We start from the raw sequence: 60,948 nt of genomic DNA, 5'->3' as shown, positions 1-60,948 counted from the left end.
AGGTCAGAGGTCAGGCAGCAGTTTGTCACCTGAGCTTCGGCAGTTTGTCCCACCTGCAATAAAGTCTGTGAAAAAGCTTTTGGTGCAGTCTGTAATTCTGTGGTACTCTGTAGTACTCTGTAGTACAGTCTGTAGTACTCTGTGGTACAGTCTGTAGTACAGTCTGTAGTACTCTGTAGTACAGTCTGTAGAACTCTGTAGTACAGTCTGTAGTACAGTCTGTGGTACAGTGTACTACTCTGTGATACAGTCTGTAGTACAGTCTGTAGTACAGTGTACTACTCTGTGATACAGTCTGCAGTACAGTCTGTGTTACAGTGTAGTACTCTGCAGTACAGTCTGCAGTACAGTCTGTGGTACAGTCTGTAGTACAGTCTGTAGTACTCTGTGGTACAGTCTGTAGTACAGTCTGTGTTACAGTGTAGTACTCTGGTACAGTCTGTAGTACAGTCTGTGGTACAGTGTAGTACTCTGTGATACAGTCTGTAGTACAGTCTGTGGTACAGTGTAGTACAGTCTGGTACAGTCTGTAGTACTCTGTGGTACAATCTGTAGTACAGTCGGTGGTATTCTAGTACAGTCTGTAGTACAGTCTGTGGTACTCTGTGGTACAGTCTGTAGTAAAGTCTGTAGTACTTTGTGGTACAGTCTGTAGTACAGTCTGTGGTACTCTGTAGTACAGTATGTGGTACAGTCTGTAGTACTCTGCAGTACAGTCTGTAGTACAGTCTGTAGTACTCTGCAGTACAGTCTGTAGTAGTCTGTGGTACTCTGCAGTACAGTCTGTAGTACAGTGTAGTACTCTGCAGTACAGTCTGTGTACAGTCTGTAGTACAGTCTGTAGTACTCTGCGGTACAGTCTGTAGTACGGTCTGTGGTACAGTCTGTAGTACTCTGCAGTACAGTCCGTAGTACAGTCTGTAGTACTCTGCAGTACAGTCTGTAGTACAGTTTGTAGGACTCTGCAGTACAGTCTGTAGTACAGTCTGTAGTACTCTGCAGTACAGTCTGTAGTACAGTCTGTGGTACAGTCTGGTACAGTCTGTAGTACTCTGCAGTACAGTCTGTAGTACAGTTTGTAGGACTCTGCAGTACAGTCTGTAGTACAGTCTGTGGTACAGTCTGTAGTACTCTGTGGTACAGTCTGTAGTACAGTCTGTAGTACTCTGCAGTACAGTCTGTGGTACAGTCTGTAGTACTCTGTGGTACAGTCTGTAGTACAGTCTGTAGTACTCTGCAGTACAGTCTGTAGTACTCTGTGGTACAGTCTGTAGTACAGTCTGTAGTATTCTGTAGTACAGTCTGTAGTACAGTCTGTAGTACTCTGCAGTACAGTCTGCAGTACTCTGTGGTACAGTCTGTGGTACTCTGCAGTACAGTCTGTAGTACTCTGTGGTACAGTCTGTAGTACAGTCTGTAGTACTATGTGGTACAGTCTGTAGTACAGTCTGTGGTACTCTGTAGTACAGTCTGCAGTACAGTCTGTAGCACTCTGTGGTACAGTCTGTAGTACAGTCTGTGGTACTCTGTGGTACAGTCTGCAGTACAGTCTGTAGTACTGTGTGGTACAGTCTGTAGTACAGTCTGTAGCACTCTGTAGTACAGTCTGTGGTACAGTCTGTGGTACTCTGTAGTACAGTCTGCAGTACAGTCTGTAGCACTCTGTGGTACAGTCTGCAGTACAGTCTGCAGTACTCTGTAGTACAGTCTGTGGTACAGTCTGTAGTACTGTGTGGTACAGTCTGTAGTACAGTCTGTAGTACTCTGTGGTACAGTCTGTAGTACTGTGTGGTACAGTCTGTAGTACAGTCTGCAGTACTCTGTGGTACAGTCTGCAGTACTCTGTAGTACAGTCTGTAGTACTCTGTGGTACAGTCTGTGGTACTCTGCAGTACAGTCTGCAGTACAGTCTGCAGTACTCTGTGGTACAGTCTGTAGTACTGTGTGGTACAGTCTGTAGTACAGTCTGTAGTACTCTGTGGTACAGTCTGTAGTACAGTCTGTAGTACTCTGTGGTACAGTCTGTGGTACAGTCTGTAGTACAGTCTGCAGTACTCTGCAGTACAGTCTGCAGTACTCTGCAGTACTCTGTGGTACAGTCTGCAGTACTCTGTAGTACAGTCTGTAGTACTCTGTGGTACAGTCTGTGGTACTCTGCAGAACAGTCTGTAGTACAGTCTGCAGTACAGTCTGTAGTACAGTCTGTAGTACTCTGTGGTACAGTCTGTAGTACAGTCTGCAGTACTCTGTGGTACAGTCTGTAGTACAGTCTGTGGTACTCTGTGGTACAGTCTGTAGTACAGTCTGCAGTACTCTGTGGTACAGTCTGCAGTACTCTGCAGTACAGTCTGCAGTAAATGACTGGAGGCGTTGTGAGAAAAGGGGACATGTTGATGTTTAATCACAGTGAGGCAGGAAGTCAGCACCAACACAAACACCATCAGTAGAAACATGGAACACCAGGAGCCCTTTTCACACCGATCACTGATCAAAAGTATTGATGATAGGCAGCTGATCAGAGATCAGATCTGAGGCCTCAGCAGAAGAAATAAAAGGCTGTTAGCAGTGTTCCTGTGACAGCACACACACACTCTACACACACGTACACACTGATAATGATTTATTCAGAAATCGGTTTTATATTCTGCTGTCTGAATGAAAAGCCGTTTGTGTACAACAGTCATCCTTTGAGTTGCCTAGCAACAAGAAACAACAGGAAGTGAAAACAGGTGAGCAGAAAGTGGGATGATTTACTAATCAACAGGTTTCTCACAACATCTGGATTACAGATGTGACTTCACTCAAGATGATTAGAATTATTTTAATTTGATAATCTGACATCATGATGATGTCACAGGACTCATTGGTTCGTTGTGACAGAAGCTCCGCCTCCTGGCTGACTTCCTGTTCCCGACAGGCTGGATAACTACAGACCACTGACCTCAGGTCAGTTGTCACACCTGTTTCTGTCATCTGATTGGCTGAGCGCTGTAATGTTTGAAAAAACACCAACCTGACACAAAACTGATCTATAATCAATACTTTATTATAGATCAGTGATCAACACAGCTGCAGGCCTCTGATTGGCAGTTTGATTTTAACCCCGCCCTGCCTCTGCCACAGAGAGGCCGGGTGTCAGAGGTCAGAGGTCAGGCAGTTCGGCAGGTCTGACAGACTCAGATCAGTCTGTGAGTCTAGGTGTCGATGAGCTGCGTCCGGCCGCTCTGATTGGCCGGCGTGCGACAGGGGGCGTGGCGGCTGCAGAGCAGGGCGAGGCAGACGGGCAGGAGGCAGTACCCGAGGGCGCGGGGCTCCGCCCGCGTGCACGAGTACAGGCACAGGAACACCTGCAGGTAGGGCAGCAGGAGGAGCCCCGCCCACGCCCACAGGGGCAGCAGGAGGAGGCGGGCTCGCAGGTGCCCCGCCCACGACGGCCCGCCGGGCGCCGCCGAGGGCCGGGCCGGGGCCACGTGCTCCAGGCTGAAGCTCCGCCCATCAAACAGCAGGAACACCAGCAGCACGCTGAGCAGCAGGTACACACACACACACAGCCACGCCATCCGCTGCCGGAAGTTCATCATCCTCCATGCTCCGCCTACAACACAAACAGGAAGTTCATCATCCTCCATGCTCCGCCTACAACACAAACAGGAAGTTCATCATCCTCCAGGCTCCGCCTACAACACAAACAGGAAGTTCATCATCCTCCAGGCTCCGCCTATACGATGACATGAGGAGGGTAAAATGAAGGAGGAGTCATGTGGGGTCGTGTCATTATAAAAATGTTCCACACACATGGTTCTATAATGTTCTATACACATGGTTCTATAATGTTCTGTGCATGTGGTTCTAAAATATTTGTACATGTGGTGCTACAATGATCTGTACACATGTTCCTGTTCCATAATGTTCCACACACATGGTTCTATAACATTCTATACATGTGGTTCTATAACGTTCCACATGTGGTTCTGTAACGTTCCATACACATGGTTCTATGATGTTTACACACGTGGTTCTGATCACCTGATCAGGCGATCAATTCAAACTAAATCCATGTTTAAAAACAAATACAGGATGAAAGGTTTCAAAATAAAAGTCATGGTGACCAAAGTCGGTTGAGTGAGGACAGAGTGAGGCGTCTCGCCTCCTACACAACATCTCTGACAGACACAAACACAACACATCGATCTGTTATCGATCCGTGCGCTACCACTGACGTTATCTATCGGTGATCTGTCCGTCATCTATCGTTTATCAGCTGATTGTCTGTGACGTCGCGGCGCTCGCGTCGTCTCTTCTCTTACCTTCACATGGCGGATGGTTTCACTGTTTATTGATTATTGGTTATTAAGGATTAATCCGCGGCAGGTTCATGTTAGACCCATTGTCGAGCACAGCCGTCGTTCCTCTTCCTGTTTTGTCACCTGACTGCGGACGCTTCCGGGTGACGTAATTGAGTGTCTTGGCCGTTTAGCGCCATCTGCTGTGTGGCCTGAGTGACGTCACAGTTCCGTTTATTATAAGGAATGAAACGTTTTCACATCAGAAGAGTCAGCAGAGTAAATCTGATCATTTATCATAAAATAATAATAATAACTGGATACTATAACTCAAATTCAAAACAACTTTATTGTCCACTTTTATGTGCACAAAAGGCAGATTTGTCTTTGGCCTGCGTGTGCAGAGATTGGTGAGATTAGAGATTAGATTGAGATTAGAGAGGGCACGTGAACACACATGTAAATATTAAAACATTTATATTGAAACACATGTATATTAACACACACATATGCATTAAAATACAATAACACACACACACACACACACACACACACACACACACACACACACACACACATATATATGTATATATACGTGTGTGTGTGTGTGTGTGTGTGTGTGTGTGTGTGTGTGTGTGTGTGTGTACATGTCTCCTGGATGTTGACAGGAGGGTCGAACCTCCTTGCTTCACAGCAGGAACACGTCTGCTGTGTCTTTTTTGTTGTTGTTTGTTTGTTTGTTTGTTTTTTGAAAATGCTTCCTAAAAGAATCCCAAAGTCCCAGTCCCAGGAATTTAAAGGAGCTCACTTGCTCCTCCTGCTGGCTGTTGCCATAACTGCTTTAAACACATTTCTCTTGTTTTAAGGCTTAGGGTAGTATAATGTCAAAACATAGTGTAACTGTCTGATGCCTTGAGTTGAGTCGATGTTCCATTTTAATTAAACTCCTTTAATATCACTAATCATTAGTATTGTGTGTGTGTGTGTGTGTGTGTGTGTGTGTGTGTGTGTGTGTGTGTAATCTAATATTATACAATATAAATATGAAGTCAGAGGTTTCTGCTGACACCTGCTGGCTGTTTTCATGTCATTGAAGTTTTAAAAAAGCTTCATGTCACTGATGAAAATAAAAAGTCTCTGACTGTACACACACACCAAAAGCCAAAAGGCATCTTGGGAAATGGAGTCGCATAACTATGTAAGTGAATTGTGAGCTGTTAATAATTAATCTGAGGAATGACTGACATGCAGTATTTCTGTGGAAATCTGAAGAGTCAATATTGACAGAAGCAGACGGAGCCGAGCGAAGCCCCTCTCCGTCCCGAAGCTGATGCCATTCAGCTTCCTGTCCGAGTGAAGCCTCTCTCCGTCCTGAGGTCATTAACCAGCTCCGTGCCCCAGTCTTGGTGAGTCAAAGCTCTTCATGAAGTTTCGATCAGATTGAATTGGTCTCCTTAGAAACCATGACGAGGCTTCAGAGCCATGGTAACCAGGCTCTGCAACTGTTTTGATTGGCCAGAGCAGTCAGACTCCAACCCGGGGGGCCGGCGGGGAGCTGGGGCCCCAGGGGGCCGGGAGCCTGGGGCGCCAGTGGGGAGCCGGGGCCCCTGGGGGCCAGGGGGGAGCCGGGGCCCCTGGGGGCCAGGGGGGAGCCGGGGCCCCCAGGTGGCCGGGGGGGTCAGAGGTCACAAATTCAGTTCCTCTTTAACTGTAAACTGTTATTAATCCAGTTGCCATGGTGATCTACCGTGTTGTGGTACATCAGGAAGGCTTCTTCCTGTCGGGCGATGCCCACCGAACCTCCATCCAATTGGTGGGCAGTAAAGGAGCCAGTGATTGCGTTCCATTGGCTGAGCGCTCAGTGAGTCATCAAGTAATTAACTCAAATAAATGACATTAATGATAAAAATACGTATTAGAAAATGTGTATCTCAATATTAATTTGTAATTTTGTATGTCTTTTATTTTTTGTTTAATTTGATATTGAAATGTTAAATATATATTTTGCATTACAAGCACACATTTAATGTAGTTTAACATTCCTGATTTTGTAAAAATCAATATCAATATAAATGTAAACTAGTGAAAAGTGGCTTGTGTTGGGTTCTGAGTCTTATTTCAAATAAATATATCAATTATTTTTATTTTTCAGATTTGTCATATTTTGAAGAATGTTTGTTGCTGCTGCAAAAACATCGAGCAAGTAAGTTTCTTTTAAAACACAAAGGAAAACTATTAAACATTTTCTTTTTAGCTATATATTAGCATATGAACACTTTTTAAATTTTTGCAACAAGTTTTTACTGTTTTAGTTTGATCAATATTCAGTAAAATTCAAGATTTAAATCTCTGTTGCTAGGCAGAATATGAAGTGAGCTGTCCTGCCAGTCTAGGAGCTCTTCTATTGGTCCGTCTGGAAGCTCCTCCCACCACAACCAGCGTGTGGTTTTGTTCCAAGGTTACCGTGACAACACCAGAGGGCAGAGTCTTGCTCTTTCCTTGCTATCGATTTGTCCGCTGCTCTACCGCACTCGCCCTCCGGGATTCTATTGGTCGGTGAAGCTGTCAGTCAAAAATAACTCCGTCTCTCTCTCAGAGCTAATGTCTCTCACCCACCTGCAGTTACCTGACCCACTTTTTTCCTTTTTTTTTCTTCTCTGAAGCTAAATTTGTGTTTGACGATGTTCGACCGATCGAACTAGAGCAAAGGATAAACGAACTGATGTACCGCAGACAAACTTACAGGTAATTAAAAATAAAAATACATTTAATCTGGCTTTACTTTAGGATAGTTTTGTTTAGTTCAGTTATGCTTCAATGGATTATATATTATCATTAGTTTTAGTGTTAGCATATATTTAGTATTCTTCTCTACTGTTGTTTTCTTATTTTATTTTGTTGTATTTTTAAAAAACAGTTCTTTGGTTCCTGTATTTCTTCATTATTTTGTTTGTTAGAAACTTTGTTTATTCAAACCAGGTTCCCTCTGACTGGACGTTGATACTGGGGTGTTAATGTGTGGCTGTTTGTTTGTTTGTGGTTGCTATGGATTGCGTTGCTAGGTGGGTGCTAAGGTGCTGAATGATTGATCGATTGATTGACTGACTGATTGGCTGATTAGCGAGGACTGTCTTTCAGCCAGATGGGTTTTTTTCAGGTTGGACCTCCCCCTGCTGCCAGCTCTCTCGCTGTATATCACATAACGTCCTCATTAGGGTTAAGGTTGGGTCAGACAGTGTGGATTTGACGTTGGACATTGTCCTCCGTCCAGACAGCGAGCAGAGCCCTGATGTCCTCGTCTGACCAGGACTGCCACTTGTCCTCCATTTTTCTTTCCTCTGTTATGTTTCTGCTACAAAGCGAGCTGCTGCACTGACATCTGTACTATCAGTGGCACCGTCGCCCCACACACAGCCAAACAAGCCCCGCCCACAGCCAGGTAAGCCCCTAAGCAGCTGGAAACTGGGCGGGACAGTCCCACAAAGGACCAGCAGAGACCGGAGGAGACCATGTGGTGCTGTTGCACCACAGTGGAAAGACGCCTAAAAGACAAAGCAACAAACCAGAGATTAGCAGATACTCTCTCTACTCTTGCACACCTGACCAATTAAGGCCCATGCACTAGTTCATGGATTACCTGACTCATTACTGGCTCAAGGTTTTCACCGACAACTAAGAATATTCCGCAAGGTTTGGTTCGTGGTCCAGTTATTTTTACAATTATTTTTATCATTATAATTATTGTTGTTGTTGTTGTTGGTTTTATTGTTATTATTGTCCTTAATTAATTGCCATACCCACCTGTACATAAATGATACAATATTGTACTGTATTGCTGTGGAAAACCTGCAACATTCCTTTAACATTCTCCAAGCTGTACTTAATAATCTTAAACCTCTACTAAATCCACATAAAATTTAGTTTGTTTGTTTATGTTTATGTTGTTTTCAACAGCTAGAGATATTCGATTGTTGAAACTGTTTTTCTCTGTGTTATGGACTATGGTGATGTGATTTACAGGCATGCCTCCGTCTTTTACTTTGAACCCCTGGATGCTGTTTATCACTCTGCTCTCAGGTTCATTTCTGCTGATGGTTAACGCTCAGCCTGGGGTTGGGGCTCATGAGCGAGCACCTGGTGGTCGCGCCTTTGCCCACGGGGTCTGGCCGGGCCCAGCCCGAATTGGTGACATGGGTTGGGGAGAGGGCCCTCACTGTTGTTTGTGCCTACGGGCCAAATGGCAGTGTAGAGTACCAGGCCTTCTTGGAGTCCCTGGGAGGGGTACTGGATAGTGCTCCGACTGGGGACTCCATTGTTCTACTGGGGGACTTCAACACCCACGTGGGCAGCGACAGTGACACCTGGAGTGGGGTGATTGGGAGGAACGGCCTCCCCTATCTGAACCCGAGCGGTGTTCTGTTATTGGACTTCTGTGTTAGTCACAGTTTGTCCATAACAAACACCATGTTCGAGCATAAGGGTGTCCATAAGTGCACGTGGCACCAGGACACCCTAGGCCGAAGGTCGATGATCGACTTTGTTGTCGTTTCATCTGATGGCAGGCCCGAACGTATTGTGCGGGTCTGTTGGGAACGTCTGGCCGAACCCCCCGTTGAGGAGGTCTTCAACTCCCACCTCTGGGAGAGCTTCTCCCAGCTCCCGAGGGAGGCTGGGGACATTGAGTCTGAATGGACCATGTTCTCGGCCTCCATTGTCGACGCAGCTGTTCGGAGCTGTGGCGGCAAGGTTTCTGGTGCTTGTTGTGATGGCAATCCCAGAACCTGGTGGTGGACACCGGAAGTAAGGGATGCCGTCAAACTGAAGGAGTCCTACAGGTCTGCAAGTTCCTCAGTGGCAGGGCGGCCGGGGTGGATGAGATCCACCCTGAGTATCTCAAGTCTCTGGATGTTGTGGGGCTGTCTTGGCTGACACGCCTCTGCAACATAGCGTGGCGGTTGGGGACAGTGCTTCTGGAGTGGCAGACCGGGGTGGTGGTCCCTCTTTTTAAAAAGGGGCACCGGAGGGTGTGTTCCAACTACAGGGGATCACACTTCTCAGCCTACCCGGGAAGGTCTACGCCAGGGTGCTGGAGAGGAGGATTCGGCCGATAGTCGAGTTGTGTTTTGTGGATCTGGAGTAGGCATTTGACCGTGTCCCTCGTGGTGCCCTGTACCTCCAAGTCCGAGGCCATGGTTCTCAACCGGAAAAAGGTGGCATGCCCTCTCCGGGTTGGTGGAGAAGTCCTGCCTCAAGTAGAGGAGTTCAAGTATCTCAGGGTCTTGTTCACGAGTGAGGGAAGGATGGAGCATGAGATTGACCGGCGGATCGGTGCAGCCTCCGCAGTGATGCGGTCGGTGTACCGATCCGTCGTGGTGAAGAAGGAGCTGAGCCAAAAGGTGAAGCTCTCGATTTACCAGTCAATCTACGTTCCTACCCTCACCTATGGTCATGAGCTTGGGGTAATGACCGAAAGGACAAGATCGCGGATACAAGCAGCCGAAATGAGTTTCCTTTGCAGGGTGGCCGGGCGCTCCCTTAGAGATAGGGTAAGGAGCTCAGTCACTCAGGAGGAGCTCGGAGTAGAGCCGCTGCTCCTCCGCATCAAGAGGAACCAGTTGAGGCATCTGTTTTGGATGCCCCCTGGACGCCTCCCTGGGGAGGTGTTCCAGGCATGCCCCACCAGGAGGAGGCCCCAGGGAAGACCCAGGACACGCTGGAGGGACTATGTCTCTCAGCTGGCCTGGGAACACCTTGGTGTTCCTCCTGAGGAGCTGGCGGAAGTGTCTGGGGAGAGGGAAGTCTGGGTGTCTCTGCTTAGACTACTGCCCCCACGACCCAGCCCCAGATAAGTGGCAGAAGATGGATGGATGGATGGATGAATGGTTAGCACTCAGCATTTCATCCTTTACGAAAAAGCTGGGTGGTCTCCTCTGCCCGAGAGACTAGATAGACGTATGTAACTGTATGTAACTGTTTATTCCTTAGTGCGCATGTGCGACCGTACATGCAGCCTGTTGCAAGTGCTCCTGCTCGTTTTCTAACTTTTTCCTATTTTTTAACTATCTTTTTAACTTACTTACTCAAGTACTTTGTTCCTACTACCTTCTAAGCCGTTCCCTCTCCGAACATGCTGGTGGAGAGAGCTTTAGTCTTTTTACTAGCAGTGTGTATACTTTTTACACTCTGCCGGGGTGCAGCAAACACACGGCTGCTTTGTTTACACTAGAGAACAGCTGATTGCTATGAAGCCGGCCGGCATAGCGACCAGATCGGCAGACATCCCCGAGGAGATCGGGAGAAGAACACACCGGGGTTGTGGAGAAGAGAAACAAGAAAGAGACAGCGGAGACTTATGGAGAATAAGAGGTACAAACAGAGTCTCCCCACCGTCACCATGGGCAACGTGAGATCGCTGGCTAACAAGATGGATGAGCTAACAGCACTAGCCAAGAGTCAGTTGGAGTACCGGGAGTGTAGTCTTATGTGCTTTATGGAGACATGGCTGCCCCAGGACATCCCCGACGACAACGTCTCCATCAGTGGCTTCCAGACTGTCCGGGCAGACAGGGACTGCGCCGGGAGCGGTAAGCGGAAAGGAGGTGGGCTTGCCGTTTTAGTAAACAACAAGTGGTGCAATCCTATGCACATCACTATTAAAGAGCGCATTTGTAGCCCGGACATTGAACTTCTTGCTGTTGGTCTCCGTCCATATTATCTGCCGCGGGAGTTTTCTCATGTTGTTATGGTGACAGTGTACATTCCTCCGTCTGCCAACCCGACCACGGCGTGTGACGTCCATCCACTCCGCCATAGCCCGGTTACAGACTCAACACCCGAGTGCATTCATTGTCATCTCGGGTGACTTCAACCATGTCACCATGGACAAAACACTACCCAGCTTCACACAATTTGTGAACTGCCACACCAGGGAGGAGAAGACACTGGACCTGCTGTATGCCAACGGATGGAAGGATGCCTACAGCTCCTCTCCCCTTCACCCGCTGGGCAGGTCAGACCACAATCTAGTGCACCTCAGACCCTCTTATGTGCCTCTGATGAAGAGCCAGCCTGCGACCACAAGGACAGTGAGGAGATGGTCGGAGGAGGCTTATGAGACACTGCAGGGGTGTTTTGAGGTCACAGACTGGCAGGCACTCTGTGAGCCGAATGGAGAGGACATAGACGGGCTCACAGAGTGCATCACGGACTACATCAACTTTTGTGTTGACTCCATTGTTCCAGCAGAGACGATAAACTGTAACCCCAACAATAAGCCCTGGGTAACAAAGGACATCAAAGCCATCCTGAACGACAAGAAGAGGGCGTTCGGGGCTGGCAACAAAGAGGAGGTGAGAGACATCCAGAGACACCTGAAGTGCAAAATCAGAGAGGCTAAGGAGGAGTACAGGAGGAAGGTGGAGTGGAAACTCCAGCAGAATAACCCCAGAGAGGTCTGGAGAGGGATGAGAACAATCACCGGCTTCAGGCCGGCCGTAAATAAAGGTACTGAAGGCAGCGTGGAATGGGCCAACAAACTCAATCTGTTCTTTAACAGATTTGATACAGCGGTCCCTGCACCCCCCACGGACTCCACCATCAACACCTCCACCAGCACCTCTATTGTTTGGCCCCTGACGACAGCTACTCCTCTCTCTCCCCCTCCCCCTCCTGACTGCCTCTCATCTTCCTGTGAATGCCCTTCTCTCACCTCCACCCCCACCCATCCACCCCCATCTACAGTGTTCATCACAGCAGAGGATGTTAGAAGACAGCTGGGGAAACTTCACTCTGGCAAGGCTGCGGGCCCTGACGGTATCAGTCCCCGGGTGCTCAGAGCCTGCGCCCTCCAGCTCTGTGGAGTTCTCCAGCATATCTTCAACATGAGCCTGAATCTACAGAGGGTCCCCGTGATGTGGAAGACGTCCTGCGTCGTTCCCGTGCCGAAGACGCCGCGCCCCAGCTCCAAAGACTACAGACCGGTGGTGCTGACCTCCCACATTATGAAGACCATGGAGAGGCTCATCCTACAGCAGCTCCGGCCTGTGGTCACACCACATCTGGACCCCCTCCAGTTCGTCTACCAGCCCCGACTAGGAGCTGAGGATGCCATCCTCTACCTGCTCGACCGCGTCTACACACACCTGGACAAGACGGGGGGCACTGTGAGAGTCATGTTTTTTGACTTCTCCAGTGCCTTCAACACCATCCGTCCGGCTCTACTGAGTGAGAAGATGATGGCGATGCAGGTGGACTCCTCCCTTGTGTCCTGGATTGTGGACTATCTGACTGGCAGACCACAGTATGTGCGCCTACAGCACTGTGTGTCAGACAGAGTGGTCAGCAGCACTGGGGCACCGCAGGGGACCGTCCTCTGTCCCTTCCTCTTCACCCTGTACACCAGTGACTTCAACTACCGCACAGAGTCACCTCCAGAAGTTCTCGGATGACTCAGCAGTAGTTGGATGCATCAGCAAGGGTGATGAGGTGGAGTACAGGACTACTGTGAGCAACTTTGTTACATGGTGTGAGCAGAACCATCTACAGCTCAATGTGACAAAGACCAAGGAACTGGTGGTGGACCTGAGGAGGACCAAGGTGCCGGTGACCCCTGTTTCCATCCAGGGGGTCAATGTGGACATTGTTGAGGACTACAAGTACCTGGGGGTTCACAGTGATAATAAACTGGACTGGGGGAAGAACACTGATGCCCTGTACAAGAAGGGCCAGAGCCGCCTCTTTTTTCTGAGGCGACTGAGGTCCTTCAACGTCTGCAGGACTATGCTCAGGATGTTTTATGAGTCTGTGGTAGCCAGTGCTATCCTCTATGCTGTGGTGTGCTGGGACAGCAAGCTGAGGGTAGCGGACGCTAACAGACTCAACAGTCTGATACGCAAGGCCAGTGACGTTGTGGGAGTGAGGATGGACTCTCTGACAGTGGTGCTAGAGAGGAGAATGCTTCACAAGGTGAAAGCCATCCTGGACAATGTGTCCAACCCGCTCCATGACGTGTTGGTCAGACACAGGAGTTCTTTCAGCACCAGACTGATCGCACCACGATGCACCACAGAGCGACACAGGAAATCATTCCTGCCTGAGGCCATCAAACTGTACATCTCCTCACTCTGAGTGTCAGACACTCTGAGTCAGTGGGCTGGCCCCATAAACTAACTCTTGTGCAAATTCCCTCTGTGCAATAATCCATATTCAATACCATACTTATGTGCAATAACCTATAGTGCAATAACTCCTGTCCATGTTTGCACTTGTACATATATTTTTTCTTTCTTTATTCTATATATATTTATATTTATATTTATATTTATATTCCTTTCTTTATTTTTCTTGACTATTTGCTCTTTTTACTTTACACTTTGAGTGGGAGTTGTTATTGTAACAAAAAGTAATTTCCCCCTGGGGATCAATAAAGTATTCTGATTCTGATTCTGATTCTGATTTATTAGGCCCTTACTGGAGAACAGCCATTTTACATTACATCTGTGCTGACCTGCTCATCTGGAGCATCAAATGACCGGTTTTCTGTGAAAGACTTAGTTTCTCTGCTCCAACCACATGGAATGCCTTACAACCCTTGGTCACAAATCATTCAGCTTCTGGTCGAACCTGTCTTGACTGTATGTTGTATCTTTTTATTATTATTATCACTGTTGTTGTTCATTTACTGTATTTATATACTTGTTTTAACTGACTGTTCTCCTTTTCAGCATATCTTTTATTTTTTGTGTATTTTTGATTTACTCAACCTCATTATAAACGAGGGCTGGCCCTCATTAATTTTGAGTTTAAAGGTAAATAATAAAAGTCATGAATGTAATAATAAAGAGAATGAATAATAATTTTTTCTCTGTGTTCAGGTGGAGTTGCTATGACGACAGTCTACCAGAGTCAATGAAAGCTGAAGATGTGACATCACTTCCTGCTGAGGTTCGCTTCTCTGTTGTCAAGGCAACAGACATGATCCTGACTGTCAGTGAAGCGTAAGTCTGAATTAAATCATTTAAACTAATGAAATCAAGTTTTCATCTGTAACTGTTCTACTTCTATTAACTGGTTAAAAGCATTTTCATTATTCTAAATTATAAATAACATGATATCATTGCAAATTATACAAACAAATGAAGCCGTTTATATATTCCAAAATTAAATCAAATAGAATGGAACAGAATGGAACAGAACAGAACATCTTCTGTACACAACCAGTCAAAAGTTTGGACACAGCTTCTCATTCAGTGTTTTTTCTTTATTTTTACTATTTTTATATTGTAGATACATACTGAAGACATCAAATATATGACGCAAGATATATGGAATTATGTAGCAAAGAAAAAATTGTTAAACAACTCTAAATATGTTTTATATTTTAGATTCCTCAAAGTAGCCACCCTTTGCTTTGTTGACAGCGCTGCAAACCCTTGGCCTTCTCTCAGTGAGCTTCAAGAGGTAGTCACCTGAAATGGTTTTCACTTCACAGGTGTGCCTTGTCAGGGTTCATTTGTGGAATTTCTTGCCTTCTTCATGGGGTTGGGACCATCAGTTGTGGAAGTCAGGTTGGTACATAGCTGACAGCCCTATTTGACAACTGTTAGAATTCAAATTATGGCAAAACTGGCACACATGAGTACCGCCCCAGGAAAGGAAGACCAAGAGTCACCTCTGCTGCTGAGGATAAGTTCAAACGAGTCACCAGCCTCAGAAATGGCAAGTTAACAGCACCTCAGATTAGAGCCCAGATAAATGCCACACAGAGTTCCAGTGGCAGACACAACTCTACATCAACTGTGCAGAGGAGACTGCGCCAATCAGGCCTTCATGGTCAAATAGCTGCTAAGAAACCACTACTAAGGAAAAGCAACAAGCAGAAGAGATTTGTTTGGGCCAAGAAACACAAGGAATGGACATTAGACCAGTGGAAATCTGTGCTTTGGTCTGATGAGTCCAAATTTGAGATCTTTGGTTCCACCCATCGTGTCTTTGTGTGACGCAGAAAAGGTGAACGGATGGTCTCTACATGCATTGCTCCCATAGGCGGAAATCCCAGGGGGGTCGGGGGGACAAGACCCCTCCATCCATAAAGTTGTCCCCCCCAGAAAAAAAAAATCATTGTTAACACTAATAAATAATTTTGAATAATATAGTAATATTCAATGAAAGCACAATGCAAGCGGTGCTATTTATAAATGTAAAATAGTGTGTTTTTAAGTGTTAAAAATGTATGACCCCCCCCCCATGCCTCAAAGTGGTTTGGTCCGCATCCTGCTACCAGCAGAGCGGCAGCTCGGTAACTTTCAGTCAGTCCATCAGCCTGAGAGGCAGCAGCCTGATGAGAACTAGCAAGAAAACCTCCTCAAGTGAAAGCCAGTGAGTCATTTATCACACCACTTGTTCATCAAGCACAAGGCTGGAATATGAAAAGCGATATTTTCCCCCTGCTTGGTCCAAAACCCGCCTCTTTCAGCTCTCTGTTTAAGCTAATAGCTAATGATTGTTTACAAGCTCAAGCGAGTGCAGGACAGTGAGGGAGAGAGAGGACAGACCACAGGAGGAGCAAATACTGAGCTTTTTAGTCTTTCAAAAAGTCTGTCAGGATATTGTCAAATAGTTCATATTTTACTGATATTTTGAATTTGTCTCTAGATATATATATATATATATATATATATATATATATATTTTTTTTTTTTTTTTTTTTTTTTTTTTTTTTAAATTTTTTTTTTGCATTTTAAGTTGCATTATTTTGGCATAGTTTCATTTCTTATTTTATCTAAAAGGGACAGTGTACAGCTCAAACATATACTGTATGTCACTATTTGATGCCATATCTTGCTTTGTTTTTTGTTGACACTACAATAAATCTGTTTTTTGAAGAATAGTTTGATGTAGTTGGATTATTCAAGGTATTTCCTCTAGTTTTAGAGCTTATTTTGAGTTTCTAGTTCCTGTAAAGCTACTTTGATGGACTGTAGTGGAAACAGAACAGTGAGCAAAGAAATTTGGTTAGAGAATTATTGCTTTTAATAGCATTATTTAAAACATATGAACATGCTGAGGGCTCAACACTGTATGGCAAATTTCAAAGGAGCATAAGAGAGAAAGAGGGAGGTACAGATGTGCCAGACAGCAATTTTTTCATGTCCCCCCCAACAATTACTCTCAGAAATTTTGCTGTTTATTGTCCCCCCCAATAATGAAAAGGGATTTTCACCCCTGCCCACTGTGAAGCATGGAGGAGGAGGTGTGATGGTGTGGTGGTTTTTGCTGGTGACACTGTTGGGGATTTATTCAAAATTGAAGGCACACTGAACCAGCATGGCTACCACAGCATCCTGCAGCGACATGCCATCCCATCCGGTTTGCGTCTAGTTGGACCATCATTTATTTTTCAACAGGACAATGACCCCAAACACACCTCCAGGCTGTGTAAGGGCTATTTGACCAAGAAGGAGAGTGATGGAGTGCTGCGGCAGATGACCTGGCCTCCACAGTCACCGGACCTGAACCCAATCCAGATGGTTTGGGGTGAGCTGGACCGCAGAGTGAAGGCAAAGGGGCCAACAAGTGCTAAACACCTCTGGGAACTCCTTCAAGACTGTTGGAAAATCATTTCAGGTGACTACCTCTTGAAGCTCATGGAGAGAATGCCAAGAGTGTGCAAAGCAGTAATCAGAGCAAAGGGTGGCTATTTTGAAGAAACTAGAATATAAACCATGTTTTGAGTTATTTCACACTTTTTTGTTTACTTCATGATTCCATATGTGTTCATTCATAGCTTTGATGCCTTCAGTGAGAATCTACAATGTAAATAGTCATGAAAATAAAGAAAAAACATTAAATGAGAAGGTGTGTCCAAACTTTTGACTGGTAGTGTATACACACACACACACACACACACACACACACACACACACACACACACACACACACACACACACGTGTGTGTGTATAATATTATAGATAGATAGACAGATAGATAGATAGATAGATAGATAGATAGGTAGATAGATAGTCACTGTCGCAGGTTTAGACTGGGTTCTGGTGTGTTCTGACTGGGTTCTGCTGGGTTTAGACTGGTGGAACTGGGCCTGGACAGCCTTCTGTTTGCAGACCAGACCTGGACCAGTTTCCTGCAGATCCACCAGGTTCTCCAATCCAAAATGAGCCCAACCTGCAGTAAGAAACTTTATTTTAACTGCAATTACCAAAACAAAAACAAAAACAAAAAACAGTCACGTAAAGTTCAATAAAGAAGAGGCAAGCTGTTCTATCCAGAGAAAATATGAACATTATTTTATTAATGTTTTTAAATACATGTAAAAAATTAAATAGAACATTAACCCACCCAAACAATGTAAAAATGGAGTCTATTTTTGAAATCAAATGAGTCGCCTACTTCACCAGAGATTGTTGAGTTGATTAAGAAAAGTTTGAGGAGAAATTTTTACACAGTGTCTCACACACACACACACACACACACACACACACACATACACACTTCCTGTCCGTCCAACTCTCACCCACACACACACCCACACACACACACACCTCCTGTCCACTCTTAGGATTGGTGGAGCGACTCTGGAAGGATGATTGGTTCTTCGGCCAGCAGTTCCTGAATGGTGCAAATCCGACTCTGATTCGCCGCTGTTCCGAACTCCCTTCCAACATGGCCGTTACCGAGGAGATGGTGAGGTCATCACTGGAGGGCGGGGCTAGCCTGCAACAGGAAATGGAGGTGATTTAAATTAATTTAGTATAAATAAGAATCAAATACATTAAATACATGAGAGTATAGATATATTCTCATTTCAACTGAAACTGCTTACAACAATGACCCTAATAATAATAACACTGATAAGAATATATATCTATATCTATCTATTTATACATACACACACACACACATATACACATATATTCACATGAATATGGCACCTGTAGGCATATTGTTGTCAAATGCTGACAGTATATCATTTGTAAATTTTAAGAGCGCAGTGGTGGTTGAGTAGTTGGGTCGAAAGCGTGATTGATGTGGAGATAATATAGTTAGTAAGATATGTGGATGGTTGATTAAAGATTAGTTTTTCAAATATTTTTGCTATGCTATTAATAATCGAGATTGGTCTATAATTATTGATATCAGTGATGTCACCTCCTTTATGAATAGGGGTTACTCTAGCACTTTTCCATGATGAAGGTGTTTCACAGGTTGCAAAAGACAAATTAAATAAGTCAGCCAGTGGAAATGACAGAACATGAGAAGCAAGTTTAAAGAACTTGATGTCCAGACCATCTGGACCAGCACTACAACCAGAGCTTAGATTATCAATAACCCTCTGAACATCAGTTGGAGAGATGCTTTTGAAGCAAAAGGAGCTGCCACACCTATTTTGAGTCGAGGTAGGAGCAGAATTAGAATAACCAGAAAGAGTGCTGCCAATTGTAGAGAAGTGCTGGCTGAATGCCTCCGCAATTAATAAAGGTTCGCTGACAATTTGATTATTTAATTTAATATGCGTTGTAGGGCTTTTTATGGATTTATTAGTTATACTATTGATTCTCTTCCAAAATTTCTTTGGGTTCTTAAAATCAGTTGCTAAACAGTCCTTGTAGTAATTTTCTTTAGCATTTCTGGTATTGGTTTTGCATCTATTCCTTAACTCTTTATAAGCATTCCAGTCAGCAGGATCCTTTGTTTTACGGTATTTTGCCCAGGCCTTGTCTCTTTGTTTGAATAAGTGTATGAGATCTCCTTTGATCCAAGGTAAATGTCGACCCTTGACTTTAATTGATATCCAAGGAGCATGCTTATTAATTTTCTCGACAAACTCAGTATAAAAGAAATTCCATTCCATTCTTCAGCAGATGGAATTAATTGAAATCTCTCCCAGTTTATATTTAATATATCCTGAATGAAGTGTTCAGGGTTAATTTTATTAAAATTTCTTACTTTAATCAGTTTAGGAGGAAGATGAGGCATTTTAATTTTCCAAATACAAAAAACAATAGAGTGGTCGCTGAATGAGTCAGGTAAAACCCCAGATTGTGAGATTCTGCCAGGATGAGAAACTAAAATCAAGTCAAGCAGCGTTGAAGAACTAGGACCGACTCTTGTGGGTTCAGTTATGAGTTGAGTTAAATTTATACTGTTAAAGAGATTGCGATCTTTTGGGGAGGAGCGATCCAGCCAATTAGAATTGAAGTCACCTAATATAATCTTTTCACTGATGCAGTCTAAAGAATTTATAGTAGATAGGATGCCTTCAGTGGTTTCTGCAGGAGCAGATGGAGGTTTATAAATATTTCCAATGATTAGTCATTTATTTTAACGAAAAATAATTTTAACGAAAAGGCCTTCAAAATGCCAGGGATTCTCATTTGGAGAAACAAGTTCTGCAGTCAGATTTGAAGATACATATGTTAAGAGGCCCCTGCCTCTTGAGCCTCTATCGTTCTTAAATATAATATAATTGTCAAGTTTGACTTCATCATCAGAAATATTGTTGTTTAACCAAGTTTCAGACAAAGTGATTACATGGGGTTTATTATAGGTAACCCAGGCTCTCAATAAGTCAATTTTAGGTAGCAAGCTCCTAATGTTCAAATGAATAACATGCAGCCCTTTAGCACAATTCATTAATCCAAAATACCTGAATAAGTATACGTATAGCATGACAATAAAAATGCGCACAGGGCATCATTGTAGGTTGTGGTTTGTAGCGGGCAGGAATAGGTGGTGAGAGAGGCAGGAGAGCAATAAGCACAGGCACACACACACACACACACACACACACACACACACACACAGAGGACAGGAAAACACATACAACATTGAGGAGAAGTAAGATAAAGCCAAATGAAGAAGGAGAGAGAGGGGGAAAAAAGAAAAGTACACCACTATGTCTGCAGAGTCAGCTCCGCATAATGCGAGCATATCAAAATGAAAGGTCCAAGTCTAAATAATGGTATATTAGGTCTTTATGAAGTCGACAGATGACAAGCAAATACTAAAAATAATATAGTAAAAATAATAACATATGGTTCGACAAATTCATAATTTATTAGTTTCAACATCCAAAGTATTCAGTAATTATACTAAACTAATTATAAGTGTCAGTCATTCCCAGTTTAAATAACCTAGATCATCCTGTCTTTTAGTGTTACGCCAATTTATGACATGCTAAACGGCAAACAATAGTAAAGCAGCTGCCACTATAGTAGCGCCCAGCGATAATTTTGCAAGCAGGAAACAAAAATAAGGCAGCCGCCAACATCGTGGCGCATGTATCAGCGACAAGGTTGCACATATGAAACAAAATACTCAATGCCAGTCCGATGAAGAAGTAAATACACGGAGACAAATAACAGAAGAGTTCATAAGGTTCTAAAGTTCTAGTTGTGCTAGCATTGACACTAGCCACAGGTCGTCAGCGCCACCAGTGTCTAGGCTGTTATGTCGGAGTCAATGGAGGAGTTAATGGAGGAGAGTTCACCAAGGAATCTCTCAGCTTCACCAGGAGTATGAAAGAAGTTTGTCTTACCAGCATGGGCAACTCTCAGCATGCAGGGAAAGATCAAGGAATATTTAATGTCCCAGTCATGGAACTTTTTCTTCACTGCATCAAACTCTCGGCGTCTCTGGACTAAACCAGCGGCGAAGTCCGGGTAAATATAGACTCAATCTCCTTTATACTGAAGGGGCTCCTTCTTGTCCCTGGATAGTTTCATTATCTTCAGCTTGTCTTGGAAATAGTGAAACTTTACCAAGATCGGCCTGGGACCCTTGGCTCTGAAGTGGTCCTTGAAACCAGTACGATGGCAGCGCTCAATCACAGGAGGAGTGGGGAAGTTTGCCTCACCGAGAAGCAGTGGAATCAAGTGACTCATGAAGCCGAGGATATCGTTGGCCTCGGCTTTCTCAGGTATGCCGATGAATCGTAGGTTGGAGCGTCTGCTTCGGTTCTCGGCGTCTTCAGTCCATGATTTAAGGTCGGTGGTTTCCTTTTCGAGCACCTTTACACATTTGACCAGGTCTGTTATGTAATCTTCATTTGAGCTAACTCTCTGCTGAATCTCACTGACCTGATCTCCAAGCATATGAAGTGAGCCATCTATTTTCATCAGACTGGCTCCAAGTGAATCAATTTTAGAGTCAGTGTGTGAGATCATGTCGAGCTTCATTTGCTGCATTATATCGAGGATACTTTGGAGAGTAATTGGCTCACCCTTTGTGAAGCCAGCAGTGATTTCACTCACACAACGAAAAGGGTGTAGTCCCAAAACTCGTGGGTAGCAACAGATGATTTTTAGTGTGGAAATGTATCTCACAATGACCTTAATAGATAAATAATTGAGCCAGCAGACTAGAGCTTGCAGGTATTTCTTCACTTTTGCCTACAAACTGTAACTTTTGACAACCCCACACAACGTTACACTCTAAGATGAGCCTCAACAACTATTTTCTGAGGCAGACTGATGGCGGGTCACATCAGAAAAACCCAGTCTCCAACAACTCGGACGAGCCTAGCCAATAAACCAGTGAAGCTAGTGCTGGGGCTAGTGTTAGTGTTAGCCACCAAGCCAACGAAGGTGATGCTGCAGACAGCTCGTTTGCACCAACATTATGTGAGATGGTCAGTGAAATCACAGCTAATATCTCCAAAGTTATGGATGAGACACTGGCGCCTATTACACAGCTTTTGCAAGTGCACCGTGAAGAACTCCATAAGCATGGCTTGAGTGAGCGAGTCGATGATTTGGAAAACAGAGGGAAAAAGAAAGTACGCATCATTTTTCTCCTGGAGGGTGCTGAAGGTGGTGATCCGACACAGTTTTTCGAGACCTGGCTGCCGAAAACTCTGAACATTGAGACAAAGTCGGGCCGGATCAAAGTAGAGAGAGCACACCACTCGTCGGCACCCGTGCCCACACCGACCCAGAGACCACGGCCTGTTTTGGTGAGATAACCCTAACTACCAGGATAAACAGAGGGTGATGAACGCATCGTCGGAGATGGGCAGAAAGAAGCAGACGCTGACACACAGGAATGCCACAGTGATGATTTTCCAGGATTTCTCTACTATGGTTCTCCGCAAACGTAAACAGTTTGATGGGGTTAAGAGATGTTTGAAAACAATCGGCGCTGAGTACAAGCAAGTGTATACCTGCATCACTCAAAGTTTCTTACCATGGCTCCACCAAGACGTTTCACGAAGCGGCCGCAGTGGAACAGTACATTGAATCACTGGATGTGACCAACACTGATAATAAGGGAACATTTACTGACACAAGCTTAATATGCCACAGTGGGACTGATAAAGATGCTCTGCAGGTTGTGAGCATAGACTGTGTTGTGGGCTGTTACTTAAACCCACGGTTCTCAAAGTGGGGTCCGCGGTTATTATTATTAATTTTTTAAAAACTTTTTTGGGGGGAGGGGCGTTAAACTGTGAAATAAACACTGTGTTCATTTTTAAGTGTCTCCCATGATTGATTTGGGGAGCTTACTTATGTGATTACATATCAATATCGCCCGTGTTGGCTGCAGCCGTGTTGGCATGGGCGGCGCCCGTGTTGGCTGCGGCTGCATGGACTCACACGAAAACACTGATAAACGTGCCTTTTTCTAACCAGGGCAGCAAGTAAAGAAGGATTTACGACCGGCATAGCCTTCTGCTATTACACGCGGAGCGCAAAATGGACTTTGTGGACTCACACACTACAGATTTACTGGAAAAACTTGGACTGCTACGCACACAGCATGAGGCCTTCTCTGCACATTACAAAAACACATTACAGTAAGGGCAAATGAGTAAGGGCAAATGAGAAACCGTGGATGACTACGGAGGTGCGAGCCCTGCTGAGAGCAAGAGACTCCACTTTCAAATCTGGAGACACAGCTGCCCTCAGAACAGCAAGAGCCAGGCTGAACAAGGCAGTCAGACTGGCACTTGTAAGTCTTTGTTTTTTTCCTTTTTCTTTTCAAATTTATACTATTCCTGAGTCAATTTCCTGTTTGAATATGTGAATCTATGAGTCGAGATGCCCCCCCTTCCCCCTTTTCTTTTCTTCCCTCCTTTTTTGCTCCTGTTCATGTTGTTGTTGCTATTTTGTTTTATTGTTTTGATGGACTTAATAAATACATTATAAAAAAAATTAAAAATAAATGAAAATCAAAATGTTAAATCCCATATGTAAATAAAAAATAAAGAAAAAACATAAAATACAAAGTGAACTAGCAGCGACTTTCTGAGAGCTGTGGTGTTGACACAAAGCTTTTCAGTTCCAGAGAATAATATGGAATTGTTTATATTTGATACATAGTGTGATTTGTTTACTGACATGATGACATCACTCATTTACATATTGAGAGGGGAAACATCTTCCTGGTGGATTACCGGCGACTCGACGGCCTCACGCCTAATATGGTCAACAAGAAACAGAATTACATCACAGCACCGCTTGTCCTGCTCCACCTCAACAGCAAGCACTTCCTGCTTCCCATCGCCATCCAGGTGACCTTTGACATTCCCTTTCCAAAGACAGTCAATATGCAGATAGTCCACTCTGTATCCATTTCCTGGCACATTTTATCAAAGCAAATGCACAAAACACGACCGAAAACCAGAAGATTCCCCCTTTCCTCTCTCCTTTCCTTCCTCCCTCCCTTCCTCCCTCACTATCTTTCCTTCCTTCCTTCCTTGTCTCCTAGCTGAAACAGGCTCCAGGTGAAGACAACCCTGTTTTCGTGCCTCAGGATCTGGAATTTGATTGGCTGACAGCGAAGACCTTTGTGCGTGCTGCTGATTTCGCTGAGCACGAGCTTCACGCTCACTTCCTGCGCACACACATGATGTCAGAGTTGTTCGCCATGGCAACGCTGCGTAACTTTCCCATGGCGCACCCACTGTACAAGGTAAGACCTTTATTTTGAAGACATGATGGGTAAAAATACATTTAGAATGTAACTACTCTAAATAATACATTTAAGGAATATAATATCAGAGTAAAATTATTATGATCGCTTACACAGAGCAGTAGGCAGAATGAAATCTGGTTAGTGGGACAAACTAACGCAGACCACCTGAGTCTGGTCCAGGTTATCCTAGTTCTGTCCCGGTTCTGGCACAAATCTGGTTTTGTGCAGATAATACTAGTACAAATAGTAATCTTAATAATAACAATAATAAGAATAAGAAGAAATTATCATTATCATCATCATTATACCTTAGTTTGAGTTAGCAAGTTTTGGGTAAGAAAGTTAATATGAGAGAATGACTGGAGCTTCTTTTTATCTTTTTAAAGATGGATTTTGTAATGTTAGTACTATATTTTGTGTACTGAACTTACATGATCATTTGGATAATTTTACAACAAAAGTGCTCCTTAGTGACTCCTAACCCAAACCCTCCTGTTTTAAACTTGTTTCCCACAGAGCTGGAGGGACTAACCCTAACCCTAACATGAAAAACATCCTGTGTGTGTGTGTGTGTGTGTGTGTGTGTGTGTGTGTGTGTGTGTGTGTGGATACAGAGAATATGAGGGTTAGGATTCGGATTGCAGTATTGGTATCGTGTATTACACTGTAACATCTTTGTATAACTGCAATAGTATTTTTTGTATGTAACTGCAGTTGCTGATTCCTCATTTCCGTTTCACTTTGGAAATCGACACTCTTGCTCGAAACCTGCTGATTTCTGATGGTGGCACACTCTCCACGGTGAGGCTGAATCCTTAATTATTCATACAATACTCGGTACAAAAAGTATTACGTATAAAATCACTCATTACAAAATGCATTACATACAAATTTACTGTACTTAAGTTATTTTTATCAGCTTTCATGATTTTTGAGTTTACCTTTGTTACTCCTTTATGTTGTCTAGATAACCCTTAGCTTATATAAATAGATCTGTTTCAAAGTGTTAATGGTACCATGTGGAATTTAGAAAAAAGTATCATTACCGACACCAGTGGCTGTAAAGTGAACTGCAGCCATAATCCTTGGCTCATGTTTTGGGCATCGCCCACAAAAGTGATGAGACTTAACTTGACTACCAGTGACATCATAATGACAGAAGTCAGTTTAACATTGTTTATTCAATGTGGAGGAGCAGCGGCTCTACTCCGAGCTCCTCACCATATCCCTAAGGGTGCACCCGGCCAGCAGAGGAAACCCATTTTTGCTGTTTGTATGTGCAACCTTGTTCTTTCAGTTACTACCCAGAGCTTGTGACCAAAAGTCAGGGTTGGAACAAAGATTGCCAGCGACTGCTTAAGGGTTAGGGTTAACCCAGGACGACATCATCTGCAAAAACTAGGGATGCAATCCTGTGGTCACCAAACTGGCCACCCTTCATTCCCTGACTGCACCTTGAAGTCTTGTCCATGAAGATCATGAACTGAATTGGGGACAAGGGGCAGCTCTTTAGCATGTGAGTCCACTGTGGAGTTTCCCAACCATCTCAGCAACCTCTGCCAGGGAAATAGAGTCCTCCACCAGACATTCCCAGTTCACCCTCACTACCCGCTTGGGTGTACCAGGTCTGTCTGGCAGCTTCTCCTGCCATCTGATCCAACTCACTAACAGGTAGTGATTGGCTGACAGCTCTGCTCCTCTCTTCACCTGAGTGTCCAGAACATATGGCTGTATGTCTGATGAAATGACTACAAAGTTGATCATTGACCACTGGCCTAAAGAGTTCTGGTATCAAGTACACTTATGCTCGAACATGACTCGCACAGAAGTCCAACAACAAAGCACCACTCAGGTTCAGATCAGGCAGGCCATTACTCCCAATCACCCCCTTCCAAGTTTCCCTGTCATTGCCAATGTGAGCGTTGAAGAGTCCTCAGATGCTGCCTTTACTAGGACAGTGCTTCTAGGAAGACTGGGCACTCAAAACTGCTTTTTGGCATATACGCCGTCACAACAGTCAGAGCTTTGCCCCCTGCTACCTGAAGGCACAGGGAGGTGACCCTGTCGTCCACCCGGACAAAGTCCAATACAGTGGCGCTCAGTCAGGGGCTAACAAGTAGCCCCACTCCTGCCCACTGCCTCTCGGGCAACTCTGGAGAAGGAGAGAGTTTGGTTCCAGAGCCAATGCTGTGTGTGTAGAAGTGAGCCCAACTATATCTAGTTGGCAATGCTCCTCCTGCACCAGCTCCGGCTCCTTTCTGCCCAGAGAGGTGACATTCCATGTTTCAAAAGCCAGTTTCTGCACTGTAGGTCCAGTGTGCCAGGGCAGCCAGCCCACCTGCCATCAGTGTGGCATCGCATCCATCCCCTACTACTCCTCTCACAGGTGGTGGGCCCACGAGAGGGCTGCCCCATGTGACCTATTTGGGCTGAGCCCGGCTGGACCCCGAGGCTGGTTTGGCCATCAGGTGCTCACCTGTGAACTCCTCTCCCAGGCCTTACTCCAGGAAGAGGCCCCAGTCTCCCTAATATGAGCGATTTGCCTGCATCACTTTTAAGACTGATGTGATTTTCTCCACATCACCGAGGCCTATTATAAATTATTTTAAATTATGAAGCCTCATCTTTCTGACAGATGCTGTTGTCAAGCACAGCAAGGAGTAGCTCCATATGCATGAGCAGAGGAGGCAAAGCTTTGGAATATGATTCTGAAGACTCCAGATTAAATACCTGGCTGTTATAAAACAGCATAAAAATGTAATATTTTGTAATTACAATATTCCCAAATTTAACTCTTGTAAATTCTAACACAGACACTTTACATGAGAATGTTGTGTAGTCTTAACAAAAGGTCAGAAACCACACCTGCCTGAGGCCCGTCACACCTGTCACCACTTCATACACCACTGAAAGAGCCACCGGCGCTCGCTGTGGTGTCACACACACTTCAGTGGGCAGAGATTTAGTGTCAGCAAAGAAATAATACTGAGACACTTAACATGCAGAACAGCAAAAGCCTCCTGGTCTGAGAAGCAAAACAGAATCAGCTGGTAATCACTGAGGTGCTTCATTTCACAGAGTTCGCCAGCGGGTAAAAGGGTTAGAGTTAAGCTGAGGGTTAACACTCTTCATCCTCCTCCTCTCCATCAGTGCACACTGGTGGGTGAAACCCAGATTCACCCTCACCATGGAACAAGCTTTGTCCATTTGACATTTCTCCTCAATACATTTCCTTTTTTCCATGCCTGCATTCTTGCCAGATGTATTGATCTGGCACCATGCTGCGTTGCAATTCTCTGGGAGCTACACACCTGCTTCCCAAAGGCCGACGCGCAGTTCAGCAAAACAAGAAAATCCAGGCAGGGGGCAGGGTCTCTGCAGACACACACACACCCCTGATGATGGCGAGGATTAACTTTATTTTACTTTAATGTTATTTCATCAATATTGCATGCGTGTCATGACATTTCCAGTACACGGCGGTGGGCGGTCCTGGCATGCTGGAGTTCCTGCGGAGGGCATCAGCCGCGCTGACTTATCATGACCTCTGTTTACCTGATGACATCACAAGGCGGGGCCTGGAGTCCATTCCCAATTACTATTACCGTGACGATGGTCTGCAGCTGTGGAACATCATCCACCGGTCAATCTTTTTTTATAACAGGAAATAGCACACAGCGGTTGGATAAGGAGTCTCTGGTCAGATGAAAGTGAATATATAAAATGTTAAGATTGAAATAATTATTGTTAAGTGTAAACAAGTCAGTTGTCTCGTCCTACCAGCGGCTTCTTCCCCAAGGTTACAGGTGGGGTCTTTATTACCTATAAGGCCTTGCAGGTCTGTCAGTAGAGTCTGAATGACAAAAAAAGGTCAATAAAAAGGAGTTATTGAAAATGTCTGATCTCCCAGCATTCTGATTGGCCACAGGTATGTGGAAGGCGTGGCCAGCTACTATTACCATGACGACAGTGATGTCATAAGGGACTCGGAGCTGCAGAGCTGGATCAATGAGATCATCGTCTTCGGTCACCTGATCGACGAGAAGAAAGGTAAACTACTGCTACTAATTAGGGTTAGTTAGGGTTAGTTATTATCATTATTGCAAGTAGTGTTTGCATTTGTACTGTTTTATTCTTTTTACTATCATATATAATATTTATATAACACATAATTATTATCATTATTCTTGTATATAACACATATATAGCTCACATTATGCTCTGCTTCCCAAAGAAAAATAGGAGTGGAATAATGGGGAAATAAAATTCAAGCTGTTATTCGTAAAATGTTGAATTTTAAGTCTAATGAAATTAGATTTTTTTGTTGTTATTCATGAATTATACCAATGAAAAATGAAATTATCTCAGGTTTCCCAAAATCTTTCACATCGGTGTCAGAGCTGACGTACTTTGTTACCATGGTGATCTTCACAGCGTCAGCACAGCATGCCGCAGTCAACAACGCACAGGTAAAAGGAAATATGTCCTGTTTTGACTTCCAAAATAAAAATTCACAAAAGTAAAGATAATTAAGCATCTTTGTAAACTTATTTTAGTGTGGAATTTACAAATGTTCTCTGTTTGTAGTTGGATTATTTTGGCTGGATGCCCAATGCCCCTGTTGGCCTGCAGTTACCCCCCCCATCCACCAAGGGGCTCTGCAGCGAGAGCAGTTTACTGGCCAGCTTCCCTGATGTGAACGCCACTGTGCACGGCCTCGCCACCGTCTACCTGCTGAGCAAGAGGCCGACAGATTATGTGCGAATATGATAAATATAATATCATATGTGCATTTGTTTGTTTCTTGTAATATTCACCCTTTGAAACCTGGATGGACATCAGATTTCTTGTGTTTACATGCCTGTGAGCCTTTCACAAGTATTTAATCCCATGAAAAAAAAATAGGCAAAATTAACCAGAGAATGATGGTTTCCCTATTTGTTAATTATTATTATTATTATTATTATTATTATTATTTATAATATCATCTTTTTTTAGTTAAATTATATATTTGTTTCTAAAGGTGTGTTAAAATTATGTTTCAGGAAAACAAATCTTTTCTGCTACTTTTGAGGTAACTAATGTTAATTTTTTTTTACTTTCGTTTAGATAATTTTTGGGTCATTTTCTTTTAACATTTTACTAATATCTTGCTATTTTCTTGTTAGGTTTTATACTGTCTTTTTCCATGTTTTTGCAAGAAATGAAATTAATTTGTTCAGGTTTCAAAGGAGTGAAAAGTATTTTGATGAAACATAACATAGTGCAGTGCTGGTAATTCTTTTATTCCTAAATTTGCATTGTATTTTCTGGGGAAAATAGATTTCCAGAATGCTTTTACATTTACAATGTTTTTTTGTTTGTTTTGTTTTGTTTTGTTGTTGTTGTTGTTGTTGTTTTGTTTTAAAAAAAAAAAAAAAAAAAAAAAAAAAGAACATTTCTAAGGCAAATTATGTTTATTTTGAGCAAAATATCAGAAGCTAATTTGTTGCATGTGTGACCTCTGACCACTGCAGGTCCCGCTGGGCAGCTCAGCAGAACAACATTTCACAGAGAACTTTCCTGTGGAAATGGCAGCCCGTTTCCGTAGCGACCTGAAGCGCCTCAGCTATGAGATCCAAGTGAGGAACATTGGCCTGATGTTGCCGTATGTTTACCTGCAGCCACACAATGTGGAGGACAGTGTTGCTCGCTAAAGTTAGCTTAGCATCTGTAGTTTACTACTATTTGCTTGACATTGTTAGCTTAGCATCCGAACTATTAGCTTTGTGTGGGGCCTCTTTGCCATCAATGAACTCCCACAGGTCTCAGCAACTGTTGGCCACCATGATATCATCAGGGTTCCCCCTTCCCCTCACCTGTCATTTCTACCTGCAGGTTCCCCTGTTCACTGCACAGCTGAGGCTGCGCTGCAACCCTGCTCTCCTCTGTGTGGCATACTCAAAAGTAGACATATAAACTAATAACACTAACCCTGACTGAAATCCCCAGTTTGTAAGGTACACAGTGCTAACCAAGCAACAGGAGCCAAAAGGGAAGTTAGCACCAAGCTGCTAACTTTACATGGAGAACAAAGGACCACGTGACTGGTTCCCTCTGACCTGCATGATCCAAACAGCAACTGCACAACAAAGACTTCATCACTTTACATCAAAACCACAACGTTTCCCAGCCAGATAACAAACGGCTGACCAGTCTCTCACTACTGACACCATAAATCATATTTTTGAATTTACTGATTTATTAAATAAAAGGTTGAGACCAAGATCTTTGTACAGATTTTATTCTTGCAAGAAGGTCAATCAGTCTGTAAAGTGAAGAAGAGGCTCTGCCCTTGACAAAACTATATACAACACGGTGGGACTACTCACTTCTGCCCATCATGTGAATAAATGTTACATGATGCATGGCTGATAGAGTGTGTGTGGCATCTACTACATCTGGTCAGATTTCACAGTATGCATGTCAGCATTATTCTCTAGCCATTCTGACCCACAATCCTTTGCACAGCGGACGTTACGTGGCACTGACTGAGTTGCGTGTACAAGCCACGCCCACATATGGAAGACAACACACACACACATATCGCACTCACCTCACTCGGTGCTGTCAGACCTGTCCCGTGTGGAGCAGTTGTTCCGAAACAGGGAGCGTTTCCCCCTAAAGATCGGTTGGTTTGGACATATGTGAACACAGCAATCGCTCTCGGATGTGGGACAAAACAAGCGGGCTGAGATCGCCTAGAAGAGGTGGTCTCGGCTCGCTTCCATTCGAGCCCTGGAGCGGTTCTTTTGCAGTGAGAACAGAATCGACACAGCAACCGACACAACTCACTCAGAACTGTGGTTCAACCAGCATCAGAGCCCATCTTCATCGGCGACTTGTCTTCTTCTCAGTAGATGCAGCATGATATTATTTTCCCTGCTCAGTCTTGATTCTGGGTAGAAGTGGATGTTTTCCTCGGTTACAGATCACTGGTACATTAACCACAGAAACACAGAAACAGTGGTGTAGTCTACATGATACGCAGGTATACGCCGTATACCCACTAGAAAAGGTCCCGAATTTCTGTATAACCTCTTAAAAATGCGCAGATACGCATCAGTATGTTTTTTTGACATAACGTCCACTTTCTCGTTCATAAAGTCTTTCTCTGTGTTACGAAGCGGCTCTTTTTGACCATATTTCGGGGGACACTACAGCTGGAGCTAACGTTAACGTTTCAGAAAGGGAGCCTGTGTGTGTGTGTGTGTGTGTGTGTGTGTGTGTGTGTGTGTGTGTGTGTCTGCGCGTGCGCGTATACCCACTAGAATAAACTAGACTACACCACTGCACAGAAACAAACTAGCCACACACACTGAAGATGCTCCATGGTTTTTGCTTTTCCCGGGGTAAGAACGGAAGAGGAAACTTCTTCTTTCGGGGTAATTTCTGACCAATGAGAGAACAGTTGGTTCGCGCAAAATGAGAAAATGAATAAAATATTATGCTTCCCACCTGTTTAGCTGTGTTGCCTCATCCTTACAGTTATACCCTATTGTAAAGGGGACTGACATTCCAACAGTAGAACTCACAAACCCAATTGGTCTTATCACAACTGAAAACACACTGAATGGGATTTTGCTCCCCTCAAAAAGGGGGGAAGGGACATGTTTAGCCATGTTGGTCATACCAATCGATTGACAATCCTTACAACTTATTTCTCATTGAAAAGGGGACTAATCAGGCTTTCTAACGGTATAAAAGACAACACCAGTCGGTATTGTTAAATGGGAGAAATGATCAACTGAAAAAATATTGCAGGGGATTTTCTCAAAAAAAAAATTGGTTGCTTCCCACACAATTACCGGTGTCACTCATTCCAAAAATGCAGGATCCTTGCAAGTTGTATCTCATTGGAAAGAGGACAAATCAGGCTTTACAACAGTATAAGATACACTATTATTGGGTATAAATAAAGGGGAGAAATTATAGACTGAAAAAGCGGTGCAAAACTTTTTTTGCCTAGTTTATATATATACTACTCACAAAAAGTTAGGGATATTCGGCTTTTGGGTGAAATTTCAGGATGAACCTAAAATGCATTCTAACCTTTCCAGGTGAACTTAATGTGACCTTCTGTAAACTTTTGAATGCACATGTCCAACTGTTCAATGTTTCAGTACTTTTTGCACAAGTTGCTGTTCTCTACACTGAAAAAAAACAGTCTGTTCAATTTACATAAAAAAATATGTACATCAGTTGCACGAATTAAAGTTATGTTTTCTCAAAATGATATATTGATGATCTACACATTATATAATTATATGTTAGACCAACATGATTTTTTTTAGAGTAATTTAAAGATTTTCTTTATGTTAAGTATGTTCAATTATTATATGCTAAAGTAACATGATTTTTTTTTATGATAAATTCATGTATTTCTTTAATGTTAATGATATTCAAACATCATCAGCTGTACCAATGTAACTTTTTCATGTGAACTCAGTCTAACTTCCACAGGTAAATGAGACACTATTTAGTTATAAATGTTTGCATAGTTTGATTATCCATTTTCACATGTTACTTTTGCAAGCTGCTTTGTAATTTACAGGGATGCAAACAGCAAGACCTCAAAAAAAGAGAGAACTTTCCGAACCTGGGGGTTTCCGGGGGGGATATGTTGAGGAGATATGTTGGTCAAACACTCGGTATGTAGTGTTAGTGTATGCTTATGAGTTGTATAACATAATAAATTATCTTGAAGGAGTAGATGTTTACCAGTAAGCTAGACTCCAATAATTTAACAATGTTAAATTATTATTTGTTTTAAAAATGTGAATTACTTATCAAACAGATCTAACAATTCAGCTACCAATGAATGAGCAGTGGTATGCATGTGATAACACAGATTGAAAAATAAGCAGAAGTGATACCTCTTCTCTGAATAGACAAGCTAAGCCAGTGTGCTGCTGTTAGCCAGTGAAAATAGAGCAGAGTGGCAACTCTTCGCTTTGTTACACAATCTATGTCAGTGTGCTGCTGTAGCTGGAGAGTTTCTCTGCCTTTTGGCTCTTGCGGTGCCGGTGCAGTTATGTCAAATTTCGCGTTAAAAATAGATTCCGTTTTATTTTGCTTATTCCGCGATTCCGTGATTGATAAGTCGACCCCCCCCTAAAAAAAAAAAAAAAATCATCGGATCTGCACGATTCACACAAGTCACCCAAATGGCCACGAAAAAAGCGAGTTGCGCTTTTCGGCACGCTGTTTGCATCCCTGAATTTAAGAAATGTGTACATCCCTCCCTTAATCCAGCCTAGTCTTTTAGCTAAAAACATTCTTTAAAAATGCAAAAATAATAATAATAATAATAATAATAATAAACAACAACACAACTTCACTTTATCACAAATCCCTGTATTTGGTGTAACAGGAAAAACACCTCAGTGCGCAAAACATAACACTGATAAGAACACATTTAGTTCTTCAAAAAATAATGAAACAGTGTTGAAAATGTGCAAATAAATTTTCTACAATGCAAGTGCTCTAAAAATTATAATTAGCTTGCTTCCACTCTTAGTGTTCACAGTAAAGAAAAATCAACCCAAACTCTACATGGGTGAAAAAACCATTCATCAGTTGCATAAAAAAAAAAAAAAAAAACATATAATCAATGTAGGCACTTAGATGCATGGGTTAAACATGACAAAAATCTACAGCATCTTTAACAAATACTAAAAAAAAAAAAGTCATATTAAAAGAGGTAGAGTCGAACAAATGTGAGAATATCAAAGGTTGGCTCAAGGTTGGAATATCACAAACACGGAACATTGAAACACTGAACACAGCCAGTTCAACAATTCACTGATAGTATGTTTTTAAGGGCTTGGGCTTTCTTGGAGAGTGTGTTGCCTTCCAGCTCCATGACCACCTTCTGAAGCACTTCGAAGGTGTATTTTAGTTCAGGAGGGTAGTTTAGGTTCAGAGCATACATTAGGCCAAACAACATGGCAGCAGCAAATGCAATATTATCCAACTCCTGCAACACAACTTTGCCCTCGAGGACAATCCCTATGTCGTCTGGTTCATCTCTGGCATCTCTTCTTTTGAAGATGTATATTCCCACTGTGGTATGCTCGATTAAACTTTGGATGAGGGTTTCATCTGCTGCCTGCAGAACACACATTCACAAAAAGAAACGTGAGATTACACGCTGTATATGAATAGGGAATACTGACTATCTGCTGAGTGTCCAAGAAAAGTTAGTGACTAAAGCCAAAACCCGCCCAACCGGGTATAGAAAGGGCCCCAAAATCAGCCCAATACCAGAACTAAAAATATGCCCATAAAAATCCATATATGTTGCTTTTAAAGTCCAACAGCATTGCTATAATTGCAAAATGCACTATAATATCTGTAAAATAACACCATAAACATTAAAGGCAATTTCCCGAAACAATTCTTTCACCTATTTAATTTACAGTATATCAGAACTTAAAATATAATATGGGATACCTTACTTCAGCTGAGTGGTGCTGATGATGTGATTGGTCATGTGCTGAGTGGCCTCACACAGCATTGGCATATTATTTGTCTGTGGAGCAGGTGACATATGTGGATAGTTTATATGCTGATCTGGCCCGGAGTCAGTTTGACAGGATTTGGGTACAAACATTGGTCATTCAAAATATGAATCTTTATTCATGTCTGCCCAAGCCCAACCCGCGGACAAAATTTGTTACCCGCGGCAACACTTAAAAAGTAGCCCAATTTGGCGGAAAAAACGCGGACTTGGCAACCCTGCTCCGGAAGCAGGACCCCGAGGGGGCGGAGTTTCCAGACCAAACATAACTATTTCCTTCTTTTTTAACATGACTGAAACTTCTTGACTTTACATCCCTCGAGATTACAGGAACTCAACATGACTGACATATGTTTGGAAGAAGAATATAAATAAATTGTGTTGTATATGCGAACTACATATTTGAAAATTGAACAACCCTCCCTTTCCCCTTTTTTCAGTGTAACAAGGAGTTTAACGGCAAAATTCACAACAGGTGTTTGCTCCAAGTTCATCGAGGTCGTATCATTAGGGAACGGCTGCTGGAGACTGGGGTACCTCAGATGGAGTGGCCTGCACTTTCTCAAGACCTGAATCCCATAGAAAACCTATGGGATCAGCTGAGTCGCCGTGTAGAGGCTCGGAGCTCTGTACCCCAGAACCTCAATGTCCTGAGGGCCGCCCTTCCAGAAGAGTGGGATGCCATGCCTCAGCAGACAATAAGTCGACTTGTGAACAGCATGAGACGTCGCTGTCAAGCTGTAATTGATGCTCAAGGGCACATGACAAGTTATTGACACTGACATTTTTTGTTGTGGTATATCCACCACTGTTGTTGGCTTTTGTTTCAAGAAATTGTTTGAGATGAGGAAATCACCAGTGTATGCTTCTACTTAAATGCCCTACTTTCATGATATAATATCACTGTAGCGTGAACTTTTTACATTTTCCATAAATTTCACCCAAAAGCCAAATATCCCTAACTTTTTGTGAGTAGTGTATATATAAATACAAAGCGGCTCTTTTTGACCATATTTCGGGGGACACTACAGCTGGAGCTAACATTAACGTTTCAGAAAAGGAGCCCGTGTGTGTGTGTGTGTGTGTGTGTACATATACAGTACAGGCCAAAAGTTTGGACACACCTTCTCATTCAATGCATTTTCTTTATTTTCATGACTATTTACATTGTAGATTCTCACTGAAGGAATCAAAACTATGAATGAACACATGTGGAGTTATGTACTTAACAAAAAAAGGTGAAATAACTGAAAACATGTTTTATATTCTAGTTTCTTCAAAATAGCCACCCTTTGCTCTGATTACTGCTTTGCACACTCTTGGCATTCTCTCGATGAGCTTCAAGAGGTAGTCACCTGAAATGGTTTTCACTTCACAGGTGTGCCTTATCAGGGTTAATTAGTGGAATTTCTTGCTTTATCAATGGGGTCGGGACCATCAGTTGTGTTGTGCAGAAGTCAGGTTACTACACAGCCGACAGCCCTATTGGACAACTGTTAAAATTCATATTATGGCAAGAACCAATCAGCCATCTAAAGAAAAACGAGTGGCCATCATTAATTTAAGAAATGAAGGTCAGTCAGTCCGGAAAATTGCAAAAACTTTAAACGTGTCCCCAAGTGGAGTCGCAAAAACCATCAAGCACTACAACGAAACTGGCACACATGAGGACCGACCCGGGAAAGGAAGACCAAGAGTCACCTCTGCTTCTGAGGACAAGTTCATCCGAGTCACCAGCCTCAGAAATCGCAAGTTAACAGCAGCTCAGATCAGAGACCAGATAAATGCCACACAGAGTTCTAGTGGCACACCCATCTCTAGAACAACTGTTAAGAGGAGACTGCGCCAATCAGGCCTTCATGGTCAAATAGCTGCTAGGAAACCACTGCTAAGGAGAGGCAACAAGCAGAAGAAATTTGTTTGGGCCAAGAAACACAAGGAATGGACATTAGACCAGTGGAAATCTGTGCTTTGGTCTGATGAGTCCAAATTTGAGATCTTTGGTTCCAACCACCGTGTCTTTGTGAGACGCAGAAAAGGTGAACGGATGGATTCCACATGCCTGGTTCCCACTGTGAAGCATGGAGGAGGAGGTGTGATGGTGTGGGGGTGTTTTGCTGGTGACACTGTTGGGGATTTATTCAAAATTGAAGGCACACTGAACCAGCATGGTTACCACAGCATCCTGCAGCGACATGCCATCCCATCCGGTTTGCGTTTAGTTGGACGATCATTTATTTTTCAACAGGACAATGACCCCAAACACACCTCCAGGCTGTGTAAGGGCTATTTGACCACGAAGGAGAGTGATGGAGTGCTGCGGCAGATGACCTGGCCTCCACAGTCACCGGACCTGAACCCAATCCAGATGGTTTGGGGTGAGCTGGACCGCAGAGTGAAGGCAAAGGGGCCAACAAGTGCTAAACACCTCTGGGAACTCCTTCAAGACTGCTGGAAAACCATTTCAGGTGACTACCTCATGAAGCTCATGGAGAGAATGCCAAGAGTGTGCAAAGCAGTAATCAGAGCAAAGGGTGGCTATTTTGAAGAAACTAGAATATAAAACATGTTTTCAGTTATTTCACCTTTTTTTGTTAAGCACATAACTCCACGTGTTCATTCATAGTTTTGATTCCTTCAGTGAGAATCTACAATGTAAATAGTCATGAAAATAAAGAAAACGCATTGAATGAGAAGGTGTGTCCAAACTTTTGGCCTGTACTGTATATACATATGAACAATCAGCATACACACAGCATACACACACACAAGCACACTTGCATACATATAGGCTAATGAAACAGCAGAGGAGCATGGAGCATGAGAAGCAAATATAACGATAAGAGGAACTTTATCCCAAAGGGAAATTCAATCAAGTCACTGAGCTCATCTATTTATCAAAGCGTTATACAGTCTGATGGAGTTAGATTTACACAGTTTTACTCACATCTGCAGTCAATTTCACTTACACTTTCAACTGATTAATAATCAGAGTGTTAGGAGCTCCCTTGTCCTGTCTATGTGTTTTTCCTGTTTTCCCTCCCCCTGTGTTGTGTGTCTGTTTCTCCCTCTAGGCTGGGCGTGGCAGGCTCATTGATTCCTCCTACTCACCTGTTCCCGCTCACGCACCTGGTTTCCATCTCATCATTATCTCCACCACTCTACTGCCTTTATAATCCCAGCTCAGACCTCCACTCACCGCCAGTTCGTCCTGTACCCTCACATGGTAACGTCCCGGCTACTCTTGAGTATTCAGCTCTGCTTGTTTGCTACCTGTTTTTGAATTTTGGCTCTTTTTCCTCTGCTCCTAGACCCTGCCTGCCTCTCCTGTGTCCTGCCTGCCGCGTCCAGCCTCCCCAGGATATCTCCGTCACGTTTTTGTATTTGGCCTACCTTTGTTCAATTAAAGAACTTTTGTTATTGTCACCGTTTCCGCTTTGTGGATTCAGTTTGTTTGAAGCCTAAGCTTAACACAGAGTACAGCTATGTTTTCGGAGATGTTAATTAACTATTTGGATTGTAATTGTGATGGTTCCAGCAGAGCAGTGAGTGTGTATTTGTGCACTGCTTACACATTCAGGCAGTCTGCAATACTTTGCCACGCTTTCTCTCGTTGTTTTATAGCAGTGACCGTGTTGCCCTTCTTTTTGATTTGATCCTTCACCCGCCTCCATGAGGATTTCTGCCTCAGAGAGGGAGTAGAGATGCTGGGATAACCGGGTGTGTATGGAGTGTTTTGTTTCGCCTATATAATGTATGTGACAGAGTGTGCAAGTGATGATGTAAACAACATTGGTGGTGTAAATAGATAGGGAGCCTAGAGTGGGGAATGCGGTATTGGTGTATGGGTTGTGAATAAATTTCCTATTTTTGTAATGGTGGCTGTATGGGAGTTGGGGTGCGGGTCTATTGTCTGTGAATTTGGATCTGGTGAGGATGGACTGGAGGCTTTTGTGTTTTCTGTATGCGGAGATGACTTTGTGGTTGTGGAAGGCCGGGTGGTGAGACTGTAATTTTGCGAAGTTGTGTTTGACTATGCTGTGAAAGCCTGTAATTTTGTGTGAGAAAGTGGAAACAAATGGTATGAGATGTGAAGGTGACGGGGGGTTGTGTTTGTGTGCGGGGGTGGGATCCGAGCCGTCCCCTTCCCGGGGTTGGGGGTGGGAGGAGGGATACAAACCCTGGTTCAGGTAGGGTTTTCTTCTTTTGTGGGGGGGGGGGTCCGCTGTCTGGCCTGGCCTCCAGGGGCGTCAGCGACATTAGACTGCTGTGAAGATGGAAAAATTTCGTCAGGGGTGTGAACCGAAACATTAGATTGAGTGTTCAGTGAAATAGAGTGTAGGGTTGGGGAGTTGGTGGATTTACGGGGGGACTGGTGTATTTCAGCTACCACCGGGATAGCTACCCTGGAGCCTGATTGGGGATTGTGGGTGGGTGGTGTAGGGGCCGGAGGAGTGGGGGGTGGGATGGGTGAAATGGTCGAGTTGGTGGTTGTGGTTTGGATGTCCTCCCTGGAGGGGAGGGGTCCCCAGGTCACCTTCCTGGTCCTCTGTGGTAGGGGGGTGGAGGTGGCTGGGGATGATTGAGCAGGTGAAGGTTGAGTGGAGATGGGTGGTTTGATGGGTCCTCTTCTGACCGGCTGGGGGTTCGGAGGTGGCTGACTGGTGGGGATAAACTTATGGGTGTTGTAGATGGGCTGAGATGCTAGCAGTGTGGTCTGTTTGTATTGCCGGGGCTGGGTTGGGGGTTGCCGAGAAGAGTGCAAAAATGGAGAGTCTATGGGGGGGCTTGTGGGTAGTCCTCCTCTGGGTGTTCTGGAATGGTAGGTAGGCCGGTAGTGGTTGTTGGTGTTGTTGGTTGTTGTAGGTGACCTGGGGCAATCCTGCTGGTTGGCTGTTGGGGGAGGTGAAGAATCCTGTGTGCCGCCTGCAGGGTCTCTGTTGTGAGCCTTGGACCGTAGCGCTTCCTGGCCCAACCGGTGGCTATCTGCAGTGCTAGGGAGTTTGGAGTGGTGGTAGAGATGGTGCCTATGGTGTGTGTGTAATGCTGTTGGAGTATGATGATGGTAGTTAGCATCCAATCTGTGGTGTTGTTATGGATTTTTGTGCGAGTGTCTGCTGTAGGTGTGGATGGCTTAATGAAATCAGTTAGCCTTGTTACTTGGCGTAACCTGGCGTAAACCTGTTATATCTGTGGGAGAAGGTGGTAACGAGTGGGAGGAGCCTCGGGGTCGGCAGGTCTCACGCCATTCGCCCACCGGTGCGCCCCCCATAAAGGTGAGCCCCCTCTCCAGGAGGTCCACCTGCACCTGTGTGGGATGGAAAAGTTTCGATAAATTCAGCACGTTGCTCTTGGATCGCCAGGAGAGGTCTGGGCCCCGGCCCGGGCCCCGAGACAGCGGCGCCACCGGCCCCGCCGGCGGGCAGGGCAGGGGAGGCGAACGGGAAGGGCTCCCGAGGGCTCCCCCCGCCACCACCGCAGCCGGAGGGCGATGGGCCCCCGCCCTGGGCCAGGCCGGGGACGTCGGACTTGCTCTCGAGGGTACCTGTGTGGGTGTGGGAACATTTATAAATTTAGCAGGGCGCACCAGTGGGCGAACATTTGGCGCGCCGTCTTCTGCATCCAGTGGATTTGGTCTCTCTCCGTATGGAACCTGTTGGAGGGAAGTTCGGTTAAGTGCGGCAAATGTGCCAGGATGTGGTCATTGATTTCCCACAGGTTGGACTGCTGGCCATCCGCTAGGGCCAAAGAAAATTTAATGCACGGAAAGAGAATGGTGGCGTTTGGAAAGGTGCTCCGGGCCGCCCTGTACAACACTCGCAGCTGTTTTATGGAGGTCTAATTAGGGTCCTGGTCTCGGTTGTTTATGCCCACCGAGAGGACCAGAACCTTGATGTGTGGGTGAACCTGTGTCTTTTCGCACACTTTCAAAAAATGGTAAAAATTAGCCCCCGGGTAACTGTCTATCTGAATGTTGTTGTGATGGCTCTGTGGCAGGATGCAATTCAGGTTCCAATCTCCTAAGAACCACATGGGCTTATTGCCGTGAAAACGCCACTCTTGAAGTTTTCTGCTTGCTCTGGCTTTGTGATATGTCGGCGTGCAAAGGCCCTCAACGACCGTGTGGTTTGGACCGTCCGCCCCCGGGGCGCCCGACCACCCAGCCGCCCCCAGGCCATCCGCGGAAATATTTGTGAAGGCTTCAGAAGAGGCAGGGTTAGCAGCTATTTGCGGCCTGTTGGCCGTTGGTGTGGCTGTGCCGTGCCCAGCATCATGTCCGGGGATTGCTCCCCCGCCTCCAGTGGTTGCAGTGGTGGGCACTGGGTTGCCTGGAGGGCAAGCTGGGCAGCTCGGACGCCACCTAGGGACAGACAGGATTTACGTGAATTGGTGGGGGTAGATGCGGGTCTCTGTATGTCCTGTGCTGAGCTGTCCTGCCTGTGTGGGGGCTGGCTGTCCTGCGGCTCCCCGTGGACCCACGCCCGCACCACCACCCGGCCCGCCGCCGGAGAAGGCTGGTGGCCCGGCGGTGGGGCAGGCGAAGGCCCCCGGGGAGACGCCCCTGCCTAATCTAAGGTGCGTGGCCCTGTGAGAGGTGATGAGTGAGAAGAGGGAGGGGGAAGTGGGAGGGGAAGAGCTGAGGAGGGAGAGGCGGGGGGAGGACCTGTAACAAAAAAGTCTGATTAAATGTGATGATGGAGGAGGAGGCGGAGGAGGAGGGGCAGCCCCCCGCCCTGGCCGCTGCGCTTCAGCTCCGGTGTTTGTGGGTGAGGTGGCCGACGGGCGGCTCGCAATTTGGCCTGCCCGCCGCCGGTCCAGGTTTGGTTTCACATTCCCTCTACGAGGTAGTGGTGTAGGGAACTTCTGGTCCCGTGGCCCAGGATTGTGGCCGACGGGGGGGCTCCGGACTAGGAGCCCGGGTCTCCCTGGAGGGATCAATGTCCCTGCCTCCAGGGGTCTGCACCTGAGCGCTTGGCCCGGCTACGGGCGCGGCCGCCCCATTGGAAACCAGTTCTGACAGGGTGGGCCTCGGGCCCAGGTACAGAGACCTCTTATAGGGAGCGGCAGACTTCTGCAGTTTGGGGAACCGCTCCTCATCCCCCAACCCCAACACTCCTCCCGGGTGTCTTCGGTAGGCTCTGGAGAGGAGTCGGACACATGAGTACATTCGGGTGAGTCAAACAGTAACATTTCCACCATTTTTTCCGTATCTGGGTTAAATTTAGGGCCGTAGCGTTTGTAAGCCCAATTTATGGCTACCTCCAAGGCGGCCCTGTTCTCTGCCATGTTGCTGTGACGGCTGATCACTTCCACGTAGTGGTCCTGTAGTAATGTCATGCTGTTCTGCATCCACTGGTTAGTGTTAAGTGACATTTTTTCATAGAACTGCTCCGTAGGCGACGAGGGTTTAATAAACACAGTCAATCTTTTGACCTGTCTAAGCATTCCACTGGGTGGAGAGTTGGTAGTAATGGCTCTGTCGATGATAGATTTATGGTGGATAGCTTCCCAGAAAGCAAAAATGCATTGAATCAACATTGAGATATGGTCATGGCTTAAGATTGAATCAACGTTGATGTCAGACGTTGAAAATAACATTGAAAGCGCTCGTTATGATCAACATTGAAATAATGTTGAATTTTCAATCAGTCTCAACATTGATTCAATATTTATTCAACTACATTATGTTCAACATTGAAATAATGTAGAATTGTCAATCAATCCGAACATTGAATCAATATTGATTCATCTATAAATGCATTGAAATTACATTGATTCTACATTGCAACAATGTTATTATTAAAGGACCATTACATCACTTTTCAACCTTCATCTGTAGGTTTTAAATACGCCTCATTCAAGTCCAAAATAATCACTTTACTCTTCATTCATCTTATAAACCGCTTATCCTCACTAGGGTCGGGGGGGGGGGGGTGCTGGAGCCGGAGCCAATCCCAGCGCTCATAGGGCGAAGGCAGTGAAACACCCTGGACAGGTCACCAGTCCATCGCAGGGCAGACAGACAAACACTGACATTCACACACAGTCACACCTAGGGGCAATTTAGCTTCTCCAATTCACCTGACCTGCATGTCTTTGGACGGTGGGAGGAAACCCACGCAGACACGGGGAGAACATGCAAACTCCACACAGAAAGGACCTTGGGTGGGAATCGAACCCAGGACCTTCTCACTGTGAGGCGACAGTGCTAACCACTGCACCACCGTGCCGCCCCACTTTACTCTTTTGGGTCTCCTGCAGTCTCAGGAGAGAGCAGGTCTCGCGAGCTTCCCACGGCACGCCTCCCCCTGCGGGGGTGGGGGGCGGGGGCACAGATGCACAGCATACCATACATTGAAACCATGTCTATTTAATGTTGACATTTCAACATTGAAAAACCAGCATCTATACAATGCTGATTCAACAACATTTTTTCAAATGTTGAAATGGTAGCTGTAATTAAACATTGAATCAACATAGATTTATCAACCTCAACCAAAAATAACCAATTTGACCAAAATTCAACGTTGAATCACTGTATTTTGCTATCTGGGTTGTATCAATTTAAAGTAATTTTTTGCTGTCAGACTTGGTCCAGCCTTATGGAGTCACCCCCTACCCTCAAGTCGTTACGTGTTGTAACAAATTGGGGGCCTGGTCCTAATCATAAGTCTACGGCTTTCTGGGGTCAGTGGGGGGATGGGTCCTGTGTAATTAGGCCCCTGTCCCTCCAAATTCCCCAGCTATCGCAAAGGTCCGATAACTTGGTTTGTTATTGTTTTGTAGACGGGAGGCATAGTGACCTCCATGCTATACGCGCAAGGGGTGTTTTTTTTTTTTTTTTTTTTATTATTTTGGGGGGGGCTGTTTTACAAAAAACAAAATGGCTGCCATCCAAATGCTCAAAATGGCCGCCGAAGGGGGGAAGGAGGGATTTTGGAGCAGACAAAATGGCTGTCCAGCTCAGCAATCAATGGTTTAAGTTTAAGTGTAAATAAGGGAGGTGAGGTTAGGTTTAGGATAGGGTTAGGGTTACGTGTAGTTTAAAGGTTAAGGTTAGGTTTAGGTGTAGTCTAAAAGGTTAGGGTTAGGTAAAATGCAAAATAATTCTTATTGCCCCTGGTCGGGCTTGTTTGCATGGGCAACAGGCAAGATCAAGTATCCACATTTTATTTTCCTTTTTTAGAAATTATTTTAAAAATATATATATAATGTATACTTTTATGCAGGGGAGTGCGCGCCTCCTCCCTGTCCCTCAAAGAAAAAAATAAATAAAAAGGAGTAGGATTAAAAAGTATAAGGGTTAGAAGAAGGGAGGGCAAAAGGAGAAAGAGAAGGGGGGGGGGATAAAAGAAGTAAGGGTTAGGATAAGGGCTGAGGCCCAGGTTTAGGGTTAGAAGAGAAAGGTCAAAGGTTATAATTAGGGTTAAAAAGGAAAAGAAAGGGTTGGTTAAATTTAGGGATTAAGATAAATGGGTTAGGGTAAAGAGAGAGAGGACAGAAAGAAAGCGGGGGGGGTTGTTAAGGTATGAATTAATAAAAAGGTTAGGGTTGACAAAGAAGAAAAAAAAGGGGGGGGGGGGGGATACGGTTCCCAACGATCTCCCTGTGATGCACTCTCACACCACAGTTGCCGTTGTCTGTTAGACGCGGGCAGAGACCGAAGGCGTAGCACGGGCCGGCGCATGTCAGTCTAAATCTGTCCTATCACATGTTTAGGTCCCTAGAGGAAGAAAGGGAGGAGGAGCACAGAGGTAGAGAGGGACACCACGTCTGCAGTGCGTACCTCTCCGCCGGAATAGGCCCCCCTGTACCCCTCCCCCCCATTCCCCAGCAAAAAGGTAAGGAGTAAGGTTAAGGTTAGGTTTTAGGTAGGTTTTAGGTACCAGATGTAGATCTGGTTGAGGTCAGGGTTTCGTTAAGTTTAGGGTATAGTTTGGATAAGGTTAGGGTCCAGGTTAAGGTTAGGTTTTTGGTTTAGGTACGAGATCTAGGTCCGGTTAAGGTTAGGGTCTGGCTAAGGTTAGGGTATAGATGGAGGAGGGTTAAGGTTAGGTTAAGGTGAGGTTTTTTAGATGAGTTTTAGGTACCAGATCTAGGACTGGTTAAGGTTAGGGTTAAGGTTAGGTGTGGGGTCTAGGTTTGGTTAAGGTTAGGGTCTGGTTAAGGTTAGGGTATAGATGGAGGAGGGTTTAAGGTTAAGTCTAGGTTAGGTAAAGAGCAGAATAATACTTAGTATCCCTAACAGGGCTTCTTTGCTCGGGCAACAGGGAAGAACAGGTGTCCACATGTTCTATTTTTCCTTTTTTAGATATTGTTTGAAAATATACTGTATTTCAGCAGAGAGGTGCACGTCTCCTACCATCTCTCCAAGACAAAAATGTCTAGGGTTAATTAATGAAAGGGTAAAAGAAAAAGAAGGCAAAAAAAAGGGAAAAAAGAGCAGGGGGAAAAAGGGGTTAGGGTGAATAAAGATTAGGGGTTAGAAAATAATAAAAAGGAAGTTAGGGTTAGAAAATTAGTTATAAAGGGGAATAGGGTAAATTAAGGTTAGGGTTAGACGAAAAGAAAAAGGGAGGGGGTTAGGGTTAGGATTAACCAAAAGGGTTAGGGTTAAAAGGGAAATAAAGGGGGTTGATAAAAGGAAGGATATAAAGGAAAGGGGTAAATAAGGTTAGGGTTAGAAAGGAAGATGGGGGAGGTTAAGGTTAGGGTTAACCAAGGAGGGTTAGGTTTAGAAGTAAAGTTAAAGGGAGGTTAAGGTTAGGGAAAATAAAAGGGTTAGGGTTAGAAAAAAAAAGGGGGGGGGGGGGGGGGATAAAGGAGGGTTTTGGGAAGATCGGAAGGAGAGGAAGGAGCGTGCTCTGCTTCCAAGTGCCCGTGTGGGCCTACACAGGTCCGCCACTTGAGGAGCGAGTGGAGCTCCCCCACCAACCCCACATGCCATCGGAGTCCACCTACATCCAAATGTTCAACAAATACCTACCATGTACATAAGTCCAATAATCAATTCTAGAATCGTGGGTCCCCCAGAGACCATGGCAGGTTACCATAAGTGCTGTATATATGAAGGATCTCAAAAATAAATCACACAAACGAGAGAACGAAAATCACACAAGTGCTATAAGTTAGGAGTATGGGAACTCCAAGCGGAAGTCCTGCCATCGTACTCCAGGGGGCCACATCTTACCCAGCTGGATACCTGCACAGCAAATAAGTGCTGTATTAAGTAAGTGCCATAGTCACACAAAATAAACACTGCAAACAAAACAAACCAGAGGAATAATCCTCTAATAAACAATCATCATCAAATCCCCCAGCATGGGAGTTGCTGTACAGAATCACAGCTAGGCAATAGTGTTTCAACAAATATTTTATTTACTTTATATATTATTTTTGAATCAGATAGAGAGATGGACCAGGTATGCCCCCTCCGTACCCCCCATGCAAGACACACACAGTTAAGGATGGCTCCAAATTAAAAATGATTATAAAAAATTAATTATATTAATTTTTATAAATTTGAAAATTATACTATTCTTTAAACTTTATTTATAAAGTTAGTTATCTATATTTAAATTTTTTTTTTTTTTTTTTTTTGGATGACAAAGGTAAAGGGAGCCCCTCTGCACACATACACACACACATATATATATATATAAAGAGATTATTCACCAGCACAAAAAATACAAACACAACATTATTAAGGGGAGGTGACGGGGAGGGCAGTCCCCGTCCCGAGACGCTGGGGAGGGTCTCCCCTGGAAGTCCCACCAGTACAAAAAATATATATGTCTACTGCTGTCTGTAAATTGTCTGTCCTATCTGTTACCATCTGAGGCCTGCCTCATTCAGGCCCTCAGGGGCCAAGGTACCGAGCCTATTTATCCAGGCCCTCTCTGCCCTCCTTCTTTGCCCGCCGGTCCAGCCCGGGTTAGCCTCCAGGCCCTGGATGGTTAAATTTTGTGCCCCATGTAGTTTAAAGTGTAATGCCAGGCGCGAGTTGAAATTTGCTCTCCGGACCCTGTTAAGATGTTGTTTCAGGCGAACCCTGAGCGGTTTACCCGTCTCGCCAATGTATAGCATCTGACACAATTCACAACAAATACAATAAACAATATTGGCCGTGGCCAGGCTGAACAGGCCCGCGACCGGCGCGCTGCGTCCGCTGTGCGGGTTTGTGAGGAGCCTCCTCGCCCTCAGCCTGTCCCGGTGCTCCTCCAAGGCCACCCCACTGCGTGAAAATGTGGCCCTGACCAGGGTGTCCCTCAAGCTGGGGTTCTTCCTGAGGGCCGATATCACTCTGTACTGTTCTAGTGTGGGTGATTGAGTTCGGGCTACTTCAAAGCTGCCCTTGATAAGTCTGTGGAACCTATTGTACTTGTGAGAAAAGGTGGTGACGAGTGGGAGGAGCCTTGGAGGAGCCGCGGGAGCGGCCTCGGGGTCGGGGGGTCCCCCGTCGTCCGCCCACCGGTGCGCCCCCTGAGCAGCCAATCCGTCCAAACCTGCGGTGGGTGATGGGCGAGCGGGAGCGAGGGCCGCCAGCGTGTCCGCCTTCACCCTCCTGAGAAAACGCTTGGAGTAGTGGCGCTGCCTAAGGCTGCGAAAGAGGACGGAGGTGGCCTCCTCGGCGTCCTCTGCGTACGTACAAATACGGTGAAAGCGCAAAATCTGCGACTTTACGATGCCCCGAAATGTATGTGTCGGATGGTAACTCGCCTTGTGTAGGAGCGCGTGGGTGTCAGTCGGCTTGAAGAAAACCTTGGCCGTGAGCCTTTTCGAGGAGTCGTCGACCGGTGTGAGTGTAATTGTGGTGTCCAGAAAATTAACCTGTAAGGGGTGAATGGAGTGCTTAATTTTAATGGATGGGTGATGATTATGTAAAATGTCGACGAACTCCCCGAAAGTGTCAGGCCCGTGCGGCCAGGCGCCAATGATGTCGTCCAAAAATCTCAGGTAGAAGGAGGGTTTCAGCGGACACCGAGCCAGGGCCTCTCGCTCCCACTCGCTCATGTAAATGTTTGCGTACGATGGGGCATACCTATGGCCCATGGCGGTGCCCTCCACCTGTAAGTACCATTTATCATCAAACAGAAAATCATTGTTCGTCAGGCAGATTTCTAACAATTGGAGCAGCTCCTCGTCGGGCCTCCGCGGGTCCGGATACCTGTTGAACAGTGTGCGGACCGCCTGCAATCCCATGGCGGTGTTGATGTTTGTGTATAAACTGTCAATATCTATTGTAAACAACTGAGCGTGGGAGGGCACCGTCATGGGCCGAATGGTCTCCAAAAAATGATACGTGTCCTTTAAATAACTCGGGTGCCTCGTGGAGAGGGGGCCCAGATAGTGGTCTATGTACTGAGAAATATTGTAGGTGCTACTGTTGCAATCTGAGACTATGGGTCGGCCGGGGGGGACCTCGGAGGGGACCGTCCATGTATCTGGTTCTTTGTGGATTTTGGGTAGGAGGTAAAATCTCCTCGGCCGCGGGTCGTCAGGACCGCACAGGTAGTCTCGCTGCTTGGCTGTAATGTATTTGTGGCGGTGTAGGGAGTGGACCAATTCTCTAACGCGGTGCTGTGTGTGGATGTGGATGCTATTAGCTATGTGTTTGTAATATTTCGTGTTTTGAAGTTGACGATGGGCCTCTAATGCATATTGCTGTTTATCTGAAATGACAATCTTGGATCCTTTGTCTGCCGGTTTAATTATTATGTGTGGGTGGTTGAGTAAGTCGGTGAGTGCTTGTTTTTCTGCAGCAGCGAGGCTACCTGTGCGGTCCGCGTCCTCGATGTAAAACCGCAGGATCTCCCTGTCCCTGCGGATGAGGTCGCGGACCGGCCTGCTTAAAGTCGACCACTCCGGTTCCCAGGTGGAGGGGAGTGTGAATGGGATGTGGTCGACCTGGTTATTTTGGAAGTGATCAATGAGTTTGATGCGCCTGTGGTATTTATGGAGGTCCCTCCGAAGCCCCTCCCGGTCGAAACTGTCCGGCTGGGGAACAAACGTGAGCCCCCTCTCCAGGAGGTCCACCTGTGCCTGCGTGGGCTGAAAAAGTGTGGACAAATTAAGCACATTGCTCTTGGATCCCCAGGAGAGGTCCGGCCCCCGGCCCGGGCCCCGAGGCGGCGGCGCCACCGACCCCGCCGGCGCGGCGGGTGGAGGAGGCGAACGGGAAGGACTCCCGGGCGCTCCCCCCGATCCCGCCCCGACCGACGGGCGGCGGGTCCCCGCCCCGGGGCCGGCCCGGGACGCCGGACTCTCCACCCCGGGTACCTGTCTGGGTGTAAGATTGCTCATAAATTTAGGAGGGCGCACCAGTGGGCGAACATCTGCTCCGCCGTCTCCCTCGTCCAATGTATCAAGTCCTTCTCCGTGTGGAATCTGCTAGAAGGAAGCGCGGTTAGATGGGGCAAGTGTGCCAGGATGTGATCATTGATCTCGCGTAGGTTCGCCTGCTGGTCTTCCTCTAAGGATAAAGAAAAATTTAAACAAGGGAAGAAAATGGTGGCGTTAGGGAACGTGGTCCGAGCCGCCCTGTATAGCGCCCGCAGCTGTTTTATAGAGGTCTTGTTGGGGTCCTGGTCTCGGTTGTTGATGCCCACCGAGAGGACCAGAACCTTGGTGTGTGGATGGACCGGTGTTTTTTCACAGACTTTGAGAAAGTGGTAGAAATTGGCCCCCGGGTATCTATTTGGATATCAGTGTGATGTCTCTGTGGCGGGATGCGGTTGAGGTTGGAATCTCCTATAAACCAGATGGGTTTATGACCCTGAAAATACCAGTCCTGCAGTTTCCTGCTCGCTCTGGCTTTGTGGTATACTGGGGCGCAAAGACTCTCGTCCGCCGTGTGGTCTGCGCCGTCTGCTCCAGGGGCCCCCGAGCCCCCGGCCACCCCCCGGCCACCCGCGGAAATGTTTGTGGAGGCTTCAGTCGAGGCGGCATTGGCAGCCATTTGTGGCCTGTTGGCCATGGCGGTGGCTGTGCCGTGCCCCAGCATCATGTTTGGGGATTGCTCCCCCGCCTCCCGCGGTTGCGATGGTGTGCGTTGGGTGGCCTGGAGGGCAAGCCGGGCAGCCCGGGCGCCGCCTAGAGACAAACGGGATTTAGATGGGTTAGTCGGGGTGGATGTGGGTGTGGGCCTGGGTGTGTCCTGTGCTACCCTGTCCTGCCTCTGCGGGAGCTGCCTGTTCTGTGGCTCCCCGTGAGCCTGCGCCTGCACCTCCGGCCGGTCCTCCGCTGGAGGCGGCTGGTGATCCGGCGGCGGCGCGGGCGAAGGTCCACGGGGAGGCGCCCCTGCCTGGTTGGACGTGCGTGGTCCCCTGCGGGGTGATGAATGAGAAGACGGAGGAGGGAGTGAGGGGGGAGGAACCAAGGAGAGAGAGGTAGAGGAAGAAGGAGCTGTAACAAAAAAGTCTGTGATTAAATGTGATGAGGTGGAAGGCGGAGGAGGAGGAGGCCGGGGAGGAGAGGAGGCGGCCCCCCGCCCTGACTGCTGCGTTTCTGCTCCGCTGGTTTTGGATGTGGCGGTCGGCGGGCGGCTCGCAATGTGGCCAGCCCGCCGCCGGTCCAGGTCTGATGTCTGGTCCCGTGGCCCAGGATTGTGGCCCACGGGGGGCTCCGGACTAGGAGCCTGGGTCTCCCTGGAGGGGTCAATGTCCCTGCCTCCAGGGGGTCGTACCTGGGCACTCGGCCCGGCTACGGGCTCGGCCGCTCCGTCGGAGGTCAACTCCGACAGGGCGGGCCTCGGGCCCAGGTACAGAGACCTTTTGTAGGAGACCGCAGACTTCTGTAGTTTGGGGAACCGCTCCTCATCCCCCAGCGCCAGCTCCTCCTCCTCCCCCGTGTCGTTGGTAGGCTCTGGAGAGGAGTCGGAAACGTGAGTACATTCAGGTGAATCAGACAATAAAATTTCAACCATGCGTTCTGTTTCCGGGTTCAATTTGGGGCCATAGCGCTTATGGGCCCAGTTCATGGCCACCTCCAAAGCGGCCCCGTTCTCTGTCAAATTGCTGAGGCCGGTGATCACTTCCACATAATGGTCCTGCAATAGCGTCATGCTATTTTGCATCCACTGAGTCGTGTTTCGAGACATGTTCGCGTAAAATTGGTCGGTGGGCGACGAAGGTTTAATAAAGGTTGTCAGTCTTTTGACCTGTCTGAGCATCCCGCTTGGTGGGGAGTTAGTGGTGATGGCTCTGTCTATAATGCCTTTGTGGTGGATAGCCTGTATCAGCTTGAAATATTTTTTAGCTGCCTGGCGAGTTGGTGGATCCAAGGCTCTCCTATAAACTGTGCTGACCTGCTGTCTAGTCTTAGCACCCCCCCGTCCCCTCCCCCCCACCCTGACCCCCCCACCAGCACCCCCCGCTAGCCCTACACGCTCGGGTGGGACCCGGTGATCTCTAGCTCTGTCCCTAAATCTATCCCGTGTCCCGTGCCCCCCTTGTCGGCCATAGTAGACCGTTGGCCTCCTGCTAAAAAAATCCATGTTATTAGCCAGTGTTGGCATACCTGTGGGTTAGCGGTGCGGCTTTCGCCGTCGTCGCGGTGGAATGGCGTCTCTCTCGCTCCGGTGCCGTCGTGGTGTTCCCGGCGGCAGTGACGGTGGCCGCGGCCACGTCGGCGGCGACGGCGGTGAGATAATCGGCGGCTCCGATGGCGTCCACGGTCCCCTGTCCGGGTGCAGCGGATCTCTGGAAGTAGCTTAACACACAACTTCAAGTGTGCTCCGAGGAGCGTTCACAGAAGAGTCTGGCAGAGAAAGTTCACAAGGGAAAATAATAGTCCATATAAAGTTCAATTTTGTAGTCCGCGTCGCGGGTAGACATCTCCCTTTTCTCTGTTCCTGCACCGCAGCGTTTGTGGTGCCGCGGGCGGCGTGTTTGTTCCTCCACGTGGGGATTTAAAAAGTCCGAATGCCTCCACTGGCTAAAACAATACTTTATTTCCAAAATAATATTAAAATTTCGGGCGAAAAAACCGTCCCGTCAAGAGTCCAGATCTGAAAGGTTAAAAAAGGAAGTCCAATCGTGTCTCCTACGGTCGAGGCCCTGACGTTTCGCAGCAACTTCTGCTTCCTCAGAGGGTGAGGACACGTACACAGGTGTACGGAGTGGGGTGCTGATGAAGGGATCGCTACCCCGGATCAGCAGCCCAGTTCCGCTCCTGATTGGCCCTAACGCTAATCGGTCCCACCCCCCTAGCAAACACACCTACAAAACTCTCCACCAATCACCATAAACAAGAAATATAAACACTCATAAATATTCATACATTTTAAATCTCCTGCAACAGTCCTCCTCCCCTCCAGAGACATGTGCAGTAATGAAATGATTATGTGGAATCTATGTATGTTCGTGTGTCTGTGTGTATTTTTAACCTCTATGTTAATTTATTGAGTAGCCATTTTAGAATATTTATGAATGTATGTACTCGTAATTTTAAATATATTAACTGTATGTGTGTGTAATCCTAATGATATATGTGTGTGATGATGAACTGCTATTTATTAAAAAAAAGTGTATGTGTGTGTTTATTGCCGAACTTGCTCTTGTGTTATTTCTCCAATTCTATGTATTTGTATGTTGAGCCAACTGTATATCGTGGATGATTATATACTAACAAGGCCCTGGTGGAAAAAGAAATGGGGGAAAGAAAACCAAAGGAAACAACAAAATAATATACGCACTCCCCCCTCCCTCCCCAACCATCCCCCCGTCCTACATCAAATCCATCACAATACAATATTATTGTCGTCAAGTTACTGTTGACTAGGAACGCACTTCCTCTCACACCGGAAGTACTGTTACAAAATAAGGTAAATACCATTCTCGTCAAGCTACTGCTGACTGGAAGACCACTTTCTCCCAAACCGGAAGTACTGCTCCAAAATAAAGGTCCTTCAAAATAAAAGTCTGTAACGGAAATTGTATTTATGTATGTGGGCGGTTCTGGTCCCCCCGGTGGGCCTCCTCCGGGCCGGGCCGGCAGGCAAGAGAAGCGGCTAATTTTTTATAGGACAGAAATCAACGGGAATGCAGATTGTATTTCTCCCAGCTACAGACATCTCAGGTATAAAGTGACATTTAATAAGGATGAAACATGTCATCCCACATTTATCTAACATTTACCAAAGTTATACAAAATCTCAAGGTTCCTATGTAATAGGATGCTAATGTTAGCTTTTATCTGGCGCTGACTTTTATTCCTCTCTGTTAGGATCCCAATGGCATGGAGGAGCGGCGGAGGAGAGAGCCCCCTCCCTCTCTCTGTGAGCGTGTTGACCCTTGGACCTTTATTTTACCTATTAAAGGCTATCTTCAGGGAATTGTCTCAATGAAAGTTCTTGTAGATTAGAGTATGATGAAGTCATATTGATCTATAACTTAAGGTTTAGATAAATGTGGTCCTGAACCCCTGGCTCTGGCGACAGGTTAGGTAAAGAGCAGAATAATACTTAGTATCCCTAACAGGGCTTCTTTGCTCGGGCAACAGGGAAGAACAGGTGTCCACATGTTCTACTTTTCCTTTTTTAGATATTGTTTGTAAATATACTGTATTTCAGCAGAGAGGTGCACGTCTCCTACCATCTCTCCAAGACAAAAGGTCTTAGGATTAAATAATAAAAGGGTAGAAAGAAAGGAGGGCAAAAAAGAAAAAAGAGCAGGGGGGGAAAAAAAGAAAAGGGTTAGGGTTAGGGTAAATAAAGGTTAGGGGTTAGAAAATAATAAAAGGGAGGTTAGGGTTAGAAAATTAGTTATAAAGGGGGATAGGGTAAATTAAGGTTAGGGTTAGACGAGAAGAAAAAGGGAGGGGGTTAGGGTTAGGGTTAACCAAAAGGGTTAGGGTTAAAAGGGAAATCAAAAGGGGATTGAGAAAAGGGAGGATATAAAGGAAAGGGATAAAAGAAGGTTAGGGTTAGAAAGGGTTAGGGTTAGGTTAGGGTTAGGGAACAGGGGTAATAGCCACGATTGCCCCTTTTGAGGATGGCCCTTTTTGGAATAGCTCTTGATAGGAAGGACTTAGAGACTCGAAACCAAGTCCTACCCCCCCAAAGTCGACCAAGACCTTTCCAACGAGCCCAAGCTCGACCGTCTGTGACGTCGGGAAGTTAGGGTTAGGGTTAGGGTTAAGGTTAGGTAAAGAGCATAATAATACTTAGTATCCCTAACAGGGCTTCTTTGCTCAGGCAACAGGGAAGAACAGATGTCCACATGTTCTCTTTTTCCTTTTTTAGATATTGTTTGTAAATATTTTGTATTTCAGCAGAGAGCTGCACATCTCCTACCATCTCTCCAAGAAAAAAATGTCTAGGGTTAATTAATAAAAGGGTAGAAGAAAAGAAAAGCAAAAAGGAAAAAGAACAGGAGGGAAAAAAATATATAGGGGGGTTAGGGTTAGGGTAAATAGAGGTTAGGGGTTAGAAAATAATAAGAGGGAGGTTAGGGTTAGAAAATTAGTTATAAAGGGTTAGGTGTGGTGGGGAACAAAGAAATGCACTGGCACGTAATTAACTTATAATTTATAATTTTCTCTTTTTACAGGTACCAAAGGACCTCCAAAGAGTTTACAGGTAAGTACTATTTTTTTCTATCTTTTTTTTTTTTTTTTTTTTTTTCCAGGGAAACATCTAAATTTAACTCGGACGTAGAAGGAGAAGAGGAGAGGTGTAAAGGTCTTGTTTACGTTTGGTTTTAAAGCAGGAAGAAGGGGCCGACGACTCACTGCACCAAAACAGGTAAGTAGAGCAAAATATAATAAAATTAGAGTAAAATCAAGGGTAAAAAAGACACTAAAACAAGTCCAAAATAAAAAAATAAAAAGGGAGAAAATCCTCTAATAAAAGATAAGTGCTAAGAGGATAAAAGGTGGATAAGAAAAGTATTAAAAACAGGAAAAAATATGTTTTGGTGCAGGTTATCTTCAGATTCCCATTAGTTCAATCTTTTTCATTCAGACCTAGTGGATATATGGTTTCCAATGTGTTGATCCACTCCCTCTCTTTCCATAGGCGTTGGCCCAGCGACCAGCCTCTCCCCTGCTCCAGGCCCACTATATTTAGGTGGTGTACTCCACAGCTTCTGAAGTGTTCATATAGAACTGTGGGCTTTATGGGCTTTCTGATAAGGAGCAGGTGTTGTTTTAACCTCTCTCTCAGTGAATTTTTGGTCTGGCCTATGTACCATTTTGAACAGTGTTTACATATGATGCCATATACCAGATTCTTTGACTCTAGGCTAAAATTCTGCGAGGTTGGCCGTTGCCGATGGGTAAGTACATTTTTGATTATTTTAAAATGTTTAAAATAATCCATAAGGGGGTCCTTCTTCTCCTTCGGGAGGGCTGCTCTCACCAAAATGTCCTTTAAGTTTTTATTCTTTCTGTAGGCTGCGATCAATCGAAAGTTGCGGAAGGTGGGGTCTACACTCTGGAGGTCTTCAAAATGGGCTTGGACCGATCTGCGCAAGGTCATAGCGGCCGGTGAGTAGGTCATAACCATCGGTATCATTTGAGTGGATTGGCACATTCTAGGCGTGTTGACATTTTGCTGTTGTAGCACTTCTGTTTTGATGTTCCGCAGGAAGGTTCTGCTGTAGCCTCTGGACCTGAGGGCCTGACATAAGGTACTTGTTGCCCTCTCGACGTCCTCCTCCCTGGTACAGATGCGTTGGAACCTGATAATCTGGGATTTAATAATCCCTCTGTATGTGTGCCTAGGATGATACGACGTCTTGTGGAGCAGCGCGTGCGTATCCGTGGCTTTGAAATGTACGCGTGTACCCAAACCCACCGTGCCGTCTGTTTTGTTCATTATGTAGACCTCTGTGTCCAAGAATGTGATTTTTTCTCTTTCCAGGCTATACTTCAAGGAAATCGACTCGTGGTGAGAGTTCAAAATCTGCATAAAGGCCTGAAAATCCGCCTCCGAATGTAGCCACACTCCAAATATGTCGTCTAAATACCTCAGGTAAAGGAAGGGTTTTACCGGGCATTTGGGGAAGACGGTCCTCTCCCACTCCGCCATATATATATATTGGCATAGGCGGGGGCGAATTTCTTCCCCATAGCCGTTCCGTAAACCTGTAAGTAATGCTGCTCGTTGAATATAAAATCATTACATGTGAGGCCTAATCTAAGGAGTTCTATGAGCTCAGTATCCGGCCTTTTGGGGTCCGGATACTGGCGTAAAATATCTTTGACTGCTAGTAATCCCCGGTCTGTGTTTATATTCGTGTAGAGGGCATCCACATCTATGGAGAAGAGGGAGGCTCCTGGAGGAAGGGTGATTGACTTGAGGCTGTCTACAAAGCTGTATGTGTCCTTTATGTAAGCCGGATGTTTCTGAGACAAGGGATTCAGGAAGTGGTCTATATATTCTGCCACCGGGCAGGATTCACTCCCGCAATCTGACACAATCGGTCTGCCCATAGGGACCCTGTCCGGCACAGTCCAGGAAGCGGGGTCCTTGTGGATTTTGGGCAGTAAGTAGAACTGTCTTTGTCTGGGCGGGTTAGGGTTAGGGTTAGGGTTAGGGTTAGGGGTTAGGTAAAGAGCAAAATAATGTTTAGTATCCCTAATAGGGCTTCTTTGCTCGGGCAACAGGGAAGAACAGATGTCCACATGTTCTATTTTTCCTTTTTTAGATATTATTTGTAAATATTTTTTATCTCAGCAGAGAGCTGCCTATCTCCTACCATCTCTCCAAAAGTGTCTGGGGTTAATTAATACAAGGGTAGAAGAAAAGAAAGATAAAAAGGAAAAAGAACAGGAGGGAAATAAATATAGGAGGGTTAGGGTTCGGGTAAATAAGGGTTAGGGGTTAGAAAATAATAAAAGGGAGGTTAGGGTTAGGAAATTAGTTATAAAGGGGAATAGGGTAAATTAAGGTTAGGGTTAGACGAAAAGAAAAAGGAAGGGGGTTAGGGTTAGGATTAATCAAAAGGGTTAGGGTTAGGGTTAGGGTTAGGGTTGGGTTAGGGTTGGGGTTATTGGTTAGGGGTGTAGCTCAGTTGCACAGGCCTACAGATGTGATGGGGTGGGGAAATAAGGGAAGTGGAAGCCCCTCCCGAGGGGGCCAGGGGTTGGTCCCCAGGCAGAGCATCCACGGCAGAGGAGGAGGGGCCTGCAATGAGATTTTACCAATACAATAAAGGGTACGGGGGTGGAGTCCACACCCCCAAGTTGGTTTGGGGGTGGGGGCTCCACCCCGGTCCCGGCCTCACGGATCCCTGGGGGAGGAGGACAAATTAATTAAAAATTGCTAAAATATATGAATAAATAAGTAAGTAAAATTCAGAGTCCGGGGAGAGGTCTAAAATAAGTGCTGTGATGAATAAATAAGTGCTAGTAAGAAATAAGTGCTAAAAATATAAGTGCTAAAAACCACACACAAAGGATAAAAATATATATAAAAAAAACCACACAATATAATATAGGCAAATATATACAAGAAAGTTAATAAGTTAGGACCCCCCCACCATCCTCTAAAAGTCACTAATAAATAATTAAATCTCAATTCATATAAAAGACTAAAAGGGTATGTCCTCCTCCCCAGACGGGGAATCGAACCCCGGTCTCCTGCATCGTAGGTGGAGACTTTATCCATTGCGCTATTTGTCTGTTGGTTTAGGGAACCGCGAGGCCATAAAAGCAGGACCAGGGATGGGACAACCACACCAGGGGTAGATGATGTGTTTTGCTACTAGTCGGCGTTAAGTCCTCCTGGTGTGGTGGTCCCAAGCCTGTGGATCCAAATCTTCTCCGCTCTCCTCCTCTGCCCACAGGTCCAACGGTCGTTGTTTTCTAGACCAGAAATTATCAGGTGGGTGGATGAGTGAGTCTGAAAATGTTGAACCAAGGGGGTGGTAAGTCGACCTTCCCCGATGTTATAGAGGTGTTGTGATAAACGGGTGTGTATGGAGTGTTTGGTTTCGCCTATGTAGTGTTTATTGCAAAGTGTGCAGGTGATGATGTAGATGACGTTGGAGGTGGAGATGGAGAGGGAGCCTAATGTGGGGTGTGCAGTTTTGGTATGTGGGTTGTGTATGAATTTTCTGGTTTTATAGTGGTGGCTGTATTGGAGTTGTGTAGTGGGTCTGTTGTCAGTATACTGGGATCTTATGAGGATGGATTGAAGGCTCTTGTGTTTTCTGTATGCGGATATGACTTTGTGATTGGAGAATGCCGGGTGCTGTGTTTGTAACCTAGTGAAATTGTGTTTGACTATTTGATGGAATCCTGTGATCTTGTGGGAGAAGGTGGAGACAAAGGGTATGAGATGTGGCGGAGAGAGAGGTGTGTGTTGTGGTGTAGCTGTGTGTACCTGGGTGGGATCCGAGCGGTCACCTCCATGGGGATGGGGGAGGGGGGGAGGGGGATTGGGGTGGGGGTTGGGGTTAGGGTGAGACATGGAGGGGTGGGAGTGGTTAGGATAGGGGAACTGAGCCCTTTGCCCCCGTGAGGGAAAGGGAGGTGCACGGTCCTCCCCTCGGGTAGACCCAAACCTCTGGCCCCTGCCCTGAAATCCTTCCCTTTCTGGGGAACGGTACCCTAGACGGGGGCGATTACGGCGCCTCCCGTAACGGACCTCTGTCCAACCTTCATCCAGGTAAGCCATTCCTTTAACTTTTCTGCCTGTCTCCACTCCTCCTTTCTTCCTTTCCTTATTTCTTTCTTCCACTTATCTCCTTCTTTTCCTTACTTCCACTTATCTCCTCCTTTCTTCACTCTTCCTTACTATCACTTCTGTAGCCTTTGTTATCTAATAATAAAATCAAATTGTCCTATTTATTATGAAGATATGAATTAAAATTGAAAATAAATGAAATGTAAAGAAATGTGTGTCTATATATGTGTGTAAATGAACTTTCAATAAAAGAAAATGAAATAAAAAGTGTTGGTTTTTAATTGAAAAATAAAGAAATTAAATTGTTTTTATAAATCCAAAAAGATGAAAAAGTGAAAAAATGTGTGCCTATGCGCAACGTTTCGACCCTTGTGGGTCTTCTTCAGGCCAAGGCACACACTGAAAGCAAAGAAAATAGCTGGCTGTACAAGTTGGCTGGAGAGATGCTTCTCCGTCGAAGGTCAGAGCAAGAATGAGCTTCAGTGGGGGTGTGGCTTCATGCATTCCCTATCTGTGCCGTTTTCGTGACCCTGCTGTTTTGCTGGCTTACTCCAATCTCTCCCCTGTAATGAATTAAATCCCTCTCACCATGAATTCTACTGCATGTAAATATTTTAATGTGATGAATTATTTTTAAGGTAAGTATATTGCAGGTAAGTTTTTTAGTATTTATTTTATTTTATATTGATTGTGTATTGTATTTTGATGATTGTATGATTATGTCCCAAATGTGTCTGTATTTGTTATTTGTAAGGTAAGTATTTTAAAGGTAAGTGTATTCCAGGTATGTATTTGTTGTTTTTAATATTTAATTGATTGTGTATTGTTCCAAAAATGAATTTATTTTATATGCAAATTAGGGTTCATCATGTCCAGGGTTATATAAGGTTAGGGTTGATAACTAAATTGGGGGATATGGTTAGGGTTAGAGTGTGGTTAGGGTTAGGGACTAAATTAGGAATATGGTTAGGGTTAGGGACTGGTTAGGGTTAGGGCCTAGATTGGAGATATGGGTTAGGGTTAGGGTTAGGGTTAGGGTTGGGTTAGGGTTGGGGTTAGTTGTTAGGGATATAATTCAGGTGCACTGGCCTACAGATCTGATAAAGTGGGGGGATGTAAGGGAGGTGGAAGCCCCTCCCGAAGGGGCCAGGGGTTGGTCCCCAGGCAGAGCATCCACGGCAGAGGAGGAGGGGCCTGCTATGAGGTTTTACCAATACTATAAAGGGTAACGGGGTGGAGTCCACACCCCCAAGTTAGTTTGGGAGTGGGGGCTCCACCCCGGTCCCGGCCCCACGGATCCCTGGGGGGAGGAGGACAAATCATATAGTAGTAAATAAAATAATAAATAATGTAAGTGCTATAATAAATACAATTCAGAGTCTGGGGGGAGGTCTAAATTAAGTGCTCTAATAAATAAGTGCTGATAAAATTGTAAAGTGCTAAAAGTCACACCAATCATAAAAACGATAAGGAAAATGTATAATATATAAAAGAAATATATAAAACACACTATATAAAACTCGGATAATAAATTAGGTCTCCCCACCATCCTCTAAAATTCATCAATAAATAATTAAAACTCAATTCCTAAAAAAACTAAGAAGAGATGTCCTCCTCCCCAGACGGGGAATCGAACCCCGGTCTCCTGCACCGTAGCTGGAGACTCTATCCCTTGGGCTATGTTGTTTGTATGTTGGTTTAGGGACCCGCGAGGCCATAAATGCAGGACCAGGGAAGGGACGACCACACCGGGAGTGGATGGTTGTGGTTTGCTACTTAGTCAGCGTTGAGTCCTCCCGGTGTGGTGGTCCCAAGCCTGTGGATCCAAATCTTCTCCGCTCTCTTCCTCTGCCCGCAGGACCAACGGTCATTGTTCTCGAGTCCTGAGATTATGAGGTGGGTGGGTGGGTGAGTCTGGAAATGTTGTACCAGAGGGGTGGTAAGTCGACCTTCCCCGATGTTATATAAGTGTTGGGATAACCGGGTATGGATGGAGTGTTTTGTTTCTCCTATGTAGTGTTTATGGCAAAGTGTGCAAGTGATGATGTAGATGACATTGGAGGTGGAAATGGAGAGGGAGCCTAGGGTGGGGTGTGCAGTTTTGGTGTGTGGGTTCTGGATGAATTTTCTGGATTTATAGTGATGACTGTGTGGGAGTGGAGGTGTGGGTCTATTGTCGGTAAATTTGGATCTGGTGAGGATGGACTGGAGGCTCTTATGTTTACGGTAGGCGGAAATGACTTTATGATTGGAGAAGGCCGGGTGATGTGTCTGTAATCTTGTAAAATTGTGTTTAATTATGTGATGGAAACCTGTTATCTTGTGCGAAAAGGTGGAGACAAATGGAATGAGGCGTGGAGGGGAAGAAGGTATGTGTTGTTGTGTGGCTGTGTTTACCTGAGTGGGATCCGAGCGGTCGCCCTCCTGGGGGTGGGGGTGGAGGAGGGGATACAAACCCTGATTCGGGTAGGGGAGAGGGTTAGGGTGAGGCGTAGGGGGTGGGGGATGGTTAGGGTTAGGGAAAGGGGTGGGTTGGGGGTTA

At 45.4% G+C, this 60,948-nt stretch overlaps 2 protein-coding genes across 3 annotated transcripts; one reads left to right on the top strand and one right to left on the bottom strand.

Annotated features, from left to right (window-relative positions):
• Nucleotides 1–2,373: 2,373 nt before the first annotated feature.
• tmem251 (transmembrane protein 251) lies at nt 2,374–4,453 on the bottom strand. 2 transcript variants are annotated; one of them, XM_030047070.1, is made up of 2 exons: nt 4,308–4,453; nt 2,374–3,636 (listed from the first exon to the last, which is right to left on the bottom strand). In XM_030047070.1, the coding sequence occupies exon 2, from the start codon at nt 3,627–3,629 to the stop codon at nt 3,195–3,197; it is 435 nt and encodes a 144-aa protein (XP_029902930.1). In that variant the 5' UTR covers nt 3,630–3,636; nt 4,308–4,453; the 3' UTR covers nt 2,374–3,194. The 2 variants fall into 2 exon arrangements, with proteins under 2 accessions (XP_029902930.1, XP_029902931.1); XM_030047071.1 differs by having other exon boundaries at nt 2,374–3,595; nt 4,308–4,444.
• Nucleotides 4,454–6,018: 1,565 nt separating this feature from the next.
• Nucleotides 6,019–29,953, top strand: LOC115356067 (arachidonate 15-lipoxygenase B-like). The gene is made up of 15 exons (XM_030047068.1): nt 6,019–6,144; nt 6,436–6,486; nt 6,643–6,835; nt 6,947–7,028; nt 14,156–14,278; nt 17,365–17,468; nt 17,858–18,030; nt 23,666–23,809; nt 24,007–24,210; nt 24,928–25,014; nt 27,687–27,856; nt 28,142–28,263; nt 28,582–28,682; nt 28,801–28,971; nt 29,730–29,953. The coding sequence occupies exons 1-15, from the start codon at nt 6,019–6,021 to the stop codon at nt 29,907–29,909; spliced, it is 2,031 nt and encodes a 676-aa protein (XP_029902928.1). The 3' UTR covers nt 29,910–29,953.
• The last annotated feature ends 30,995 nt before the right edge of the window (nt 29,954–60,948 follow it).

Source organism: Myripristis murdjan, chromosome 24, assembly GCF_902150065.1.
Source record: "Myripristis murdjan chromosome 24, fMyrMur1.1, whole genome shotgun sequence".
NCBI classification, from domain to species: Eukaryota; Metazoa; Chordata; class Actinopteri; order Holocentriformes; family Holocentridae; genus Myripristis; species Myripristis murdjan.
This window is presented reverse-complemented; position numbering and strand designations above follow the sequence as displayed.

What these genes read in the sequence shown, in the direction of transcription:
- tmem251 (XM_030047070.1), bottom strand. Translation starts at nt 3,629, where the DNA reads ATGGAGGATGATGAACTTCCTGTTTGTGTTGTAGGCGGAGCATGGAGG.
- LOC115356067 (XM_030047068.1), top strand. Translation starts at nt 6,019, where the DNA reads ATGGTGATCTACCGTGTTGTGGTACATCAGGAAGGCTTCTTCCTGTCG. An exon ending in TGGCGCACCCACTGTACAAG is followed by an intron (nt 24,211 to 24,927) that starts GTAAGACCTTTA and finishes ATGTAACTGCAG; the next exon opens with TTGCTGATTCCTCATTTCCG. An exon ending in CCTGATCGACGAGAAGAAAG is followed by an intron (nt 28,264 to 28,581) that starts GTAAACTACTGC and finishes AAATTATCTCAG; the next exon opens with GTTTCCCAAAATCTTTCACA.